This window comes from Capra hircus (genome assembly GCF_001704415.2).
Source record: "Capra hircus breed San Clemente chromosome X unlocalized genomic scaffold, ASM170441v1, whole genome shotgun sequence".
Classification (NCBI taxonomy): Eukaryota; Metazoa; Chordata; class Mammalia; order Artiodactyla; family Bovidae; genus Capra; species Capra hircus.
Genome location: NW_017189516.1, coordinates 46,236,336 through 46,308,424, shown reverse-complemented (window position 1 = coordinate 46,308,424; position 72,089 = coordinate 46,236,336). Strand labels below are relative to the sequence as shown.

General features: G+C 41.2%; 2 protein-coding genes and 1 non-coding gene across 4 annotated transcripts in view; 2 read left to right on the top strand and 1 right to left on the bottom strand.

The window, feature by feature from the left end:
• The window catches only part of PRDX4 (peroxiredoxin 4), an 11,399-nt gene extending 10,931 nt beyond the window's left edge, over positions 1-468 (top strand). Inside the window, exons 7-8 of one of the 2 annotated variants that reach the window (XM_013976641.2) lie at positions 96-146; positions 358-468. In XM_013976641.2, the coding sequence (XP_013832095.2) occupies positions 96-146 (51 nt within the window). In that variant the 3' untranslated portion in view covers positions 358-468. The remainder of the gene's footprint in view (positions 1-95; positions 147-357) is intronic. The other variant, XM_005701024.3, reaches the window with a different exon arrangement.
• A 12,443-nt stretch (positions 469-12,911) lies between these two features.
• Positions 12,912-43,252, bottom strand: ACOT9 (acyl-CoA thioesterase 9). Its single transcript, XM_018043922.1, has 15 exons — positions 43,052-43,252; positions 38,501-38,592; positions 36,480-36,525; positions 34,509-34,679; positions 34,248-34,285; positions 29,458-29,541; positions 28,957-29,060; positions 23,037-23,110; positions 15,940-16,007; positions 15,371-15,482; positions 15,128-15,218; positions 14,865-14,950; positions 13,948-14,035; positions 13,650-13,800; positions 12,912-13,215 (listed from the first exon to the last, which is right to left on the bottom strand). Exons 1-15 carry the CDS (start codon positions 43,069-43,071, stop codon positions 13,127-13,129), a joined length of 1,314 nt encoding a protein of 437 aa, XP_017899411.1. The 5' UTR covers positions 43,072-43,252; the 3' UTR covers positions 12,912-13,126.
• A 14,188-nt stretch (positions 43,253-57,440) lies between these two features.
• TRNAE-UUC lies at positions 57,441-57,513 on the top strand. The gene has a single exon. It is a non-coding gene; the product is annotated as a tRNA-Glu (tRNA).
• The last annotated feature ends 14,576 nt before the right edge of the window (positions 57,514-72,089 follow it).

The window sequence follows — 72,089 nt, the reverse complement described above, 5'->3', positions numbered from 1 at the left end:
TCAGGTTGTAGCATACCATCACTTCATCAGCAGATTATTTTACTAATGCATTAACATCTGTAGCCATGCTCCCTTAATGTGTTTGATTTAATTAGATCAAACCTGAAGATGCCGTGAAAGCTTGGTGGCCAAGAGAAGAGTTATAAGTAAGTTTGGGAGTGCTTGAGTACAGATGTTAATTCAGTAGCAGATCACCTGCCTTCTAAAATAGCTGAGATTAAAATTAGCAGGTAGGACAAATCCAGTTTTTCCTAAATATATATAATTTGGTACAGGAAAATAATCTTTACCTTCTTTAGTCAAGAGATGGACAACTATTATCAGACTACTGATGATGTATGTTGTCTTCTTCAACAGATAATCCCAGATCCAGCCGGAAAACTGAAGTATTTCGATAAACTGAACTGAAAATACTTCCTCAGGTCACAGTGCTTGAAACTTCTCAATAAAACTCACTGTGTGTTACCACATTGTGTTACAGTAGTAGTTTCTCAAATAATAGAAAAATCCATGTCAGGAGCCAAAGATACTTAGTGTCATTAGACACTGATGCCAAATTCTCTATCTTTCCAAAACATGAAATGTCAGATTGACTCAAACTAGTAACAGGAATACTGACATTTATGGAGTACATGCCATGTGCCAGGCATTGTTAGGAGTATAGGTGCATTTTTTTTTCACTCAACTCTCATAGTAACTCTTTGAGTTCTTTATTTCATAGATGAGGAAGCAGCTTGCAGAATCAGTCTTTGAACCCAGATAGGCTAATTCTAGTTTCGGGGCTCTTTACGTTCCTCTGTGGCTCACCTCTGGGGGCAGCAGGAAAGAATAGGTTGTGAACACAGTCACCTTCCACTGCATCTGGTAGAAACAGTGGACTCCAGACTCTACTCTGTACCCGGCATAAAGCCCTTTGGTTCTCTCTTTTATTTAAATTTACGTTTTCAGCTTGTACCAAAATTATAAGTAAGAAATATTTGTATTTAGTTTACAATGGGAGTTCCCTGGTGGCCTGGTGGTTAGAATTCCAGCCTTTCCCTGCCATGGCCCGAGTTCTATCTCTGGTTGGGAAACTGACATCCTGCAAGCTGCGCAGCATGGCCAAAAACAAAAAAAGACACATAGTTTAACAAAAGTTGAATCTCTAAATATAATGTAACCAGCTATTCACAAATGACCACATATAAAGCTGAACTCCGCCAGTGCTACTTCATCACCTGAATATAGCAATGACTTTTTTTGTAGCTTTTTTGGGGGGGTTCCTCCAGGCTCTCAAGCAAGGAGCAGAGTTTAAAATTGTATTTCTTCACTTGTTTACTTTTTTATAGTAAGTTTAAGTTTTAGGGGCCATTGTCATTTAAAGAATATTGTATCTGGGTCTTCAAATCAAAATTAAACAAGAATGAAGCTGTTTCTATACCTAAAGGATATATGTGTACACTGACTCTGTATTTGTTTTTTTTTTTTAATAGAAACTGGAAATTATTTTCTATATTTAGCCTATCATAAGGAATTGATCTACATGTTAAGTATGTAATTTGAACTATGGTTGATTTACAAGTGTCACAACTTTTTAGAAAACATAACCCCTAATACATGTTAAACACCATTCACAAAGCCCAGATGTGTCACTGGGCCTGCGGTTTGTGTAGAGATGGAAAAGGCAGGGCAATCCATCAGTTCTCTTGGATGGACAATTTACTATTACAATAAGGGAAGCACAGGAGACCTGTTCCCAAACATGCAACTTCATAATCTACAGCCAGTGGTTCTCAACTGGGCACAATCTCCCCAGAGCACAGATTGATGTCTGGAGATGTATTTAGTTGTCAGCTATGAGACTGCTACTGGCATCTAGTGGGTAGAGTCAAGGATGCTGCTACACATCCCACAATGCCCCCGACATTATCTGGTCCAAGATGTCAATAGTAGCCGAGAAACCATTCTCTAGGGACAGTTGCCAACAGATTAAGGAAAGGAGACCAGTAAGTTTAGCTACCTATGCAGCAGGAGAATAGACCACGCCACGACAGTAGAAGATTATCCAAAATAATAGGTCAAGAGGTAGCCCAAAGTTTCTATGAAACACTAGGCAAAGTCTTTTCTGTGTATGTGTGTGTATAGACACACACACATACATACACCATATGGGCTTTCCAGGTTGCGCTAGTGGTAAAGAACCCACCTGCCAATGCAGGAGATGCAGGTTCAGTCCCTGAGTCCGAAAGATCCCCTGGGAAAGGGCATGGCAACCCACTCCAGTATTCTTGCCTGTAGAATCCCACAGACCGAGGAAACTGGTGGTTCACAGTCCATGGAGTCACAAAGCCAGACACGACTGAAGCAACTTAGCACACATGCAAGCACATACGTCATCTAGGGCTTCCCAGGTGGCGCAGTGGTCAAGAATCCACCTGTAATGCGGGAGACCCAGGTTTGATCCCTGGGTTGGAAAGATCCCCTGAAGAAGGAAATGGCTACCCACTCCAGTATTCTTGCCTGGAGGATTCCATGGACCCAGGAACCTGGCAGGCTACAGTCCGTGGAGGTCTCAAAAGAGTCAGACACAACTGAGCAATTAACACTTTCACTTTTTTCATACACCACATATATGAACAACATATATATATATATATATATTTATGAATAACATTTGTAATTCCCTGCTTCTCCCTCAAATCTCTGATCTTCTGTTGGCTATTCCCCAGTTGAGCCTAGCCAGTGTTCTGACCTCTGAAGTGCTCATGGTGGCCTGCCCTTTCAGCAATTTCTTAGTCCCCAGAAGCTCATGCAAGGAATCATTCCTCATTCCCATCATTTCTTCCATATCCAAGGATACATCTAATCCAACATAGTAAAACTTGGCATCTGTCAGTAGACTTCCAGGTTCTATATTTTGTTCTTAAATATATTAACCACTTTTATTAATGATATTTTTGTACCTTACCCTCCCCATGTGATGTTATGGAATGCATTCTTGTACTTTGTTACCTATGAATTATGTCACTAAAATATCTCTGAATACAGGTATCAACGTGAATGTAAAAACATACTGCACACAAATAGCTCCGTAAAGGTCTCCATGCCAGTCGTGGTGGGGGTGTATAAATACTAATATGTTTGTATGTATACATACATATACATACACATACATACATATGCATACACATATGCATATATATACATACACACTTCTATAAAATCATTAAATTTTTTACTTAGCCTTTAAAAGGAAATAAAAATTTTTTCATAGTAGTATAGTAAAATACCATGTATTTAGTCCAAGATAGCAAAGCAACCTTTTTTTTTAACATATCTCTGGAAAATTTAATTTGGACCATATTTTCTTTTGCTGAAAACATCAAATATTTCCATACATTTTGGGTTCTACAACTTACAAAGGGGCAGTGGGTTTCCTGCAGTTACATACTGTACCCAACTTTCTATAGAAAGATCAGATATTTTCTAACTTGCTTTTGAATATTGTCTTTAAAAGTGCTGCAAAGCAACTTTAAAGAGTTCCACTATTAACATAATTTTTGCATAATATTGTACACTTAGGTAAATTCCTTAAAAAACTCTTTTAAAGATTCACCATACTGAGGCTTAAGCCTATAATTTTTTAAATTAACAAGTTAAAAAGCCAAGTCAAATATCCAAATTCACCTAAATCATGCATCCATTCACATGGAAATTATTTATGACCTGCATAGGCACAAGGTACTTTGCTACGTAATATGAATAAAAAGATATGGCACAATTCGTTCCCTCAAGAAGCCGTTTCCCAAATAAGCATGTAAAAAATCAATCAGTGAATAAATCAGTGAAAAAGCAGAATAAATGCTAAAAATGCTGACACTTGTGTTGGCTCCAAGGCCAACATGAACAACAACAAGGGAAGATAGGGATGAGAGAAGGCATCACAGGGGAGGGGAAGTGTAAGCCCGTTTCCTCTTCCTCCACTGAAAGCGGAATCCACTGCCAGTATACTGTCCTTATTTTAAAAGGCAGTACATGTGACCCAACCTCGGGAGACTAAGCAGTGGCTGGTCTCATGATCATCCTCTCTCATGACTGGCTAGAATTACGGGTCGAGTGTGTGGACAAGGATAAACGAAGGTAAGAACTGAATCTTCAGACTTGGGTTTAACTTCAAGCTCTGGCCACTTGTACAGCTCAGCCAGGACATCAGAAAAACAATTCGCAAGTTCTCTATCAAAGGGAGTTACGTTGCACTGTAACCCAAAGGCCACGAGATGGCGCCCAGCACACCAAAAGCCCCCCTGTCCCGAGGTTTCCGCCCAACCTCCCCACCCCACCCCCTTTCGGGATAAACTATTCAGAGCAACAACTAACCCAAACGATTTTCGGTTTTCGGAAGGCTTTTGTCTTCTACTTGGCCGGCAGCACAGCATGTGGGATCGTTTCCTAACAGGGATCAAAGCATCCCCTACACTGAAAGTGTGAAGTCTGAACCACTGGACCACCAGGGAAGTCCTCGATTTTTGTTTTTTAACCAGTCTAAGGAAAAAAAGAGTATCCCTGTGGCTCAGACAGTAAAGAATCCGCCTCCAATGCAGGAGACAGAGGTTTGATCCCTGGGTCAGGAAGATCCCCTGGAGAACGGAATGGCACCCTACTCCAGTACTCTTGCCTGGAAAATCCCATGGATGGAGGAGCCTGGTGGGCTGCAGTCCATGGGGTCACTAAGAGTCAGACATGACTGAGCGACTTCACTTTCACTTTTCTCTTTCATGCATTGGAGAAGGAAATGGCAACCCACTCCAGTGTTCTTGCCTGGAGAATCCCCGGGACGGGGGAGCCTGGTGGGCTGCCATCTATGGGGTCTCACACAGTCAGACACGACTGAAGCAACTTAGCACCAGCAGCAGCAGCCAGTATTCTTGCCTGGAGAATTCCATGGACAGAGGAGCCTAGCAGGCTACAGTCCATGGGATCGCAAACAGTTGGACATGACTAAGTGACTAGCACACACAAGGAAAAAAAAAAAAACCTTAAAATTCAGACCAATTCAAAACTAAGTACAACTCAAGGAAGCATCTTAATCTTTACTGAGTATCCCTCCCATCAATGACCATGACCCAGTTAGAAGTACATTTTACACCATGACCTAGCACAACCATGTGTGTGTGTGCACCATGCACATATATAGCAAGTTTCATATGAACTGTTACTATGTGTGACGCAGCCTTTTACTTTTGTAATGTTGGCTACAACCCACTAAATTACATGACCTATTAATGGGTCACTTTTTTAACAAATGCATATATATATATAATATAGATCAAACCAGTCAATCCTAAAGGAAATCAGTCCTGGATATTCACTGGAAGGGCTGATGCTGAAGCTGAAACTCCACTACTTTGGCCACCTGATGCAAAGAATTGACTCATTGGAAAAGACCCTGATGCTGGGAAAGACTGAAAGCAGGAGAAGGGGACGACAGAAGATAAGATGGTTGGATGGCATCACCGACTTGATGGATGTGAGTTTGAGCAAGTTCCAGAAGTTGGTGATGGACAGGGAAGCCTGGTGTGCTGCAGTCCATGGGGTCGCAAAGAGTTGGACACAACTGAGTGACTGAACTGAACTGAAATATGTGTGTATATACAAATAAAATCAGGATACAATAAAGGCCTGGCATAGCAATACTTTGTCTTATGTAATTTTCCTTCCATTATGGTTTTGTTCATTTGTTTTAGTCATGCTATTCCCTCTATTAAAGGTACATAATTTCCATGACACAGAAATAAAAATATCCTATCCTTTCTTTCATTTACTATAATCCTTTCTCTGAGGTATTACTTTATCAATGCCTCTGGCTTACTGAATGGTTTTGAGAAGGTCTTGGTTTATTCTGAAGCTCCATTTTTTTTAGCTTACACATCTTAAATGGAACTCGATTTTTTACATTATGTGCAGTACAGGCATTAACCAAGTGGAGAAAAATAGGCCTAAATCAGGAAACTGTGGATGAGAAAACTGCCTCTCCTTTTATGGAGAAGGAAACAGAACCCAAAAAGATGAACCACCCCCAACCCTATCCTCTGAACAGACTGGTTGCAGACACAGGCAAGAATGCATAGGTATGGACACTTGAGCCAGAACCCCTCCTCCCACATCACACTGCCTGCCTGAAACCCCCCACTGGACCAAAGGACGCCAAATCCACCTCAGATTGATCCCCTTAGACCAAAATAATCTCATGATACAACAGTTTTATCTAGAAGCAGTGACTCTTCAAGGGTCCTTAAATCCATTTTTGAACTTGCCAAATCCCTATTTTTAATCTCTCTTTACTATTCCCTGGAGAAGGAAATGGCAACCCACTCCAGTATTCTTGCCTGGAGAATCCCATGGATTGAGGAGCCTGCTAGGCTACAGTCCATGGGGTCGCAAAGAGTTGGACACGACTAAGCAACTTCACTTCATTTTAAAATAGTTCATTATTTGTTGCCAAGGGAGGGAGAGAAAACATTCACAAGTCACTTTGGAGAGTCAATCACAACTGTACCAAAAGTTTGTCTCTAAGAGCAAGTTAAATGCCCGGGGGCTCGGTTATAAAGAATCCACCTGCCAATGCAGAGGACATGGGTCTGATCGCTGATCCAAGATCTCTCATGCCACGAAGCAACTAATTCCGTGCACCACAACTACTCAGCCTGTACTCTAGAGAACAGGAACCACAACTACTGAAGCCCACACATCCTAGAGCCCATTCTCCTCAACAAGAGAAGCCTGTGTACTCCAACTAGAGAGTAGCCTCGGCTCGCTGCAACTAGAGAAAAGCCTGCTCAGCAATGAAGACCCAGCACAGCCAAAACTAAATACTTCTTGTAAATGTCCCAAATAAGTCAACCATCCTCATCTCTTATGGTTGTTGCTGCTGCTGCTGCTAAGTCGCTTCAGTCGTGTCCGACCCTGTGTGACCCCATAGACAGGCAGCCCACCAGGCTACCCCGTCCCTGGGAACAGTGGAGTGGGTTGCCATTTCCTTCTCCAATGCATGAAAGTGAAAAGTGAAAGGGAAGTCGCTCAGTCGTGTCCGACTCTTCGCGATCCCATGGACTGCAACCTACCAGGCTCCTCTGCCCTTGGGATTTTCCAGGCAACAGTACTTATGGTTGAGGCCCAATTATATTCCAATGCATATTTGCATATATATAAATCACAAGTTAACTCTTATCACACTAGCTGAGAAATGTTATGTGGTAAAGCTTCTAGACATAGTGTGGGTCTACAGCACCTACTCCTACCTCTATACAGTTACAAGATAAGCTGTGGCAAGTTAGTTTCCTCTCTATGTCTCGCTTTCCTCATCTGAAAAAGTGGGTAATAATGGTGTTGACCTCAAAAGCTGATTGTAAGAATTAAGTGAGAAAATACATTTTGATGTCATTAGCACAGTGCCACGGAGAATGCAATGGCAACCCACTCCAGTACTCTTGCCTGGAAAATCCCACGGACGGAGGAGCCTGGTAGGCTGCAGTCCATGGGGTTACAAAGAGTCGGACACGACTAAAGTGACTTAGCAGCAGTAGCAGCAGCAGCACAGTGCTAAGAATCCAATATGTGTTAGCCGTATATAAAAATTTGATGATGATTACATCTTGTGACTGATATTTTGCCACACTGCACATTAGTATTAATATGTTAATACAAGTTGCCATGGGATTCTATATAACCAAATAAAGAATCCATGCATGCATGCTTAGTTGTGTCTGACTCTTTGTGACCCCACGGACAGTAGCCCACCAGGCTCCTCTGTCCATGGGATTTCCCAGGCAAGAATACTGGAGTGGGTTGTTAGTTCCTCCTCCAGGGCATGTTCCTGCCCCAGGGATCAAACCCATGTCTCCAGCTTAGCAGGCAGCTTCTTCACCACTCAGCCACTGCTGCTGCTGCTGCTGCTAAGTCACTTCAGTCGTGTCCGACTCTGTGTGACCCCATAAGACGGCAGCCCACCAGGCTCCCCCATCCCTGGGATTCTCCAGGCAAGAACACTGGAGTGGGTTGCCATTTCCTTCTCCAATGCATGAAAGTGAAAAGTGAAAGTGAAGTTGCTTAAGTCATGTCCAACTCTTCGAGACCCCATGGACTGCAGCCTACCAGGCTCCTCTGTCCATGCGATTTTCCACGCAAGAGTACTGGAGTGGGGTGCCATTGCCTTCTCCACTCAGCCACTGCAGAGGCCCGTAAACAACTGGCAACTATTTCCAAATGTTTTCACATTAAAGCATACATCATTGAATTTGAGCCTGAGGCTCTTGTACAGAAATTGAATAACAAACTTGTATTCTTTGTATCAGAATGGACGCAAATATCTTATAAACTAACTTTCACCAGCTTCCTAATGTATTTCCCTCTGCCTTCCTCTTCACATCTATAAATGGGGCATAATGCTAGAAGATTGTGTGTATGCATGCTTAGTCTCTCAGTAATGTCTGACTCTTTGTGACCCCATGGACAGTAGTCCGCCAGGCTCCTCTGTCCAGGGGGATTCTTCAGGCAAGAATACTGGAGTGGGTGGTCATGCCCTCCTCCACGGGATCTTCCCAACCCAGGGATCGAACCCAGGTTTCCCACATTGCAGATGGATTCTTCACTGTCTGAGCCACCAGGGAAGTCCAAGAATACTGGAGTGGGTAGCCTATCCCTTCTCCAAAAGATCTTCCCAACCCAGGAATCGAACCAGGGTTCTTTACCAGCTGAGCTACTCAGAATTTTAAGTTAAATGCACTGTTACATGTTAATGTTTTATAAAATATCAGCAGTGACAGCAAGAAATTACACTCCTGCTCAGCTGGTAAAGAATCTGCCTGCAATGAGGGAGACCTAGGTTCAACCCCTGGGTTGGGAAGATCCCCTGGAGAAGGGGAAGCCTACCCACTCCAGTATTCTGGCCTAGAGAATTCCATGGACTGTATAGTCCATGGGGTCACAAAGAGTCAGACATGACTGACTTTCACTTTCAAGATAAAAAACTTATAACCAAGACTGGGAATTCCCTGTGGGTCCAGTGGTTAGGACTCCCTGTTTTCATTGCCAAGGGCATGGATTCGATCCCTGGTTAGGGAACTAAGATCCTGCTAGTCATGTGGCGAGGCCAAAAATCAAAATAGACTAAATAAGTAAACATAAAAAAAAAGCAAGACTGCCAACACTGGAAAGTGATAAAGTCAGTCAGATCTAAAATGCTGCTCTAAATTTGTTTTTAAGATGCATGTGTATGTATGGCTGAGTCCCTTTGCTGTTCACCTGAAAGTACCAAAACACTGTTAATTGGCTATATCCCAATACAAAATGTTTTTGGTGTTAAAAAAAAAAACACAAAAATTATAAAAATAAATAAATTTGTTAAGAAACATAATACTAATACTTGATTCTCCATAGCAAAATAGGGCATATTTTCCCCCTTGGACAATATACATACGCCTTTTCAGGTTACAAAATACAGAGTATAATCATGGCTTTGTAAAAGCTATTAAAATACCCAATATGTTCCATTTAGTCATAGGTATTAACAATGACAACAAAGTCTTCAATCAAATAAGTTTCACAAAAGCTGATTTAAAAAGTTAAAGAGCTGTTCTAATGGCCCTATTTTTCAAAGTCTTATTTAAGTTAATATGCATTATAAACTACCAGAGGAGGGGTATCTGATGCAGTGCCTCCCAATGTTTCTTGTAAATAAAATATTTATAGCAAATTTTATAAAATCTCATAAATTGTACTAAACTATCTATAATATAAACACATAAAATGTTTATCAAAGAGCATCTCACCAGAGTTCAAGGACTTCACCCAGAAAAGAGAGTTGGATGCTTGGAATTACTCAGCCTCATTCCACCCAGCCCTAGACACCACTGCTTTTTGAAACCATTTTTTTTCTTACCAGCGACCTCTCCATCATTCAACTGGTAGCTTCTTTCCAGTGCTCACTTTCCGAACTTCCATAACACCATGATCACTCTTCACAGAAATGACTTTGAGAGGCAGGATGATGACACAGTTAGGAGCTAGCAATCTGGTTGGTTGCTCATGGAGCCCATAAGACACCATATAAGAAATTCAACTAGTCTGTTCAGAGAGGCCTGACTGGCCCCCACCCATTCCAACAGCCCCAGCTGATGGGCCAGCTGTTCTAGCCCCAGATGAGCTCCTGATTGAACACAGCTGCCTGAGTGATGCCAGCCAACACCACAAAGAGCAAAAGAACCTCCCAGATGAGCCCAGCCATGCCACAAAATCAAATGTGTCTTTTGAAAGATGACAAGTCTTTTTCTCTGCCCAAACTCAGAAACGAAAAATAAAATGGTGAATTTCCTGGGTGGAGGGCAACCTTCAGTTCTTCAGGAATCAAGTTACTGACTCTATTCCCAGAGAGGAGGAAGAGCAGAAGATACAGAGAATGCAGGTAGCAAAGGGAACACATAGCCACATAGAACAGTCTGGTTACCACGAGAAATGGAGCCACAGCTTCATGTGGACACACACAACCCAGCGCAGAGCACACTAATGTGAAGTGAACTCTTAAGAAAACTAAAAGACATCATCCTTGACGACTTCCCAGTGAAGAACTACCTGAGCAAAAAGTAAGAACATGGTAATAATGCCTGATGTAAAATGGGGCAGATGGACTAGTCGATATAAAACTATGCCCCACCCATTTTAGGAAGTTCTGCGCTAGACCAGCAGCAGGGCTGGTCCTGGCTGAAAGTCCGCTATTCCTTACAGAAGAGGGACAAAACACTGAACACCAAGAACCTACAGTGTATCCTTCAGAGTTTGCTTCACCTCATCTTCTTAAAGTCCTGTATTAAAAATAAAAATCTCTAGCTCTTATAATATTAAAACTGTTATTGGTAGACAACATAATTTGACTTAAAATCTGATATCCAAAATTACTCAAGTTATTTAACTGAAAAAAAAAAGACGATACTTAAAAGTTCAATCTCAGTAGAATTCAAAGAAAGCAATTAACAAATGTCATTTTTCACCTATAGAAATGGCAAAGATGTTTTTAAAACTAAAGGATAGGGACTTCCCTGGTGGTCTAGTGGTTGAAACTTCGCCTTCCAAAACAGGGATGCATGTTTGATCCCTAGTTGGGGAGGTAAGATTCCCACATGCCGAGTAGCCAAAAAAACAAAACATAAAAAACAACAGAAGCAATACTGTAACAAATTGGATAAAGACTTTAAAAACGGTCCCCATCAAAAAAAAATCTTTAAAAAAAAATAAAAGTAAAGGTTAAAATTCAGCCAAATTCAGGAAAATTGCTAATAAGTTAAATGAATGTGTACAACTGCTCGAGAATTACTTGAAATACATATTAAAAGTCTTGTGCATGCTATTTTGACATACAGATCACTTATCAACAATTTTCCAAAGAAAACAACTTACGAATTAAATGTTTTAGCTTTAGGATATTAACTGCAACATTTCTCACAACAGGAAGAAAACTTCTTGCAAAAGCTTCCATGTACAGCAATAAGTGGTTAAATGCATAATGTACAATCTATATATCAGCATGCAGTGGGTCTCTCAACTGAACTCTGCTTATTAACACATTCAGACAACTTCGCAGGGCTGTCCCTTCTTCCCACCAAGCAGCTCAGGGACCCCACCAGGTTATAAGCAGATCTGCAAAATGCAGGACTGAAGGGCCAGGTGAAACTCAGGATGGTAGGATTGATAATACAGCTCAGGGGGGCGGGGGCAGGGGAAGGAAGGCAGATGCAAGCAAGCTTACAACGTGGCACACACTGGGTGCCATGAGTCCAACTGCCCACCTCCAGAGCAGTTGTTTGTTCCCATGACTATTTATGCTAGAAGTACTCATTCATGTAACTGTGGTTTCAATAAACATTAATAGAATTAAAAAAAAAAAAACAGTACTACAGCCGATTCAGAGGCAGAGAGCCAAGTTTGTGACAGCCATTCTGGAACCCACACTTTTTATTTGCTGGGAACATCTTTTCAGAGGTGACTTTTTCCCCCTCTGTGTAGCATGGTTTTTCTCTCTTCTGTACTTGATCAACTTCACATCAAAGAAGAAACTGGGTCTTGGCCGCAGACTCATGGGAATACGTCCCTTTGGGTTCCGAGGTGGCTCTGTGATACTGGGCATAACCTCCCTTGCTACATTCCCTGAAAGCAGTACCCTGCCCGACACTACCTGGTTATGAATCCCAGCAGCACCATCGACCAGCTGAAGGAGCCTGAGTAGGTTATTAACCTCTCTGTGCTTCAGATTCCTGAGTGCCCCAACCCAATGAGCGGGTTACACAGCCTACCTCAGTGTCAGTGAAAGCAGCAAATGGGCTGATACACATCACGCACTTCACAGAATGCCTATCTAGCACAGAGCAAGCTCCAGAAGCACAAGCAGCTGCTATTACCATTACTGTTCATATTTCGTCATCAGATAGAAGATTCCTAGCCCCTAGCAGAGTGTACTGAAGAGCTGTCAGGTGAGTGGAAGAAGGAACATTTGGTCCTGCATCTCCTGACCTAGACCATCTGTGAACTCCTCCTCTTGGTATGGTTTCCGATCTAAAGTGTCCCACAGATTCTTACAAATGCTGTGTCTTTTGTTGAATCCCTTCACTTCAACTTTTCATCTGTCCTCTGCTAACAACAAAAGCTGGGAAATAGAAAGAGGTAAAATTACAAAGGAATCACATAGGGTACATAGGATTTAAACAACATAGGGGAACTGCACTTCAGGTCAGGTTTAACAAATGCCCTCCAAATGCCTGGGCAGGAAACCATGTAGACTGATAGTTGCAATATGTGTAAAAAAAAAAAGAGTGTGTCCAGCCACATAAAAAGGCATTCTGCCCTCATTTCCTGAACAGACAGGAGGCAACATGGTAGCTTCACAATTTAAATTCTTAAAAGTATTTATTATTCAATAATTCTTTCTCCCTCTGCCCCACCCAGCCATTTCTCGTTCCTCTTTTCTGACCATCCTAAAAGCCGAATATATCCTTCATTTCCGTGGAAGATGAGAATAAACACTAAAACCGATACACTCGCTTAGGCCTTCATCCGGCACTGTGTCACTGCGGGGTGCTGGTCTTCAACAAGTGCAGTCTTCCTAGGGCTCAACCACGTAGTGCCTTTTCAGGGTCACTGGTGCACTCATAGATTTGAAATGCCGCTGCCCATCTAAATACAACATGGACTCTGGAACACAAGAGAGAGAGAGCCCTGGAGAAACCTGAGAAAATTATTGTACAAACACAAGACCAGCTGGGACCCTGGGATAGCAATGGGAATGCAAACTTGACACCAGGCATGCAATGCTGGGCCAGAGAATGGGCCGCATGCCCCAGGGAGTGGGCCTCAACTCGAGCCCCGGCAGGACCAGTCCTAACCACCAGTGGCTGCTTGCACTGGCACCGGCCCTTCAGACAATGGCCAGGCAGGCAGAACAGCAATGGCCACCCGAGGGCCATGAGGCACCCTGACATTCAGGGCTGCAGACTCTCAAAAGCACAATCCCTTAAAGACATGCACTCGGGCGGATGGGCGTCAGAGTACTTCTTACAACAACCTAAAAGGAGAAAACTATCTTTGAAAGTTCCCCTTGTTAGGGACAAGCAGTCATCGTCACTTACCTCCATATGTTTTAGGGAAAACCAAGGGCACTTCCTTTTCCGACATGAACGTGAAATGAAAGACATTGGTGGTCATATGCTCTTTATCCTGAAGAGAGGCCACCTCACTGTGAACTCTGACTTGAATGTAATTCCCCTGAGTAAAGCAGACCTAAGTGATTAGGGACATGATAGTTAGTTGCATCAGGAAGAGGGAAGAAAGCAGTCATAAGACAAATGGTGGCTTTAGAATACAAAAGCCTCTCTTTTATGCCCAAATAATAAAAGATTATATTTCCCTGTCTCATCACACACCTACCTGTGAGGAAAGAAACAGCAATGATCCCACCTCAACAGGTTTCTGAAACATGATATCATCCACGGCAACTATAAACGGTCGGGAACCACTATCGGGGAAAGATAATACATGGGGTCAACTGCAAAATTCAGCTGATCTCTAGTTTTTCCCTAATAATCCTCTAAAGCAAACTTTAAAAGATCAAAGAATAAACCTAGAGGAGGAGGAAATAATCACACCAATAAGGAATTGTAAGAGATGACACTGTGATCAGATCAGTGCCAAAATCATCTTTTCCCTGCTGCATGTCATCACCCCTTTTTCTCAGCGGGTCTTTAATGTACTAACTGACAGCATCAGAGCAAGAACCTTCTAAAATGAAGATCGGGGGAAGGAGAGTTTGGGACAAACTGGAAGAGTAGCACTGACATATATATACTGCTGCTGCTAAGTCACTTCAGTCATGTCCGACTCTGTGCGACCCCATGGACTGCAGCCACCAGGCTCCCCAGTCCCTGGGATTCTCCAGGCAAGAACACTGGAGTGGGTTGCCATTTCCTTCTCCAATATATATACTACTACATGTAAAATAATAGCTAGTAAGAAACTGCTTATAACACAAGGAGCTCAGCTTTCTGCTCTGTGATGACCTAGAGGGGGAGAAGGGGAGTGGAGTGGGAGGCTTAAGAGGGAGGGAATATATGTATACTTATAGCTAATTGATGTCATTGTACAGCAGAAACCAATGCAACATTGTAAAGCAATTACATTCCAATAAAAAATTTTAAATAAAAAACAAACCCATCTGAAACCAGTGTAGCATTTATTTAAAAACACCATATATTACCAAACTCATTTAGACTGGTCCAAAATGCTTCCCTGAGTGTGGTAGTATAAACAGCTTCTCAGGAGTTAAGACTACCTTAAATCTAACTCACCCAAAGTTACAAGCAGTAGCCCATCCAAGTTCATATGCTTTCCTCATAAGGAAACCACCAAAGATTCGATTGAAAATGTTCCGCTCCTATAGGACATAAGATAAATATTAATAAATACAAGCTTGTGACTATCCAAATCTACAGAATAAGGAATTAACAATACCACAGAACAGAGGACAGTCTTGAAAAGCAGGCCAAATCTGAGATGAGTGTCATGAGTCCTAGTTATCCTGTTCAGAAGATTCTTCACTAAGTTCCAATACCTGAGGGTGGCAAATATCCAAGCTCTTGAGTTTTGAATTCTCCATCCACACTGCATTAGCAGGCAAAACCCGACTTCGAAAACTTATAGTCCTGTGCAAATGGAGGTGGAGGAAACCCTGTCAATGCCATGGCTCTGCTGCGGAAAAGTAAAATATTTCCAAACACCACCCAATATGTTCGAGCAAGTGTAGCTCTGGAGAAGGCCTACTTTCCCAACCGAAAATCTCACCATCCTAACTTACTTTGGATCCAGCGTGTTAAGAAACATCTCATGTATGGTTGTCCTCTCCTCGGCAGTGGGGGCCATTTTCAGTAATGACGTGGAGCTGAAGGCGACCCTTCTCCCCTTGTTCACTGCAACAGGGGACAATAAGAGCTATGATCAGAAGGGTCACACTATAGCACAAGGTTCCTGTCCAGGGCTGCCTAGGACCCTAAAAACACAGTATTTCCAGATTTTGAAAAGCCCACTGGAAATTGTATATTTATCCCAGAGAAGGCTCCTGAGGCTACATAAAACTTCCAGTGATTTTTTTGCTTTAAGATGGAAATCATATCAACTCAGTGTGAGATCACTTATAATCACCTTGACCTACAGCCCCAACCAGCAGTTATTTCATTGAGACAACTCGCATTTCATCAAAAGTGAAAAAACAAATTACTTAATATTGTATGATCAATAAAATTGTCCAAAGAATGGACTCTTTGGACACTTGACTGGTATGAGGAGTCCATACATACTCTTAATTTCCTCTACAACAGAGTTAATATGTTTTTTAAATTCTATCTTATTATGAACAAATTAACATACATTCTCCCTGTTGAAAGAGCTCTTCTTCCTCTGGGCTTTCAAGAATGAGTGGATTTACAAAGGCCGGACTAAAGAGGAAAAAGAAAAGAATTTTAAGACATGCCATTACCCCCCAAAAAAAACAAAACTGAAGATTTTCATTTTAGGTAATGCTACTGACAGCTTCACATAAGAGCTCTGGAACAATCAGGGGAGCCTTCTGGACAGACTGATCTGCACACTAGAAAGTTCACATTGTAAAAAAGGATATGGCCACTTGTCAAAATGTTTCACCTGACTCTAATTATGAGGAAATAGCCAAAAACAGGTTGTAAAAATTCTGTAAGACAACTGGCCTGGACTCTCCAAAAATGTTAATGTCTTTTCAAGGCAATCAACATATTCAATTCAATCCCTATCAAATTACCATGGCATTTTTCACAGGATCAGAACAAAATATTTTAAACTTGTATGCAAACACAAAATACTCTGACTAACCATAGCAATTCTGAGAAAGAAAAACAGAGCTGGAGGAATCAGGCTTCTCAACTTCAGACCATACTACAAAGCTACAGTAATCAAAACCATATGGTACAGGCACAAAGACAGACATATAGATCAATGGATCAGTATACAAAGCCCAGAAATAAACCCATGCACTTATGGTTAATTAATCTACCACAAAGGAGGCAAGAACATATCATCCATGGAGAAAAGACAGTCTCTTCAATAAGTGGTGCTGGGAAAACTGGACAGCTACATGTAAAAAAATGAAATTAAAACATTCTCTAATACCATACATAAAAATAAACTCACAATGGATTAAAGACCTAAATGTAAGGTGAAGTACTACAGAATTCCTAGAGGAAAATATAGGCAAGATACTCTTTGACATTAATAGAAGCAATATCTTTTTGGATCTGTCTCCTAGAGTAATGGAAATAAAAACAACAACAAAAAAAGACACAAATGGGACCTAAGCACCCTTAAGGCAGAAAGTGAAGAGGGACTGAAGAGCCTCTTGATGAAAGTGAAAAAGGAGAGTGAAAAAGTTGGCTTAAAGCTCAACATTCAGAAAACTAAGATCATGGCATCTGGTCCCATCACTTCATGGCAAATAGATGGGGAAACAGTGGAAACAGTGGCAGACTTTATTTTTTTGGGCTCCAAAATCACTGTAGATGGTGACTGCAGCCACGAAATTAAAAAATGCTTACTCCTTGGGAAAGTTATGACCAACCTAGACAGCATATTAAAAAGCAGGGACATTACTTTGTCAACAAAGGTCCATCTAGTCAAGGCTATGGTTTTTCCAGTAGTCATGTATGGATGTGAGAGCTGGACTATAAGGAAAGCTGAGTGCCGAAGAATGGATGCTTTTGAACTGTGGTGTTGGAGAAGACTCCTGAGAGTCCCTTGGACTGCAAGGAGCTCCAACCAGTCCATCCTAAAGATCAGTCCTGGGTGTTCATTGGAAGGACTAATGCTGAAGCTGAAACGTCAATATTTTGGCCACCTGATGTGAAGAGCTGACTCATTTGAAAAGACCCTGACGTTGGAAAAAATTGAAGGCAGGAGGAGAAGGGGACGACAGAGGATGAGATGGTTAGATGGCATCACCAACTCAATGGACGTGCATTTGGGTAAACCCCAGGAGTTGGTGATGGACAGGGAGGCCTGGCGTGCTGCAGTTCATGGGGTTGCAAGGAGTCAGACACAACTGAGCAACTGAACTGAACTGAACTGAATCAAATTTAAAAGCTTTCGCACAGCAAAGGAAACCATAAACAAAATGAAAAGACAACCTACATTCTGGGAGAAGATATTTGCAAATGATACAACTGACAAAGGATTAATCTCCAAATATACAAACAGTTCATAAAGCTCAATATCAAAACAAACAATACAACAAAACATGGACAGAAGATATAAATAAACATTTCTCCAAAGAAGACACACAGATGGCCAAAAGGCACATGAAAAGATGCTCAACATTGCTAATTATTAGAGAAATGCAAATCAAAACTACAATGAGGTCATCACCTCACACAGGTCAGAATGGACATCATCAAAAAGTCTATAAATAGTAAATACTGGAAAGGGTATGGAGAAAAAGGAACCCTCCTACACTGCTGGGAGGAAGGTAAACTGGTGCAACCACTATGGAAAACAGTATGGAAGTTCCTTAAAACACTAAAAACAGAGCTACCATATGATCCAATGATCCCACTCCTGGGCATATACCTAAAGAAAGTCATAATCCAAAATGATACATTCACTGCAATGTTCACTGCAGCACTATTTACAATAACCAAGACATGGAAGCAACCTAAGTATCCATCAACAGAGGAATAGATAAAGACGATGTGCAAAGAAACAGAGGAAAACAATAGAATGAAATATTATTTAGCCATAAAAAAGAATGAAATAATGCCATCTGAAGCAACATGGAGAGACCCAGAGATTATCATACTAAGTGAAATAAGCCAAAGACAAGTATCATATGATATCCCTTATATGTGGAATCTAAAAAAAGATACAAATAAACTTATTTACAAAACAGAAACAGACTCACAAACAGAACACAAACTTATGGTTACCAAAGGGGAAAGGGGGGAGATAAATTGGGAGTTTGGGATTTACATATACATATCACTATACATAAAATAGATAAACAGCAATCACCTACTGTATAATACAAGGAATTATAGTCAATATTTTATAATAATTATATAGGGAAAGAATCTGAAAAAGTCTATCTATATATATATAGAGAGAGAGAGAGAGATACATAACTGAATCACTTTGCTGTATACCTGAAACTAACACAGTATTGTACACCAACTATACTTCAGTAAAAAGTTTAAAAAGTCAATGTCTTAAAAGACAGAAAGTGCCAGGGGGATTGTTTTAAGGGGAATTATTTAAAGAAACAAGATAATAACATATAATGTGTGCTTAGTCGCTCAGTTGTGTCTGACTCTGTGACCCCATGGACTGTAGCCCATCAGGCCTCTCTGTCCATGGGGATTCTCCAGGCACAAATACTGGCTTGGGTTGCCATACCCTCCTCCAGGGGATCTTTACAACCCAGGGATCAAACCCAGGTCTCCCTCATTGCAGACAGATTCTTTACTATCTGAACCGTCAGGGAAGCCCCAAGAGCGTACAATACATGCTCCTTAATCATACCCTGACTCAAGAGAAAAGGTTATAAAGAATATTTTAGGGACAACTGGCGTCGTTTGAATATGGATCAGATATTAGAAACAATAACTGTATAACTTAAATTTCTTGGGTATAATAAAGTTGGTAATGTTATATAGGAGAATCGCCTTATTCTTAGGAGATACATGTTGAATTATTTATGGGTAAAGTAGTCTCAACCTTACTCTGAAACAATTACATGAGGAAAAGTGTATATATTTGTATTTACTGAAAAAGGGCAAGAGTAAGGTAAAAGTGGTAAAATGTTAATTTGAGAACTTAGGTGAAGGGTATATGGGTGATCATTGCATTATTCTTTCTACATTCCTGTAGGTGTCAAATTTTTCAAACTAAAACACGGAGAAAAGGGATAATCCTTCACTATGGTAGAATCCAAAGGTTGGATGAAACAAAAATGGAAACAAAAGTACTGAAATAGCAGCTTGGAAAATTAGAATGCATCAGCTGGGTGAGAAACTTTAAGTAATGCCTTCAGTGCTAGAAAAGGAGCCCCAGGTCGGCCACTAGGAGCAGCAGGTCAGCTGGAAGTGGCTGGAGGAGATAGATAAGACAGGTGGATACTTCACTCAGATAAGAGTCACCAAGGGATTTTTTGCTCTTAACTTGGGTCTCCAAGTCAGTTTTCCATGCAGCAAAAGAGATTTATCATTGAAGACTCCTAACTCAAATTTTTGAAACAAATCAGACTTCTCATAGGCCTCCAGACTCCATGCTGTACAACAGCAATCCTGTAACATTCCCTGCTACCCCAACTCCCACACACATAATTAAACAGTTTTTCCCAGTTTGAATGTCTTGGGTATAACCAGCATTAGGAACTAAGAATTCAATGTAAGAAAGAAAAGATAAGCACCTGACCTGCCTCTTGAGAAATCTGTATGCAGGTCAGGAAGCAATAGTTAGAACTGGACATGGAACAACAGACTGGTTCCAAATAGGAAAAGGAGTGCATCAAGGCTGTATATTGTCACCCTGCTTATTTAACTTCTATGCAGAGTACATCATGAGAAACGCTGAACTGGGAGAAACACAAGCTGGAATCAAGATTGCTGGGAGAAATATCAATAACCTCAGATATGCAGATGACACCACCCTTATGGCAGAAAGTGAAGAGGAACTAAAAAGCCTCTTGATGAAAGTGAAAGTGGAGAGTGAAAAAGTTGGCTTAAAGCTCAACATTCAGAAAACGAAGATCATGGCATCCGGTCCCATCACTTCATGGCAAATAGATAGGGAAACAGTAGAAACAGTGTCAGACTTTATTTTTGGGGGGCTCCAAAATCACTGCAGATGGTGACTGCAGCCATGAAATTAAAAGACGCTTACTCCTTGGAAGAAAAGTTATGATCAACCTAGATAGTATATTCAAAAGCAGAGACATTACTTTGCCGACTAAGGTCCGTCTAGTCAAGGCTATGGTTTTTCCTGTGGTCATGTATGGATGTGAGAGTTGGACTGTGAAGAAGGCTGAGTGCTGAAGAATTGATGCTTTTGAACTGTGGTGTTGGAGAAGACTCTTGAGAGTCCCTTGGACTGCAAGGAGATCCAATCAGTCCATTCTGAAGGAGATCAGCCCTGGGATTTCTTTGAAAGGAATGATGCTAAAGCTGAAACTCCAGTACTTTGGCCACCTGATGCGAAGACTTGACTCATTGGAAAAGACTGATGCTGGGAGGGATTGGGGGCAGTAGGAGAAGGGGACAACCGAGGATGAGATGGCTGGATGGCATCACTGACTCGATGGACGTGCGTCTGAGTGAACTCCGGGAGTTGGTGATGGACAGGGAGGCCTGGCGTGCTGCAATTCATGGGGTCACAAAGAATAGGACGTGACTGAGCGACTGAACTGAACTGAACTGAAAGCTTTAAAGTATGTATAGCTAAACTTGACTTGGAAATGATAGTATAAATTTATGAGGTTTTTTGTTTTCTTTTTAACATACATTCAAGCTCTGTTCACTGAAAAAGCCTAGAAACAATGACAAACTAATAAAAACATATAGTTCTAGTGCCCAGATTTCAGTGTCTAACTACCAGTTTCCCATTAAAAGGAACCTGAGGACTCCTTGGAGAAATAGCTGATACCAGGCCTGGGACAGGAAATGTATAGGATAAGTTCAAGGTATCTCATTGTACCAGAGAGCAGAAAGTTATCAAAGACTAGGAAATGTAAAAATAGCTCATCACAGGAGGCAGCTTAAAGGAGTTCCCACTGACCAAAGATGTTCATTCCAAGGAACAGGAAGAACAATGGCTGCAATTTACTGAAATATATTTCCTATATTAAAATCCATGAACTCACAGTGATACTTTCTTAAAAGGCAGAAAAACTGTCATGTCATCACTAGCTAGTAAATGTGTAAATAAAGCAAAGAATGAAACATTGATCCTGATCTTCCTTGACAAACCAAACTGCCCTAGCTGGTAAAGAAAAAGTCTTCTTTACAGATCTCTGGCTAACAAATACAGAAAGAATGTCAGAATTTGAGAATCATTTTATATCCTCTAATGAAAATGATTAAACTGCTAATCAGCAAAGGAGATTAAAAGCACTGAAGGAAGACTGATGGGAAACTAGCTATTTGTAAGATGTACATGGGATACATCTTGTACTGTACTACACCTGCGGATTATTGTTGATCATAAGAGGATAAACTGAAGTGCATAATGGAAAGATCAGTCTGTTGCTACTTGAACCCACACACTAATCTTACCTTTACTATGAGTGGGAAAATCTGACATGATACAGTAGAGACAGCATCACCTAGGAAGTGCTCTCACCAAATACACTGAATTCAAATCTAACTAAGCTTTTAGATCTAACTTCAATTTACAGAAAATACGAGGGATAGTGAAACAAGTTAAAAAAAAAATACCATGAAGAAGCAATGAGACAAATCCAGAAAGTGAGACGCTATATAGAACAATGAATCTGGGCTTTTGCCCCCTTCATGAGAAGGGGTAAAGGACAGGTGGGTGCACACAACCATTACAGATTAACACAGACTGAAGAGACTGCACAATTTTATGAATATGCTAAAAGCCATTAAACTGAACACTTTCAATCAGTGAATTGCATGATATGAATTATATCTCAATAAAGTTGCAAACAAAAAAAGCAGACTTAAGAGACATAAAAATCAAATGCTGTAAGTGGACCTTGTTCGAATTCTGATTTAAATAAATCATTAAAAAGGTAATTGGGGAAAAGTGAATATGAACTATTAGAATACATTAAGTACTTACTATTATTTGTTAGGTGTGCTAGTGGTAATGTAGTTATTTAAGAAAATATCCTCATTTTTAAAGCAATGTCTACACTAAGGTATTTAGAGGTGAAATGTCATTATATCTGGAATTGCTTTAAAATATGACACAGAAAATAATATACCTTTAAAAAAGAAGCAAATATGGCAAAAGGTCAAAACTCTTAAGTTTAGGTGATGGTATCTAGAAATTTATCAAAGTCTTCTCTCCAGTTTTCACATATCTCCAGATATTTGAAAAATATATTTAAGGACTTCCCTGTAGCTCAGATGGTAAAGACTCTTCCTGCAATGCAGGAGCCCCTCAATCCCTGGGTTCAGAAGATCCTCTGGAGAAGGGAATGGCAATCCACTCCAGTATTCTTGCCTGGAGAATCCCATGGACAGAGTAGCCTAGTAGGCTACAGTCCATGGGGTTGCAAAGAGTCGGACAAAACTGAGTGAAATTTATTAGATCTAGAATAAATCTAGAAATTTAATTAAATCTAATAAATCTAGAGACTTATTAAAGTTTTCTCTCCAGTTTTCAGATATCTCCAGATATTTGAAAAATATATATTTTATATTTTTCAAAGAACAGGAAAAAAGAAGAAATAGGGAAAAAAACAACAAAACAGCAATTACCCTTTATTTTCAGAATCACGAGCCACCATTACAAATGTCGCATCCAAAACAGGAGAAAAGTCATTGCCATGTAACTAGAGAACAAAGAAAAGAAAATGCAGCTGTAAGAAATGCATTTAGTGGGAAGACCGAGTACAATCTTAACAGATAACAGAGCCTTCAGGAAAGGCTGAAATTAGCAAAAGAGGACAAGTGCATTCATTAATTGCCATTTGCTAAGATGCCAGAAACATGACTAGGCTCTGGCAGCTGGCGGGGAGTGGCAGCAAGATCAAGCAATCTGTGGTCTAGCAGACAATGGAGACACCTCCAAAACCCAAACAGTGCACAGAGTGAGAAGGGCTGGGATGGGCACAAACTATGCCTTGGAGCTGCATGACTGGGACCCAGGGCAAGGGTCACAGAGGGACCTTATGCATCACCATCACTTAAGTGTAACCATCTTGCAGAAGGCTGGCTTTCTTCAGGCCTAGCTGTCCTCCCAAAGGCACACACAACCAGGCAGACCTCCCATCGCTCACCCAGACATTCAAATTTTCTGGAAACTTGAGTGTGCCAACTACTAGGATGTGCCTGTTTCCTTAGCCCAACACAGGGGCTTCCAAAAATGGATAAGATGGGTGACAACTCTACGGATTAAGTTAAATACGTACAATGCAGAGTCCATCAAGATTTTAAGGTATTTTTTTACCCCCTAGGAGTCTGTACTTCCAGGAAAGTTATATCCTCAAGTCCTATCGTAACCTGGGGTTACAGTTGATTCCATCCTCAACAAATCTTATCATTAGTCCTCATGACCAATATCCGTTCAACCCCTTATGAGTCCTCCCCTTCAACTTTGGGAAGAGTCTCCCCCACCTTATTATGTCCCTGTCCCGTTCAAACCTTTCAAGAGTTCCTCCTTTCTCCCAGCATCTGTTCTAAGCCTGCTGGAAAGCCTCTGCCACGGAGCCCAGATTTCTCTCCAGTTGTTCACCGAACATTCCCCTCGTGCCTGCACCTTTTTCTCTAGCCACACCTAACAACTTGGAGGTCCTGGAATGTCCCATTTTGTCACCTGAGCACCTCCTCTCCACATCTTTGCCTGATGCCTTCCTCAGGGTGGCATTCCTCAAGATACTCCTCCCCATCCCCAGCCCCAGCCCCACTCCCCAGGCAGAGTTGATCATTCCCTCTCTTTTTTTGCCACGTAAGTGGAAACAAAGGCCTCTTCTGACAGTGGTTCTCAACATAAGCTAGGAAGATATCACCCCCTAGGGGCATCTGGAAACATGCAGGGCAGGTGATGGTTGCCATGAGCTGAGGGACATTACTAGTGCAGCGCAGGTAACACTTCACAACACAGGGGAAGGTCCTGCAGAACAAAGAATTCTCCCACGTACAATGCTAATAGTGTCCCTGTTGAGAAGTAGTGCACAGTACTTAATTTGTGCTTAGTCGCTCAGTCCAATCTTTGTGACCCTTTGGACTACAGCTTACCAGGCTCCTCTATCTGTACGATTTTTCAGGCAAGAACACTGGAGTGGATTTGCTGTTTCCTCCTCCAGGGGATCTTCCTGACCCAGGGATCAAACCCACGTCTCCCATGTCTCCTGCATTGCAGGTGGATTCTTTACCACTGAGCCATCAGGGAAGCCCACTTAATTGACTATACCATAATGATTTACTTATGTGTCTGTCTTCCTACTGCACCCAGAGCTCCTTGAGGACAAAGACCATTTTTATTCACATGTTTATCCCAGCAACTGGCACAAAGACTGGCAGACAGCAGATACCCAATCAATGATTGTCAATGAATGAACTGACTGTTGAGCACTACTAGAGTGTGAACTCCAAGAGAATGGAACTTTCTCTGTTTTGCTCACTGCTGTATACCGAGCACAGATGGAACACCCCATAAATCACTGCAAAGTCAGTGTTAAATGTTGGCCATCAGGAAGTGGAATAGATGACTCACTCCCACATCTCCCTGGGGATGCGCACATAGTCAAACAGAAAAAACATGTGCGTATAGAGCTTGTAGAGAAGAGGATAGCAGGAACCAGAAGAGAGGGACGTGGGGAAGGAACAGGTACTATGAGCTGAAAGGATCAGGGACAGATTGGAGTATGATGTGACCCGGAAGCACAGGTGGAATGAGGATATGGGGAGCCACTGCCCACGAAATCCCGGCAAAAGGAAGATGTACAACAGCATACTCATCCACTCACCTACTGTGTAATGTTCCAGTTTATTATAATTAACATGTACTAGTGCTAAGCATCGTGGATGCAAAACAAACAACTCTACTCTTAGGATGCTCAAGGTCTCCAGTGGTGTGCTCTAAGAAGGTGTGTGAACCAGCCACTAGGTAGATTGGTGCTATTTATGGAGCATCTTAGATCCTAACTGGTGTCTCATATGGTAAAGAATCAGTCTACAGGAGACCCGGGTTCGATCCCTGGGTCAGGAAGATCACCTGGAAAAGGAAATGGCAGCCCACTTCAGTATTCTTGCCTGCAGAATTCCATGGACAGAGGAGCCTGGTGGGCTGCAGTCTGTGGGGGTCGCAAAGAGTCGGACACAACTGAGCAAATAACACTTTAGATCCTAACTAGTCAAAGGAATTTAGACTTTGAACCACAGATAACGGCCGTTGAAGGGTTCTGAGAAGGGAAATGATATGACTGAAGATCGGTTGTGGAAGATCTATCTGGTAGATATGTGTAAAATTAACACAGAAGAGACTAAAAGCAGGCAGAATAATTAAAAGACAACTAAGATGCTCACACAAGAGGCAGTGAGGGCTTGAATGAAACTCAGAGGCCAGGGGGAAAGGGAAGCGAGGACTCTGGTGAGCAAGAGTGGGTGATGAATCTGCAAGACTTGGCAAAGGGCTGCACAGGACAGGGAAAAATTAAAGCTTTCACAAAGGTTTGGAGCTGGGAGAACCAGGAGGGTGGGAAAGGGGAAAGTGAAGGAGAATCAAGATTGGAAAGGAAGCTGACACAGTCTGGAACACACTGGACTTGGGAGACAGCAAGAGTACACATGGGAGAGAGATCTATGGTAACCCCAAAAGACAGGTCTGAAGGTCAAGCCTAGAAGAGATCTAGAACCATCTCCACAGCAATGATGATAAATTAACATAATTGGCAACATTTGATTAGTGGCTACTGTGGCTAACAAAACAGCATCTCAGAGAGGGCAAGAAATCTGCCCACAGTCACACGGCTAACAAACAGCAGAGTTAGGATTTTTTTTTTTTTTTTTTTTGCTCACACCATGTGGCATGTGGGATCCTAGTCCTCTGACCAGGGATCGAACCCGTGCCCCTTGCAGTGGAAGTGTGAAGTCTTAGCCACTTAACTGCAAGGGAAGTCCAAGAGCTGGAATCTGAACCTACATTTTAGCCAAACCAGAGGCAGGGTATCTATTGCCAAGCTCCCTCTCTGGAATAAAAGATCACTTAAGCCATGAGTTATTCATCAAAATGGCCAATGAGAAATGCAAATTTAAAACAAAAGTGTATTTCTGACACTGATTTTTCACTGGCTCTCTTCCAAATAATTCCTTTATCTCTTTTTCAATCTATTTGTAAAAGATTCTTAGAAAGCAGGTCTTATGCCAGGGATCCACTGTGAATCAACCATTAGGACTAACAAAGGAAGTGAACAAATCATAGCACCATCCCCAACAACTTCATGTTTGGTTTTAAAAGCAGTATGATTATTATTATTTAAAAGCAGCAACAAGGGAGTTTAAAAAATTCAATGTTTACATACAGTATCAAATTTTAAAAGTACCTATTTTGTTTATTTAACTTAAATGCAGAGTACATCATGTGAAATGCTGGGCTGGATGAAGCACAAGCTGAAATCAAGATTGCCAGGAGAAATATCAATAACCTCAGATACCCACATGACACCACCCTTATGGTAGAAAGTGAAGAAGAACAAAAGAGCCTCTTGAGGAAAGTGAAAGAGGAGAGTGAAAAAGTCGGCTTAAAACTCAACATTCAGAAAACTAGGATCATGGCATCCAGTCCCATCACTTCACAGCAAATAGATGGGGAGACAATGGAAACAGTGACAGACTTTATTTTCTTGGGCTTCAAAATCACTGCAGATGGTGATTGCAGCCATGAAATTAAAAGATGCTTTCTCCTTGGAAGAAAAGCTATGACCAACCTAGACAGCATATTAAAAAGCAGAGACATTACTTTACCAATAAAGGTCCATCTAGTCAAAGCTATGTTTTTCCAGTAGTCATATACGGATGTGAGAGTTGGACTATAAAGAAAGCTGAGCACCAAAGAATTGATGCTTTTGAACTGTGGTATTGGAGAAGACTCTTGAGTCTCTTGGATTGCAAGGAGATCCAACCAGTCAATTCTAAAGGAAATCAGTCCTGAATATTCATTGGAAGGACTGATGCTGAAGCTGAAACTCCAATACTTTGGCCACCTGATGCAAAGAACTGAGATTGCAAAAAACCCTGATGCTGGGAAAGATTGAAGGTGGGAGGAGAAGGAGACGAAAGAGGATGAGATGGCTGGATGGCATCACCGACTCAATGGACATGAGTTTGAGTAAGCTTTGGGAGTTGGTGATGGACAGGGAGGCCTGCAGGACTGCAATCCACGGGGTTGCAAAGAGTCAGACACAACTGAGCAACTGAACTGAATTGATTTTGACAAAATAATTTTAATTACTGCAGAGCAACCTTCAGACTTTTTCCAAAAGGTGAAATGCTTCATGATTTCATAACGGAAAAGAAAAATGTATCTGAATGATAGATCCATCTAATACCCTGATATAACTAAGTTGTTCTTAGATAAGTTTTCACAATGAAATCTTGAACATACTCTGAATTATTTGATTTCTGTACTATTATCTTCAGGTACTTTTTCTTGACAAATTTCTTTATCTCTTTTTAAAAATATATTTTTTAATTTATTTGGCTGTGCCGAGTCTTAGCAGCATTCAAACTCTTAGTTGCAGCATGTAGGATCTAGGTCCCCGAGAAGGGACTAAACCCGGGCCCCCTGCATGAGGAGCACAGAGTCTTAGCCACTAGGCCACCAGGGAAGTCCTTCTTCATTATCTTAAAATAGCTGTTCTGACTTGTGTTCATCAGAGAGGCTGTTCCTAGATGCTACAGTAATCTAAGTGACTGTTATGGGTTCAACTGTGTCCCCCAACAAGACATGTTGATGTCCTAACCCTCAGTACAGGTGAAGGTGACTGTATTTAGACATAGGGTTGTTGCAGATATAATCAAGTAGGATGAGGTCACACTGGAGTAGGTAGGCCCTTAATCCAGTATTATTGATGCCCTTGTAAGAATAGAAGAGACATAGAAACACAAGAGGAAAGTGCTATGTAATAAAGAAGGAAGACAATGAGTGTTACAACTACAAGCCAAGGAATGCCAAAAAGCCAGCGAACCACTAGAAGCTATGAAGAAGCAAAGAAGGCTTCTCCTATACAGGTTTTAGAGGGAGCATGGTCCTGCTGAGACCTTATAGCCTTCCAATTGTAAAACAATTAATTTCTGTTGCTTTAAGCCATCTGGTTTGTGGTACTTTGCTACAGCAGACCTAAGAAACTAACAGTGACCAATTCCATTTATGTTTAACAGAACTCAGACTGTTGTGAAATTCTCTAGGGTAAAACCAGAAATAAGTACCTTAACATGGAGCTATATATGATTTGAAAATAATAAACACTACGCATAAACACTAAATAATCTGTCAGTCTTTGTCCAGGAGGATACTAATACACCATCTGTATGACGTGAACTTGAATTGCTGTTCTGTAAGTGGAAAACTTATAAAACTATACACCTGTCTATGGATAGATGGGTAAGTAAGCTTTTCTTTCACTCAGGCTAGTTGGCTGTATCAGAAAAAGGGGGCAGATTTTGGGCACAGACACACCTGGAACATATGCATCTTCACTTCCATGGATGTCTTCCCAACCCAACTAACATGGCCACTGAACTTGATGTCCTGTTCTGGGCTCAAATTCTTCTTACACATATCTACAAAACAGAAAATCAACCTGAGCACAAATCATACTCCAACTTTTCTGCGCTGTAAATCGACATATTTCATTGGAAATTTTCACAAATTCCACTATATTTCTTTTTTGTCTTGAAAACTAAAAATATGATTCCTTTTTGACATACTGAAGACATACGTATGTCTTTCTGAAAAGTAAGGCAATGCAAAGAATATAAAAAGTGAAACCAGAATCATGCAAAACCCTTCCACTCGAAGATAATTATAAAAAACATGTTGATACATAGTTGACATTTTCATATGCATATACATATATATACATAAAAATTCCTCCATAAAAGGAAACTATTTCCTCTAATATCAATATTTTATAATTACTAAAAATTCTAAGTATGCCAAGAAAATAATATCACTTACCAATCTTGTCCACCAGGGCTGTAACTATCGATAAAGGAGACATCTTAGCTGAATGAATTTTGTTGTGCATGTAGCAAATAAGAACTGTAGGAAAACAGAAGAGAACCAAATAAAGGAAAAAGCAAAATTATTTTTTAATGTTCACAATTTACTCCCTGAAATTCATAAACAGTCTTATCTGGTTTTGAAGACCCAATTCCCCATATCCCACTAGTGGTCATATCCTAGAACCAAAGATTTTGATACATTAATGAGATCTAGAAATCCTCTAATCTGACTGTTGAATTTTAGCTCTGATGAGGAAACTGAAGCCCAAAGCCCAGGTCTACCAGGTGGCTTATTATCACTCAACCAAGGTATGGTGCCTAAGGCAGCAAAAGACCCAAACACATGAGTCTGAAAACATCAAACTTCTTCAAAAAGAGAAATAAAAGACAAGGACTCACCTACCTTTTTTCTCTTGACTCTTCCTGAATCATGAAGCTATTATTTGGCTTAGAGCTCTCCCTCCTTCCCCATAATACCCTCGGCTCCTACACTACCCCATGGTGATCTGTGTACTTCCCATATTTTAACAAGTATGTACAGGTGCTAAGCATGACTCTATGTACCTTACAAACATCAACTCATTTAAAATTGTACTGTACTTCTTCAATAGCATTCCTGCCTACCCGATGATTCATTCAAATTTGTATCATCAACCCTCAGGACTGGGTCTGTGCTCAGTATCTGTTGAGTAACAATAAACTCTTCCATCCATGCACCTGCTAAAGGATGTACTAGGAGGGGGATGAAGAGCAAAAGGCAAGAAACTCCATTTACAAACCTTTATGGTACCCAGAAAGGAAACTGTAAGTGTCTGACCTACGGCACATTAGTGGAAATGAAGACAAGAGAAAAGATCCAAGAGCTAAGAAGAAAGCAGGTTTGACAAGACTTAAATTAACTCAGGTATCTAACTTGCATGAGTGAAGACGATGTACCATTCACTAAGAAAAAGGATATACACAGGAAGAGCAGAGTGGACTATTTTCAACACACTGAATTCAGGAAGTCCATGGCAGATCCAAATGAAGATGGCCAAAAGGCAGGACAAACTGGTCTGCAACTCACAAGAGCAGGCCAGGAAATGTATCTTATATAGCTCCCATACTAGAATTGATGCTTTTGAACCATGGTTTTGGAGAAGACTCTTGAGAGTCCCTTGAACAGCAAGTAGATCAAACCAGTCAATTCTAAAGGAAATCAACCCTGAATATTCATTGGGAGGACTGATACTGAAGCTCCAGTACTTGGCCACCTGATACAAAGAGACCCCGAGGCTGGGAAAGATTGAAGGCCGAAGGAGAAGAGGACGACAGAGATTCTCTTGTGGAGCACAGGCTCCAGGCGAGTGGGCCTCAGTCACTGTGGCACGTGGGCTCAGCAGTTGTGGTACAAGGGCTTAGCTGCTCTGTGGGATGTGGGATCATCCTGGACTCGGGATTAAACCTGTGTCCCCTGCATTAGCAAGTGGATTCCTTATCACTGAGCCACCAGGGAAGCCCCCATTTTGGGTTAGCTTCTTTATCTTTTTCTTATTCATTTGTAGTAACCCTTTTATATAGTTTATTATTTTCTTCATTCTTCTTTTTGGTTACTCTTTCTTGCAGACCTGTGCTAGGGTTTTTGTTGTTGTTGTTAACAGTATCTTTGGTCATATGGGAGTTTTTCAATTTAAAGCAGTCAAATTCAGCAATTCATTTTGAACTAAGACTATTACTACATGCAAGCAGGTTTGGACTTTTTATATTTTCATGGTGAATTTTTCCTGTTCTCATATTTGTGCCTCTTTATACTGGTTTTTATTTAAGTACATTTTAATGAAATAAATACAGCTAATATAGGAGGAGAAGGGGACGACAGAGGATGAGATGGTTGGATGGCATCACCGACTCAATGGACATGAGTTTGAGCAAATTCCGTGAGATGGCGAAGGACAGGGAAGCCTGGTATCCACGGGGTAGAACACGACTGAACAACTCAGCAATACTGAGAACAGTTGAAGCACTGGGATTCGAGATTTATAGAGAAAGTGCATCTATCAACAACAAAAAGGGGCAGAAGACAACACCCTGGGGATCAGCAACATTTAAAGGATCAACAGAGAAAGAGGAAGTTACAAAGGAGACTGGGAAGCAGCAGCCTGAGAGGTGGGAGGAAATATCGCCAACGCCCACAGGTGAGTTCGACATTGTCAGGAGCTGCAAAGGGGTCAGGTATGCCAAGAAGCACCTGTGAGATCACACAGTAAGGCAGCAACAGACTGCTTGGCATGATCAGCTCAATGACACAGAGGAGCAGAAGCCAGAACACAAAGTTAGCTCTCAAGTGAGAGGGAAAGAAAACTGGAGAGCGCTATAAGGGAAGGGGATTTTACCTATTTTTCATTAACAGCCTTGAATATGTTTAGAAACTGAGGGAAAAGTGAAGTTGACCAAAGGCTTGAGATACGAGGGACAAAGTGTATGTGATAAAAGGCGAGTTTCTTAAAGAAAGGGATGGAACAGTATCAAATGAACAAGGAAAAGGGACTAGCCATCTACATGAGGTGATGAAGAAAAACAGCATAGTGGCAGGGGTGTTTGCGTATTTAAGCTAAGTGTTAGTCACTCAGTCATGCCCAACTCTTTGTGACCCCCTGGACTGCAGCCTGCCAGATTCCTCTGTCCATGGAATTCTCCAACCCAGCTATCAAACCAGTGTCTCCTTCACTGGCAGACACTGCAGGCAGATTCTTCATCATCTGAGCCACCAGGGAAGCCCATTTATTCGGCTCAGAGGTTAAAGCGTCTGCTTGCAAAGCGAAAGACCTGGGTTCGATTCCTGGGTTGGGAAGATCCCCCAGAGAAGGAAATGGCAACCCACTCCAGTATTCTTGCCTGGAGAATTCCATGGACAGAGGAGCCTGGCGGGCTACTGTCCACAGTGTCACATACAGTCAGACACAACTGAGTGACTAACATTAACTAACTTATGAATTTTTAAGCAAGTTTATTAATTTCAAGAAAAACGTTAACTAGGTGTAAGCCCAACAACGGATTTACGTCTCTATTTTAAAGATTAACAGAGCTTTTCTTTAAATGCTTTCCCAACAGTTCAGTCCAAAGGCCATTCAGTAGGAGCAAGCAGCACAGCCCCAAATCGAGTGCTGAAGCCCACGTGGGGTCAGGAGGACACACCGTGAGGCAATGAGAGCCATGGCCCAGCAAGCTGCAGCCCAAGCACAATGAGGACGGTGACCTGCAGAGGGTGACCTGGTACAGAGCAGCACCCCAGCGAGGTGAGGGGAGCATCCAGGAGGATTTTGAGGTGGCAGTCACGTGAAACTGGCTATATACAGGGGAACTGATCAAATAAGTAATTATATTCTGGATAATGGAGCCAGCTGGAGAAGAGAATTACAAATGTGAAAAAGGAGGAATAAAGAATGGACCTGTGGCTGGATTAGAATTGGGACTATCAGTATGAACCCAGGGTTCCAACAGACAGAGATATAGACAGATGGGAAGAAGAGAAGAGATAGATTGGCAGGCAGGTATAAATGGAAATGAACATGTATGTGCATATATTCCCCAGCTCACATACTAAAAGGGCATTGGAATAGTGATACCCCAGCAACGATGACCACTCCAGCACCCAGATCTTGGTTTCTCCATTAAAAAGATCCAGGGCTCCTCAGAGATTTGGCTGATTCCAGGACTGGAACACAAAAAGTAGAAATGAGCCTAGAAGATCTTGTGCCAAGAAGTGAGGAAGTGCTCAGAGAATGACGGGGACACATCCAAGAAAGAAAGAAAGAAAAAAAAAAAAACAGAAAAAACCGCAGAAGTCAGCATGAAGGGACTGAAACAGTCCTGGGACAATTTGAACATCAAAACAGACGACAGAAATACATTCTAATCCATTCACTAACACAGGAATCCCTGAGTCCCTACTGAGTTCAAAATAATTGATAAAAGTCTGATGAGGAATGTGATTTTCACAAGTCCCAACAAGGTACTTATTAATTAAAAAGGGGAAAAGACTAACTTTACAGCAAAGAAACCTGGCAGACACCACCTTCACCAAGGAATCAAAGATAACATCACAGGAATAGGACAAATTAGAATTATGCACTACCTGCTAAGATGCAACAGAAACACAGCACCCCTTCTATGTCACTCCAGTCGAACACGCATGTCCCATACCTAATCTTGGGGAAGCATCAAACAAAACCAAATAAAAAGAAATTCCACAAAAGAACTGGCGCATAACCTTCAGGAGTATCAAGGTCATGAAAGTCAGGGAAAGACTGACGAACTATCTATGACACAACAACTAAACACAATACATGATTCAGAAGTGGATCCTCCTGCTGTAAAGGACGTCTGGCCAAAGTTGAATGGGCTCTGAGGATTAGACTGTCTAAACGTCACTGTTAATTTCTTGATTTTGAGGGTTATCTTGTAGTTAATGAAGAAGAATGTCCTTGTTTGTAGGAACCACATGTGAAAATATTTGGGGCTGATGTGCATCGTGTCATCAACATACTCTCACATGATTCAGGGAAGAACAACTCCTTGTACTCTGCCACTTTTCGGTAAATTTAATTAATTATGACAATTCAGAATTAGTACAGATGCCATTCTTTTTCTGCTCTTTTAGAATATCTTCATCTGTGCAAGTTAAAGAAAAAAAAGACCTTTTCCAGCCAGAGGCATCAATGCATTGATGTAAGTCCCTATTCAAAAATAGTAAAATATCAGTACCTCCTAGGCTGTCAAGATCCTCAAGAATCCTGCCAAACCTGTAAAATAAAGAAAACTGTGATGAAATGAAAATCATGATGATCACCCTTTAAAAAAAAATAACACATCATGGGCTGATAAATATCTAGTAAAATTGTACAATTCTCTGAATATATTAAAAATCAGAGAATCACACATTTAAGTGAATGGATCTCAAAGTTATAACAAAGAAAGGAAATAAAATAAAAACAAATGGCACAAGCAAAAATACTGCTGTGTTACCTTACAGTGTTTTGAACAGTCAAATATTTCTCTCGTAATTCAGGCTGACTGCCCAAAGGCAAGAAAACTTCAATGTAACTGTCTTTCATGGTCCTAGGAGGCAGTCCTTTTTGTGACTTAGCCAGGAAACTATGAAGTAGTTTTCTTTCCTCCATTGCTTTCACATGGTCTCTGAGAAGAAAGGATACAAGCTTCATAAAACACAGGAACCTGCTCTCCCACAATTTCAGTGCTATACAGGCCCATCAGACACCATGAAAGAAGGAAAGAGCAGGTCTGGACCTACCTCATCTCCTTTTCCTTCCCTTCCTTCCCTCCCTTCCCACCTGCCACTTGGTGAAATTAAAAATTTCTTTTAAAATTTCTCAGCCTAGTAGATAAGAAAAATATAAGTGATACAGATATATCCAAATGAATGATACATTCACCCTCATCAAAAAGTGTATTGAAAGAATAGAATCTTAAAAATCAAACTAAAAACACAGAAATGGACATAATTATATATATATATATTAAAATATATGTAAATGCACTAAAGAACAACATGGCCACTGAACTCCACATTCCCATTTCTCACCTGGACAAGTCTCGTTTTTTCTGTGCCCCAGCTCTCTCTCTCTCTCTCTGCCTTCAATTTCAGGAAAGAGAGACAGAGGAGGAAAAATGGAGTATATCCAAAAGAAGTTTGGAAGGCAGACCAAAAGGTAAAGAGGAAAATAATATGAAAAGGAGACAGGGAAGAAAAAGAAGAGACAATTAAGGTGGAAGAGAAGAGAGACACAAGGGGATAGGGAACTAAAATGTTCACAGTATCATTCATTAAGTTGTCTTTCTAAGCTTACTTATGAAGTATAACTGCCAGAAAGGTGAAGCCTACAAATGGAACCAGATAAATCCAGAATATGGAACATTCAATAAGACAAATGGCTTGGCCTCTTTAAACTCATAGGGATTAAAAAGGAGGCAGGGGTAATTATTATTCTACATTAGGGGAGACTAGAGAGTCATAAGCATGCAATTGTTTACTGGATCTTGATTTTTACTAAAAGTTATTAAAAAAATGTGGGGAACAATGGAGGAATGCTGAATACGGATGAATAATATACTATTAGGGAATTACTGTCAATTTCACCACAGGAGAGAGCATCTTACTTATTGGAGATTTACAACTGCTTATTTTGTTACATAAGAAAATATATTTATTTATTAGAGATGTACTGGAACATAACTGGAGCTGAAGTGTCATGAACCTATATAGCCAGTATATGTAAACTGGCAAATTTGGAAAAATGTTCCTAAGCACCCAATTCAGATGGTGGGAACAAAAGGTATTCATTTTTTCCACTTTTCAGTAATTTGAAATTTTTCATAAAATGAGATAAAAAGAAGTTATTAGGTAATTTTTATACCAATAATAGATTATTATTTTGCTTTCTGTTTATCTCATTTTAGCCTCAAAATTCTGTATACCAAGAAGGATTCTACCCTATTTTACAATAAGGAAATACTGAGAGACAAAGATTGTATGGGAGACCTGGTTAATTATGAACTCATAAGAAGCAATAAAGGAGTCATGCTTCATGAAACAGATAAACCAGGAAACTTGGGTTCAAGTTCCAAACCCCAGCACTCGATCGTTCAATGTCTGAGTTTCAGTCTCATCATATACAAAAAAGGAACAGAAACATATGTCATAAGCGTGTCCTAAGTTTCACTGACAATCAGTGAGGTAATATACCTGAATGCACTTTGAAAAATGTAGAGTACATGTAAATTACATGATTTTACGACAACAAAGCATCAACTGATGAGTATGTTGGAATGTTGATCTTCTCCCCCAAGTGAAAAAACCTCTCAATCCATTTCTTAACAATGGGTTTCCCCCATTCCTATAATGGGAGCATCGACTGAGCCTAAATAAGCCTGGCATACCACTCCAGGGATAGAAGAACGAATGAACAGAGTGCATACCTCCAGTTTGTGGATGCTCCTACTATCTCCCGCAACTTATCTCGAACTGAAACAAAAATAGAGGTCATTCCATGAAACTAAGAAGGTGAGCACTGGATTACGGCAATGAGCTCCAGAACTCCAAAAAGTGAGTCATGCATTCAAAATATTCAAAGAGCTATGAATTTCCATTTAATGCCATAAACAAACAGCTCAGGGAAGGGATCAGGCCTCTGGGTCCCCAAAACTTAAAACAATTACTGTTTCCTTAGTGCTGCTGCCGCTGCTAAGTCGCTTCAGTCGCGTCTGACTCTGTGCGACCCTATGGACAGCAGCCCACCAGGCTCCTCCGTCCACGGGATTCTCTAGGCAAGAACACTGGAGTGGGTTGCCATTTCCTTCTCCTTCCTTAGTGCAGAAAAGAATATCCTGTGTCAATCACTGGGATTTATTGGGCTGGCCAAAAAGTTCGGGTTTTCCATAAGATGATACGGAAAAACCCAAAGTTTTTTCCTTATAAATAAGCAGAAAAGGGTAACTCCAATTATTCATCAGATGAGGCTGTGTATCAGCATCAGTAGGAGTCCCTTTATGATGAAGACATTATGAACAGAATCCCAGCCTATCCTCTTATAGGCAGTGGGACTAATATCAAAATTTGAGTCTCACTCTAATTGATTTCTCATACATTTATATTAGCCTAAATGTTAGAAAAGTTGAGGCAAGGAAAATGAAGCAAAAAAGGAAAGGCAAAGAAAGCAATTTAAGTTTAGTTAATGCCCATTGCCCCATATTGCAAGAATAAATTATTGCAAAAAAAATTTAAGCACTTAAAAAAAGAGTTGATACCAATTACCACACACACACCATGATTCACATGTATAGGTGAACATGCTATATGGATAAAGGGGAAATAAATTAAGATTAAACAGTAGTTAGTCAACATTAGAAAATAAATCTATAGGATTTTAAATAATGTTTTGAGTTCATGCATTGTCATCTAGCATTTTAAAATATACATTCCGGTTACAGAAAATTACCTACAGCAATCCTTGTTCCTTCAAAAACTAAGTGATCAAAACCAAATATGGTTAGATGAACATGCATTTTACTTTTCATTAAAAAGTGGTTGATTTTTCTATCAAACAACTGTTATAGCAAATTCCTTGGTGGTCCAGTGGTTAGAACTTTGTACTTTCATTGCTGGGGCCTGAGTTCAATCTCTGGTCAGGGGACTAAGATCCCGCAAGCCACACAGTGTGGCAAAAAAACCCAACTGTTATATACCATAAATTAGGTCCAAACACTAATTACAATTAAACCATAGAGTACTGTGCCAAAAATATCCATTAGTAAATTAGTCTTATTTCTGACTTTTTTTCCCTCCCAAGTCCTTTAAATAAAAGAATGGATAGAAAGTATCCCAAATAGTACACAGATTACTGACACTCAGTGATAAAAAATGATTATTATTAGTTTATAATGAGTTTAAGAAGAGAGGCAGGTGCTGAGGGCCAAGAAAACAAAGCAAATTTTAAATTTTGTGTATATATATATACACATATATATATATTTGGATCCTTTAAAGAAGCCATAATTTTCATTATAATGAATATTCCTACACTGACACAGACATCCATAGTTTGCATATCGTGTTAGTAACTGAAACTAACTTTGATTAACCATAGATTAATAGGATACCTCTAACAAAACTACAGACTAGGAGTCTTTAGTTGGTACAACTGAAGGGCCTGTCTCTTGCTCATGAATTATATGTTTTTTCCATGCCTTCACAGTACCTACACAGAGGATGTAAAAATCACTTAACTAAAAGCTTGGTCCCTAAGGAACCAAAGGTCAAATTCTGAATGTGATTTCTATCCAAAGCTATCCTGGTCATTTTCTAAATGAGAATCTTATGAAAAAGCAACCTTTACTATGCGTCATTTGCCCTAACTGTCTACCTACATGCCTCTCAAATAAAACAGGGTTTGTTTTTTTTTTCCCCTATATGGGCCTAAAAGGTAAGTACTCATGCTTGCCTTCACGGATGTGGAAGACATTTTCCGGGTTCTGAGGTTCTTGAGTCAGTCCTCTGCTGGGAGCAAGCAGGCCCTTGCTCAGGGTACAAAGCCTATAAAACAAGAAGAAACACACTTAGAGAAGGTTCCACGGCTTCTTTCTTCGCAATTCCAAAGACCTGTGCCTCCTCTGGAGCACTTTGCCATTGCACACTCTTAGTAAATACTGTCTTTACAGTGTCTGCAGTTGTTTCTCAAGTGTATGTATATTTGCTTATGAGGCTACACCATAAACCATCTCTCCAATGAGAGTAAATTAGGTTAACAATCTACAAAATAAATAAATAAAAGATATCAACCAGGTTTCATGGTTCTAACTTATTACCTTCAGAAGCCCAAAATCTATTTGGTAAACAGCTGAGTAAACAAAAAATATTTTGTTATTGTCATACCATACTTCCTCAATAAATAAACTAAACCCAATTAAAAGTCAATCAGCTTTGAAAACAGAATTAACCCTTTCCAGGGTTACTCAAAGAGAATATTTATTGTACTTAGGCAGAAATTTCCTACTCCCCAATGGAATAAAAGCCAAGGTATTCACCCAAATATTCTTAACCTGTTCCCCCAAAACAAACTGTTTAACTTGATTTTGGCTAGTACGTAAGTTTTGACTCCTAACCACACACTCTGCTATCAGGGATAACACACATATAGTATCAGGGACTGACAGAGTGATCTGTTGAGGGCCCAGTGGACTAAGGCAAGGCATTGAAAACGTCAAGAACCCCAGATATTGTTATTCATTCCAACTCAAGTGACTAGTAAATTCTTACTCCCTAACGGCAACCCACTCCAGTACGCTTGCCTGGAAAATCCCATGGACAGAGGAGCCTGGTAGGCTGCCATCCATGGGGTCTCTAAGAGTTGGACACGACTGAGCGACTTCCCTTTCACTTTTCACTTTGATGCATTGGAGAAGGAAATGGCAACCCACTCCAGTGTTCTTGCCTGGAGAATCCCAGGGACGGGGGATCGCACAGTCGGACACGACTGAAGCAACTTAGCAGCAGCAATGCCAGGTTCAGTAATAACTAACTTATTTTCTTTAGAGTCCAAATTTACTATAGATTTCTCTTCTGAATTACAGCATCCACAAAGGGTCTCTGACTAAAAATATCTGGTAAAATCTCCATGTAGTTTTCAGTCATGTGCTAGTAGAACAAATCCTGGTCCTTTCACCAAGTCAACTACTCTAACTGCAAAGAATACAGAAAGGAGCACATGCTCAATGGCTAAATTAACTCCTTAGCCAGCCAGACATCACACTGTTTCTGATATGCTCCCTGCTCATCCACTAAGACCAGAACGCTTCCTAAAGGGTTCAGGTTTTGGTTTTGTGTTTATTCTCCAGTCACACAGCTAACAAGACTCTACCTTACACAGTTTTGGTTTATCTTTTCCCAATAAATGTTTCATTTCTGTATTTTTATATGTGGATTAATATTTCAATCTTCTTATTCCTGACCTTCTAATTTGCATTTTCTCAGAACATGAGCTGAACTTTTTCACTATTTCACTTTCTGTATACTCTGTAGGTTCAAATCCCTCACTGAAGGAAATAGAGCATGTGGTCCTTCGTTCTCCCATCTCAGAAACTACTATTCTGCAACTGAATATATTGGGTTTTAAAAAGCACACTGGAAAAAGCTAAAACTCTCCCATTGCCACTATTAAAAAATCATGCCCTCAATACATTAACTGGGATGATCGCAATATAAGAAATGAGATCTGACTGTGAGTGGGTAAAAACTTTAAATACTAATCACGGACTAACAGGAGCTATACAACTCATCCTACATATTTGGGTAAATACACATTTATACAAGCATTCTGTCTTGTTCCTTAAGAAGCAGCATTTTCTGCAGACTGAGGAAAACTATCTCATTCTGCCTGAGTGAAGAGCGGTGTAGCATACAGAGGTTAAGAGCCTGACCATGCTGCTTGTTAGCTGAGCAAGTTACCTAACCTCTCTGAGCTTCAGTCTCCTCATATGTAAAATAGAGAAGTTAACACACATTAACCTGTGAGGGGCATGCCTAGTACATTGACAAGTCCTCAAAAAAACATGAGCTATTCCAGAAAGGCATGCTTCTTCAGAGCCTCCCCTAAAAGTCAAAAGTGACCAGAAGTTTGGGAATAATCCAGGCACTGTAATGGACCATCTCTGAATAGAGTATCAAATGGAGACAGTAAAAAAAGTTAATAAATACAGAGAAACACTTGGGTCAAATTATTTGGAAAACTGTGGTCCTGGTCCTGCAACCCTGCTCTTTGCACACTGCCATAAAAAATGTGGAAATACATCCCTGTAGCACAATGAAGACCTAATGTGAATGCTCTTTTTAAAAATCATTAATTATACTGATCATGTATCAGTATAACAAATTTCTATTATCCTGTGAATATTCAGTGTATTGTAACTTTTCACTACAATTTCATGTTGTCCCTACTGATAATCTGATGAAACCTGTGGCCCCTCATGCCTAGTAGCTGGGGTGGGGGGATATATTTTATTGATACACACAATGATATATATTATTTCAGATGGTTCACAGACCACTCCCTTTTGATACCCCCACGGGCCCCTAGACTTAAAATATTGTGATTCAGATCAACCTCCTGGAAAAACTAAGGCCCAAAGAAATTAGATGACTTTTCCCCTGCCAGTCAACTAGCACACTGTATACAGCCAAGTTCTTCTGATCCCTCCTCACCCCCTACATACACCAGACATTTGGGAAGCTGCTCTTTTCATAACTCCAGACTATTTCTCTTTATCTACGAGACACTGAGATTCGGGGGGAGGAGGGGCACGGTGGAATGCTTCAACCACTGCCTAACACCTCAGTACCTGAGTTATTGGTTTATTCCCCAATAAGCCCTCTGGAGTCTTAATTACAGCAAAACCTCTAGGCCTTTAGAAGAAACTGTCAAGAGGCCTCTAGGAGAGTCAGGCCCTAGGACTCCATTATTGAACCTTCCCAATGAAAGGAAACGAAGGAACCCAACCTGTCCATGGCTACTGAAGGGAGTCACCAAAGTCACATGCAGGTGTGAACAGAAGTCTTAGCTGTTCTGGGTTCCAAGCTTAGGATGGGCGTCTGGGAAGAGTTTTCAGTACAAAACCAGGCAATGACACTCACAGGCCCTCCACTTAGGAAAAATGCCTCAGTTTAGAGACTAAACAAATATAAGTGACTCTTCCACTAGTAAGGGGAAAAAAAGAAAGTACAAAAACAACCTACCAGTCAAATAACCTAAATATGCCAGACAGTCTGTATTCATTTATGTACTCTCACTAGACACTACCAGAGTACCTGCTTGAGGGTCTACAAGAATCAGAACAAAGGAATGGCAGGTATACAAGGAGCTCACGGCAAAAAAAAAAAAGGACTTCTGAATGGGGGAGAGGCGAGATCAAGGAAGGCTTCCTGGGAAAAGGCACATGGACAGAACCCTGGAGATTGTACAAGACCTGCCACATCATGTCAATACAAGCTAAAGGCAACTGTGGTTCTTCTCCTAATGACCTTCAACCTGTCTTCAAGCAGTAAAACAAAGTTAATGAGAAAATGAGAGACAGACAGACGCAGAGAACCTTTTTCAACTGCCAGCAGGGTCCACAGAAACAATGAGAGAGATTCAGGGCCCCCAAGTGAACGGCTGGGGATCACCGTCACTCAGAACCACTGCGGGCCATACCAGGGGGGCTGGTACACCTGTGGCAGGATGAATTCAGAGGCTGCAACAAGCGTCGCCCCCCTGGCACGCAACCAAGCAGAAAGATCTTGGAACAGCTGGAGGGCTCCGGTGCAGCGGGTTGGGGGAGAGCCAGACATGCTCTGGAGTCTAAAGCTTTAAACCGTCACTGGACACGCTGGGATGATGACTTACACAAAAAGGCATCCTCCTTGTCCAAGTGGCCCAATCAAAGCCACTCCCCTACCTGGCCTTATGGGTCTTGCTGCTCAGTAAAAGTAAAGTTCAATCAGCACCAGGGGACCTAGTCACACAGTTCTGAGGTCCTGAGAGGCCAGAAGGTACCCTGCAATCTCTACCCACATTACAACACACTCAAGTCAGAGTCCAAGTCTGTCAAGCACTTAACCTTAAACATGCTCTGCAAAGAAGCTTAGAGGGCGATGAAAGTAATATGCAATCCTAAACTCCAGCCTTCCGACAAAAGGCTAACTCCACACTACACCCCAGATGAGCAAAGAAAAAGGAACGTCAGGGAACGCCCAACTTCCTCCCTTCAAGTGTCGCTTCACTTTTATCATCAAACTCCGGCCAGAAGACGCGCCGGTCGGGGGTGCGGTGCCCCACCTGAAGCCGGCGGGGTCACGGTACCTTAGTGCCCTTCCCTACCCGACCCTGTTTTCTGCCCATAAGCCCCCGGCATTAGTTCCGCCTGCTGCGGCCGGCTCCTTCCGCCCAGGCCCACTAGGAGCGCCGAGGGAGGGAGTGGGCGCCCCCGGTCCGCGCCCCGCCAGGCGCCCGGCTACCTACCGCAGCGCCGCTCGCCTCATCGCGCTTGGCAGCCGCTGCACACCTGACCACAGAGCCGGGCCCCACGCACCGGTCGGTGGAGAGAAGTCGAAGCAATGTAAAGCGCGAAGACGGAGAGCGCTCGGGCGCCAGACCCGACCTCACCCGGACCGCACCCTTGCTCCACGGCCGCGGAAGGGGGCTGGGGGCGGGGCTACGCAGTCCGGGAGCGGAGTCTCGCTGTCCAAGGGCGGGGCCTCGTTGCCTGGGGGCGGGACCACGCTGCGCCTGCAGGCCCCCTCATTGGCGAGAAGCTGGAATCCGTCTCCCCTCAGGTTCCCGCTCAATCAGCAGCGGCGGAAGTGTTGCTAACTACGACACTGGCCTATCACAAATACTGTGGATAAAATGCACCGGGCGGCACCGGAGTGTGACGCAGAGGATAGGTTCAGCCGCGTCCTTGGAGCTTGTCTCCGTTATCCCACTCAGGGCCCCACCCTCTGGAGATGCTGATTTAGTCAGAGGTAGAGTTGGACACGACTTGGCGACTGAACATCATCATCCTGCATCATACTGCATCCTGGTGCAGTATGTCTAAAGGCAGCCCAGGTGATGCTAACGTTAGCAAAGGTTGAGAACTCTGCCCTCCGGGGGAAAAAATTGTTCCTTTTCTAATCTCGATCTGCCCCCTAGCGTATGGCAGTGGAAGATCTTGGCCCGCCCAAGAGATTCAAGGCCAGAAAATTAAGACGATGTTACCCTAGGCTGTGATTCTCCAGTTCATTCAACGAATTCTTATACAGCTGTTTGCAGTGTGCAGGACTCTGTAGATTCTGAAGATGCAGCAAAACAGACAAAACTCCCTGCCCTTAGGAGGCTTACCTTATAATCATCAAGCAAGTTAGCAAATTGCATCGTTTCAAACGTGATAAAGCGGTCAAAGGAGGAAAGAAAAGAAGGAAATGAGAGGGATCTTTCCAAAATATACGCACGTCTTGCTTTGTCCTTGAAGATGGTAATTTCCTATAAGGCAGGGTCGATATTGTATGCTTTTTCTGATACCCCATGCTTACTAAAAAATTGTCAGTTTTAATTAAGGTGGCTTTTAAAAAAATCAATTTATGAATTACAGATGGACCATGGTCTTTGGCTTCCTCTTTCCTCTCCACCTAACTTTCCCTGCTTTTATCAGTCCCACATCCAGATGATGGTTAACTCCTGAAATACCACTCTCCTTTTGGCCTGCATGGATCTCACCTTTCTTTTTGTTCATATTGTCCATACCTTTCCAGTGTTGGGGTTTTGTTGTTGTTGTTGTTGTTGTTGTTGTTTTGCTTTATGACAGTTCAACTGAAACAGAGCAGGACCCTATAGGGCCTTCCCAGGAACCCATTACCCCCACCCCCACCATGTCCCCTGCCTCTCATTTGTAGAAAAGCTTTAGCCTCATAGCTCGGCCCCAAGTTCCATGGAGCAAATTTAACTGGAGAAGTGAGAAAATACAGAAGCAAAGGAAAACAGTCAAGCAAGACAAAATAATATTAATTTAGCCACAAAGCAAAGTCAAGGACTTTTAGTTACTCCTCAAGAGCTACTGGGGCTTCCCTGGTGGCACTAGTGATAAAGAACCCACCCACCAATGCAGGAGACATAAGAGATGCAGGCTCGATCCCTTGGTTGGGAAGATCCCCTGGAGGAGGGCATGGCAACCCACTCCAGTATTCTTACCTAGAGAATCCCATGGACAGAGGAGCCTGCCGGGCTACCGTCCATGCGGTCACAGAGAGTCAGACACAACTGAAAACAACTTAGCACATAGCACAAGAGTGATAGATAAAATCCTGAGCCATATCCTTGATTTTTTTTTTTTGCAGATACTAAAACCCCCACCTGAATGTTGATTACAAGCACTTAGACCCCAGATCAGTTGGAACCAGAAGGCTAATGATGGTTAACTCCCAAAATACCACTGTTACCTCACTGCCAACCAATCAGAAGAATGTCCACACACTGATCAGGCACCTACAATGTCACCTATAATATGGCCTTTAAAGACCACTTTGGGCACCTTGCAATAAACACTATACTTTCCTTCACCACAACCCGATATCAGTAGATTGGCTTTACCAGCAGTCAGGTGAGCAGACTCAGGTTTGGTTTGGTAACAATATTTTTTGGACTCTACCATACCTAACATGGTGCAATAAATATTTTATCAAATTACACTTTCTTGTTGGTTTTTACTTGAACTTTTGGTTGAGGCAACAGTAGGTTCAGGGAGAAAAATTAAGTGCAAGAGAATCTTTTAGGTTACATAGATGGTATAATGATAGGTAGGCATAGCTTATAATTTTGTGCAATCAAGTCACTTTCCAGCCAGACACATTCTCATCAGCCTGTAATCAGTGTATTGTTGTTTAGTCGTTCAGTGGTGTCTGAGTCTTTGCAACCCCATGGACTGCAGCCCACCAGACTTCTCTGTTCATGAGATTTCCCAGGCAAGAATACTGGAGTGGGTTGCCATTTCCTTCTCCACGGGATCTTCCTGACCCAGGGATCAAACCCAAGTCTCCTTCATTAGCAAATGGATTTTTTACCACTGAGCCATCGGTGATTCAGTGTATAAATAGTGTCATTTTGGGCTGGAACAGCTAGACTCACTGACTTGATGCCATGAAGATGCTTTTTCTCCATCACTTATCTTTGCTTTACTTTGTGCACAGGCTTCTTTCTTTTTTCCCTATATAATGGCATCCTCCACATGGTCAAAGCAGCTCCTGAATTTTACATTTTACCATGACAGCCACATCCACATGCTTGGAGACTGATCCCAAAAATCTGTAGCCCAAATACAAAAAGTCCTGAAAGAGGTAGATCCAGGTGGGATCAGGTACACACCCCTGAGCTGGTCAACTGTGGCAGCAGGGCAAGGTCACATGACTAGCCCATTTGACTTAACAGGAACCTCCTCACCCAGGCCCGTGGACACGTCACAATCTACTCATATGGCTATCTTCATAAGTAGCCATTCAAATGCGGATATGGAGCTCTCCTTGGAAAAGGAGTACAGAGCAATCAACCCCATAGATGTCTCACTGCAGATATTATTTAAAGAACAAAAAAATCATCTCATCATCGCTTAGCCCGCTTACCTTAGTTCTAACCTCAGGGAACCCCTGTTAAAACCCAGCCAGTCCAGCATTCATCCACATGTCTATAATTCTCTCAATTGGCAGCCTGTGTAAAATTCTTAAAACAGCTCAGCAACCCTGATATCTGTGTATGTGTGTGGCAGGGTGGGGGGGGTGGTGTGTACATTTGGTATATGCCATACCAGATTTGGGGTAGCAGGGATAGAAGGCAAAGTGGTCACAAAACCAGGCCAGGAAACAGGCAACAGTTGTGTAGTGGTGAGAATCACCTAAGTAACAGATGTTCTACCCCACATTTTTGTTTCCTGTTATTCTCCGCCTGGGCTTCCCAAGTAGCACAGTAGTAAAAAACCCATCTGCCAAGCAGGAGATGTGGGTTCAATCCCTGGGTTGGGAAGATCCCTTGAAGGAGGAAATGACCACCCACTCCAGTATTCTTGCCTGGGAAATCCCATGGACAGAGGAGTCTGGCGGCTACAGTCCAGGGGGTCACGAAGAGTCGCACACAACTGAGCACCTGAACAGCAGCAGCAGCAGCTCCAGCAGAAGTAAAACCCAGGCGAAGCAGTTTCAAAGCGGTGGTAGTTTTTATCACTTTTCTTACCTTTCCCGAGCTCCACTTTTACTACTGTTCATCAAATCCAAGTGTTGAAAGGTTTATGTCTTCAACAATGCTCTTTCCCTCTAACAGTATCCTCTTGCTTAAAAATGGCAAACATGTAAAACATGGCATACTATTAGTGACATGGGGTCAGAGGGTCTCATTAGGCTAGGACATCTTCATTTCAGAGTGTCATCTTCAATAAAGATGTCTTTCAATAAAATAGAACTTAAAAGGTAAAATTACAATGGGCATCTCTCCTACCCATACCTAATCTTCTATCATTTTCACCTTGTCATGCCCACCCTGCCACCCACTTCACCCACTTTCTCCAACAAAGTCAGTTCTCTTCCATTCATTTCTCCCTCTGCATCCTATTTATCTCCATTCTCTTGTGTACCAACTTTCCATCATTTTTTCACATCACCTCAACTGCTACCATTCCAGCTGGGAAATAGAGCCTCCCTTCAGACCCCAAGGCAGTCCATTCAACTGGGCCAGTGGAGGCACCAACACTTCCATTCCTCAGCCCAAGGAAAATCAACAAGTACCTCCAATACAATTACAGCTGCACCAGATGCATAACACAGAGGGAACAAAGCTGTAAACATACTGCAGTATCACTGCAAAAGTTCATGCTTCAGAGTCCCGGCAAGCTTTCAAAACTGCCTTCACAATGAGGATTTGTATATTTTAGAGATACTAAAAATCATGCTGTTTGAATTTACACATTTTTTCCACTATAAATGTGTATCTTGTGCTATTTGGAGATGGGGCCACACAAACACAGGATGGTGCCATTAGTATTAGCTGACTTTATCTTCAGAAACAGTGACGTTATTCTAGCAGTTTATCTTTATGTGTGATCTTTATGGGATTGTTAGCCTGCTTTGGTCTGTTTATATAAGTAACTCATTAGCACATTGCACAGGTCACCACATATGGCTTGCATTTGGCTTCATCTGTGGCGATGCAAAAACCATGCCTGGAGAGAGGAAATATCCCTATTTTACTCCTAAAAAGGCTCTTCAATGGGGCCATTTCTTCCTTGACTCCAGTTCCTACCATAAACCACAATTACTCACTCCTTGTATATTGTTCAGGCTCCTCCATCTCCCTCACCCTGTCCCTAGCAGTTCCCTTAAAAATTCCCTAAGGACATAGCTATAGATCAAGACATAGATACAGATACTGTTAAATATAGTACATGTAGGGACTTCCCTCGGAGAAGGCGATGGCACCCCACTCCAGTACTCTTGCCTGGAAAATCCCATGGACAGAGGAGCCTGGTAGGCTGCAGTCCATGGGGTCGCAAGGAGTCGGACACGACTGAGCAACTTCCCTTTCACTTTTCACTTTCATGCATTGGAGAAGGAAATGGCAACCCACTCCAGTGTTCTTGCCTAGAGAATCCCAGGGACGGGGGAGCCTGGTGGGCTGCTGTCTATGGGGTCGCACAGAGTCAGACACGACTGAAGTGACTTAGCAGCAGCAGCAGCTGAGTATACTATAATACAAGCAGTGCTTGTTATTCTTAGCACTTGTCAGGAGGTAAAACTGGATTATGTGTAGCAGCTCCCCGCTTTTAGGTCCTTATCTCAGCAAGCGCAGAGTGTGACCAACTAGTTTAGCACTGCTCTTAGTGACCACTGTTGATGCAGCGAGGCTGAAGCATCACACATTCATTGTCTGCAGTAGTTGAGTCATCAGGACAGAGAGTCACGTAGTTGCTGTTACCGACAGCTGCATCATCACAGACCAGGGAAGTCATATCACTGAGTTCTTCAAGTTGTCTAATACTGATGGATATCATTTGGTATATGCTGCTGTTGCTGCTGCTAAGTCACTTCAGTTGTGTCCAACTCTGTGCGACCCCACAGATGGCAACCCACCAGGCTCCCAAGTCCCTGGGATTCTCCAGGCAAGAACACTGGAGTGGGTTGCCGTTTCCTTCTCCAATGCATGAAAGTGAAAAATGAAAGTGAAGTTGCTCAGTCATATCCTACTCTTAGCAACCCTATGGACTGCAGCCTACCAGGCTCCTCCACCCACGGGATTTTCCAGGCAAGAGTACTGGAGTGGGGTGCCACTGCCTTCTCCTATTTGGTATAGGCTGCCAAAGGCATTTAAAACCCATAACAGCCAAGAATTTTTCAAATTCTCCAGGGCAGAGATTCCCAGAAGCTAAGATTTAACCAACTAAATTCAAATGGGTTGTAACCAACTTCAACCTTTAGCTTTCTGAGTCAATCTATCTATCTAAAATTTTTTTACATAGGCACAGCATGATGTATCAGCAATCATATATCCTCATGATTACTTAGGACAGGATGAACATGAGGGTACTTTGTATTTTAGCTCAGGAGGTGGTGCTGTAGGTACACTTCCACCTAAATTAGGCCTCTATATGATATGAGCAATAAGGTAGTTTAATAAGAGGCATTTCTATGGAAATAAAAGAAAAAGAAGGGTTACTAGTTTAAGCAAATTATAAATTCAGTTTGTTTGGGGAGCAGTCAGTTCAGAACATTTCTAGATTTGAATCTGAAGCATCATTAGGGGGTGAAATAAGGATGGTACTTTCAATTTGGTCGGTTTTCCTGGTTTGCAGACTGTGCTTGATATCATCAGGTATTCCATTGAACTTTCTTGAGTGGTCCATACAGCATGAAGCACGAAGGCTGTCCATATGTGATCTATAGTAATGATTTCCCCGAAGCTTACAAGTAAATAACAAAACCTCAAAGACAATTAACAGGACTAGAATCTGATCATGAACACAGCATACTTTTCTATACTTACCTGATAGGAGAGATACCATGATAACCATAGTTTTCTACTGAAATAATTTTTTCCATAGTCATTCCATTTTTATCAAAGATATTTATAGTGAAACTAATTTATTTATAAAATAAGTCATCTTGGGACTTCTCTGGCTGTCCAGTGATTCAGACTCAGTACTTCTGTGCTTCCAGGGGGCACAGGTTTGATACCTGGTTGGGGAACTAAGATCCCACATGCTGCATGGGCAGGAAAAAACTTTAAATAAAGTCATCTCATTAAACTTGGATTGATTATTTACATAAATGTAGTAAGAATAGTAATTCTATGCAGAGTCTCAAATATGACATTTTAGTCAAAGCCTTGGTAATATCCAAGAGGCTTTACTAGCTCCAAACTCAACTTTGTTGTTGTTCAGTTGCTAAGCTGTGTCCTACTCTTTTGTAACCCCATGGACTTCAGCCCGCCAGGCTCCTCTGTCCCTGGAATTTCCCAGGCAAAAACACTAGAGTGAGTTGCCGTTTCCTTCTCCAGGGGACCTTCCTGACCCAGGGACTGAACCTGCATCTCCTGTGTGGCAGGCAGATTCTTTACTACTGAGCCACCTTTGCTTCTTTAAAATTGTCTGATAATAAGGAATTTCAGATTAGGCCTTTAAAGTCTCTTTAGGCTAAGAAGCCAAGATAAGGACTTGTCTAATTGCATCCTGCAACAAGAACAAGTTCTTTTTTTTTTTTCATATTTTTTTTTTTTTACTTTACAATATTGTGTTGGTTTTGAGGGGGGTTCAGGATTGGGAACACATGTACACCTGTGGCAGATTCATGTTGATGTATGGCAAGAACAAGTTCTTATTGGCTTTATATAAAGACATATACTGTCAGAAAAATCAGAGGTGTTTTTTTTTTAATTGATTTATTTGGCTGTGTCGAGTCTTAGTTGCAGCATGTGGGATCTTCATCGGGGCAGACTTGCTCTCTTGTTGCGGTACACTGCTCCAGAGTGCCCGGGCTCATAGCTTTGCAGCATGTGGATCTTAGTTCCCTGACCAGGGGTCAAACCCACATTCCTTGCATTGCAAGGCAGATTCTTTAACCACTAGACCACCAGGGAAGTCCCCAAACTATGAGTATTTTAATAAGAGTTTCTGAATTGTTGAGCGATTAGGTAAAAAGAAAAAGACAAAAATGTTTCAATTTTTGTTTACAAAAGTACTGTTTATCAAATTGCTGTCATGTTATGAATAGCTTAAAAGAGAGGAGCAAAAGAGGTCTTTTAAATCTGGAAAACAAAACATTAAACAACCAGCAATATTTCAAATGAAGTCATAAAAATTATAATCATCTTAATCAGTTCATTCAGTCTCCTATTTTTAATTTTTATTTTGCTTCATCTTAGGTTAATAGCTTTATGAATCAATCAGTTTTCCAGGAGAGTCTTAGAAATTCCTATCCAGTGCAGTGATATTACCTTAAAGTTATCAGAAACCTGTATTCTAAGTACTTGTTAATGTCTTTTCCAAGAATCTCTTTGAAGATGAAGCATTTCTGCGGGTTCCAGCTCCAGTTCAGTCGCTCAGTCGTGTCTGACTCTTTGCGACCCCATGAATCGCAGCACGCCAGGCCTCCCTGTCCATCACCAACTCCTGGAGTTTACTCAAACTCATTTCCATCGAGTCGGTGATGCCATCCAGCCATCTCATCCTCTGTCGTCCCCTTCTCCTCCCACCCTCAATCCCTCCCAGCATCAGGGTCTTTTCCAATGAGTCAAGTCTCTGCATGAGGTGGCCAAAGTACTGGAGTTTCAGCTTTAGCGTCAGTCCTTCCAATGAACACCCAGGACTGGTCTCCTTTAGGATGGACTGGTTGGATCTCCTTGCAGTCCAAGGGACTTTCAGGAGTCTTCTCCAACACCACAGTTCAAAAGCATCAATTCTTCGGCGCTCAGCTTTCTTCACAGTCCAACTCTCACATTCATACATGACCACAGGAAAAACCATAACCTTGACTAGATGGATCTTTGTTAGCAAAGTAATGTCTCTGCTTTTTAATATGCTATCTAGGTTGGTCATAACTTCCCTTCCAAGGAGTAAACGTCTTTTAATTTCCTGGCTCTAATCACCATCTGCAGTGATTTTGGAGCCCAAAAAAATAAAGTCTGACACTATTTCCACTGCTTCCCCATCTATTTTCCATGAAGTGATAGGACCAGATGCCATGATCTTAGTTTTCTGAATGTTGAGCTTTAAGCCAACTTTTTCACTCTCCTCTTTCACTTTCATTAAGAGGCTCTTTAGCTCCTCTTCACTTTCTGCCATAAGGGTGGTGTCATCTGCATATCTGAGGTTATTGATATTTCTCCTGGCAATCTTGATTCCAGCTTGTGCTTCATCCAGCCCAGCGTTTCTCATGATGTACTCTGCATAGAAGTTAAATAAGCAGGGTGACAATATACAGCCTTGACGTATTCCTTTTCCTATTTGGAACCAGTCTGTTGTTCCATGTCCAGTTCTAACTGTTGCTTCCTGAACTGCATACACATTTCTCAAGAGGCAGGTCAGGTGGTCTGGTATTCCCATCTCTTTCAGAATTTTCCACAGTTTATTGTGATCCACACAGTCAAAGGCTTTGACATAGTCAACAAAGCAGAAATAGATGTTTTTCTGGAACTCTTGCTTTTTCCATGATGCAGCAGATGTTGGCAATTTGATCTCTGGTTCCTCTGCCTTTTCTAAAACCAGCTTGAACATCTGGAAGTTCATGGTTCACATATTGCTGAAGCCTGGCTTGGAGAATTTTGAGCATTCCTTTACTAGTGTGTGAGATGAATGCAATTGTGTGGTAGTTTGAGCATTCTTTGGCATTGCCTTTCTTTGGGATTGGAATGAAAACGGACCTTTTCCAGCCCTGTGGCCACTGCTGAGTTTTCCAAATTTGCTGGCATATTGAGTGCAACACCTTCACAGCATCATCTTTCAGGATTTGAAACAGCTCAACTGGAATGCCATCACCTCCACTAGCTTTGTTCGTAGTGATGCTTTCTAAGGCCCACTTGACTTTGCATTCCAGGATGTCTGGCTCTAGGTGAGTGATCACACCATCACGATTATCTGGGTTGTGAAGATCTTTTTTGTACAGTTCTTCTGTGTGTTCTTGCCACCTCTTCTTAATATCTTCTGCTTCTGTTAGGTCTATACCATTTCTGTCCTTTATTGAGCCCATCTTTGCATGAAATGTTCCCTTGATATCTCTAATTTTCTTGAAGAGATCTCTAGTCTTTCCCATTCTGTTGTTTTCTTCTATTTCTTTCCATTGATCACTGAGGAAGGTTTTCTTATCTCTCCTTTCTATTCTTTGGATCTCTGCATTCAGATGCTTATATCTTTCCTTTTCTCCTTTGCTTTTCGCCTCTCTTCTTTTCACAGCTATTTGTAAGGCCTCCCCAGACAGCCATTTTGCTTTTTTTGCATTTCTTTTTCTTGGGGATGGTCTTGCTCCCTGTCTCCTGTACAATGTTGTGAACCTCCGTCCATAGTTCATCAGGCACTCTGTCTATCAGATCTAGTCCTTTAAATCTATTTCTCACTTCCACTGTATAATCATAAGGGATTTGATTTAGGTCATACCTGAATGGTCTAGTGGTTTTCCCTACTTTCTTCAATTTAAGTCTGAATTTGGCAATAAGGAGTTCATGATCTGAGCCACAGTCAGCTCCCAGTCTTGCTTTTGCTGACTGTATAGAGCTTCTCCATCTTTGGCTGCAAAGAATATAATCAGTCTGATTTTGGTGTTGACCATCTGGTGATGTCCATGTGTAGAGTCTTCTCTTGTGTTGTTGGAAGAGGGTGTTTGCTATGACCAGTGTGTTCTCTTGGCAAAAGTCTAATAGCCTTTGCCCTGCTTCATTCTTTACTCCAAGGCCAAATTTGCCTGTTACTCCAGGTGTTTCTTGACTTCCTACTTTTGCATTCCAGTCCCCTATAATGAAAAGGACATCTTTTGGGGGTGTTAGTTCTAAAAGGTGTTGTAGGTCCTCATATAACTGTTCAGCTTCTTCAGCGTTACTGGTTGGGGCATAGGCTTGGATTACCATGATACTGAATGGTTTGCCTTGGAAACAAACAGAGATCATTCTGTCGTTTTTGAGACTGCATCCAAGTACTGCATTTCGGACTCTTTTGTTGACCATGATGGCTACTCCATTTCTTCTGAGGGATTCCTGCCCACAGTAGTAGATATAATGGTCATCTGAGTTAAATTCACCCATTCCCGTCCACTTTAGTTCGCTGATTCCTAGAATGTCGATGTTCACTCTTGCTATCTCCTGTTTGGCCACTTCCAATTTGCCTTGATTCATGGACCTAACATTCCAGGTTCCTATGCAATATTGCTCTTTACAGCATCGGACCTTGCTTCTATCGCCAGTCACATCCACAACTGGGTATTGTTTTTGGTTTGGCTCCATCCCTTCATTCTTTCTGGAGTTATTTCTCCACTATTCTCCAGTAGCATATTGGGCACTTATCGACCTGGGGAGTTCCTCTTTCGGTATCCTATCATTTTGCCTGTTCATACTGTTCATGGGGTTCTCAAAGCAAGAATACTGAAGTGGTTTGCCATTTCCTTCTCCAGTGGACCACATTCCATCAGACCTCTATCACCACGACCCGCCTGTCTTGGGTGGCCCCACATGCATGGCTTAGTTTCATTGAGTTAGACAAGGCTGTGATCCGTGTAATCAGATTGGCTAGTTTTCTGTGATTATTGTTTGTGTGTCTGCCCTCTGATGCCTCTCACAACACCTACCATCTTACTTGGGTTTCTCTTACCTTGGACTTGGGGTATCTCTTCACACTGCACCAGCAAAGCGCAGCCACTGCTCTTTACCTTGGACGAGGTTGCGTCTCCTGTCCTTGAACGTGGAGTAGCTCCTCTTGGCCCTCCTGTGCCTGTGCAGCCGCCACTCCTTGGAAGTGGGGTTGCTGGTAGCTAATTATAAATGTTTTCAGAGAGGAATCAAGAGAAAAACAATAACTATGAGTGACAGAAGACTTAAAAACCAGCATGGTTAACGATCTAGTGAGAGGCTACCAAAAAGTGATGCAATTGAGAAGCAAACTATTATTTTATGCATACATTGTTATAAAATAATGACTAGAATTTTGACTGATCATATTATACCAGGACATATCAGATTTTTTGGAATTTTATATAATTTCTAGAACACCTATTAATAATATATACTATGTAAATATAATCTAAGAAGAACATTACTTTTTATTTGACAATGTTTCCTACAGAAGTTAATATCAAGTAAGCCTAAATAAACTGAGATTTCTCTTTCATAAGGAGAAAGAGCAAATCTTTTGTGATCTTCTAAGGGCCCTCCAGAAAATCCCAAAGTTAGTTTGTGGTCAAAAAGACTTCATTCAGAATTTGATTTGGGGAAGTTTGTTAAAAATGTCAAAAGATTAGAAATAGTTCATCAAATAGGAGCATAAGTCACTATGAAATAATACTTAGTTATCCATTCACCAAAGTGACAACTGAAAGATTTCAAAGGCAAATATACAAAGTTAAGTAGCTGTAAAAAACAAAACCAAAATAAACAACAACAACAAAAAAACCTTAGCTTTTAAAACTGAAAAGACTCTGTTTTCCTAATTAATCAAAGATATGACAAAGACAATTTGGAATAAGGGAAATATTTCCCATGACAAAGAATCCCTGTTTCCTAGGCAGGTTACATTAAAGGTAAAGAAAAACCTTTATAATATTTTATTAAAAACAGACCAATAATCTAAGAAATTTTGTGATTTTAACAGAGAGAAAATTAAACTCTAATTTTTTATTTTAAAAATCCCTGTATAAATCTATTCAATTTAGCCAGCTATAACCTCACAACATAAAATTTCTTTTCCACAAACCTTTTGCATCTTTTTATATCCATTTAGGTTTTGTCTTCTTTTTCCTTTTTTATTCTGAAAAAAAGTTTATTTTAGACATTATTCTTTCTCCTTAACAAAACTACATCCTATATTCCTCACATACTTCTCAAATAAAAATACATCCCACTATAGATCAACTATACTTCAGTTTTTAAAAATTCCAAGTTCATGCCTCATAATAAAGATTACTTTGATGTTTCCTACTCCTAGAATCAACAAAATCTTCACTATCATATTGATTTCTTCCAATCAATGTGAGAGAGAGCAATGTCAGTTTTCCTTTGAATCAAAGTGAAAAAATGCACGGGCAGAATAGTTTAACAAATAATGTTCATGTGCTGTTGGCTGTCAAAGAGTTAGAGGGAAAGATAAAACCAGCCACCAGCTCTTCTTCCTTGCAACACACTAATCCACCAGCTCAGGTAGTTTTGTGTCCTATCCACTTGTGCAGTAACTACTGCTTGTATCCATGCCATGCAAACATAGTTTATTATTTTCAGGATGTAACACACACCTCTACATCCTTAGCAAGGAAATGGAAGAGCCAGTCTCATAATGAATGAGCAATTTGACACTTGGAAGGAATTTATATACTCGAGTTTAGACAATGAGTTTAATTTCCTCATGCCAGATATTCAGGGGCTTTATGGACAATGGATAGAATGTGTGTTGACAGAATTAAAGGCTATGTGACTGTGACAAAATTAAGAATATCTCAATTCTACTGTGTTTTGGAATTTGAAGGGAGAAGAAAAGTATGTAGAAAAAATACGCAAACACTTACTGAAAACTGTTTGCTCTTTTTTTTTATTCAAATATTTTATGGAGTTGTTTTCTATGAGGAAATGGAATAAACCTGTACTGATTTTTAAAATCTGATTTTCTTCCCTTACTTTGTATACAAAGTTGTTTTCTTTCATTCTTCATTGTTTGTAGTAGCTCTAATTTTACACATTGTTTATAAATTTTAACTATAAGTCTGAGTGAACTCTGGGAGTTGGTGATGGACAGGGAGGCCTGGCGTGCTTCGGTTCATAGGGTTGCAAAGAGTAGGACACGACTGATCGACTGAACTGAACTGAACTGAACTGAATCTTTAACTTCCCGGGGAAAATTAGGAAGCAGGCAGTAGTGAGCTATTTATCACATATTTAGCATCTCATAGTAAAATAGCAAATTTATAAAAACATAATTATGTAAATTTCTATTTTTAGAACTATGCTTTTCATAGTACAATTTTAATGCGGTTTTAATGTGACAAAAGACATATTTATTAATAGACTCAAATATCATTTATCTCTGTAAAAATTAAGAAAAGTAAATAAATTTAAATTTATGTTCAGTGATCAATGTCTCAGTATACTATCTTATTTGGAAATGAACTAGATATAAATATTAATTATTTAACCTAGTATAAACTTTTATCTTATTTACATTTATTTAAATTACTTGTTTTTAACAATTATGCTTAGATTAGACATCAAACAGCTAGCCATCATCTAAAGTTATTTTGTAACATAAAGATAGCATGAGCTTATTTGATAAGTAAACAAAGGTAGAAAAAATTATATGCTTGCATTACATTTAATAATGACAATTCCAAAAAATGTTTGTTTTTATTAAACCAACAAACTTAAACTAGCTTTTTTTCATCAAGGATTTTTCTGATCATGTGGACTTGAAAACAATTGGGTTACAGAGAGATGTTGTGGGGAGGGAGGTGGGAGGGGGGTTCATGTTTGGGAACGCATGTAAGAATTAATTTTAAAATTTAAAAAAAATAAAAAATTAAAATAAAAAAAAGAAAACAATTGGGTTAGAGTTACTATTTCAGAAAAGTTTTAGGAATACTTAATTTATATAAGCACTTATTTCTCTTTAAGCCAACTAAATAGAATTCTTTTAAAAATATCATATATACATGGGAATTCCCTGGTGGTTCAGTGATTAGAACTTGGCACTTTCACTGCTGAGGGCCCAGGTTCAATCCCTGGTCAGGGAACTAAGATCCCATTAGTCACATGGTACAGCCAAAAAAAATCATAAATACATAATACACGTGCATATATGGATATACCTAAACAAGTAGGTACAGAGATATACAGATACAGATACAGGTACAGATACAGGTACAGATACAGAGATATTATAGTTTTCATTTTTAAATTTTAACTATGTCTCAAGTATAATAATACAAAATGCAAAAGAATCTGAATCCAAACTGTTTCTGGCCAACAGACTAAGTTAAGGTTAAGATTACCTGTTCAGATGGCCAAAAATTTTTTTTAACTATAAACTGTGTGTGTGTGTGTGCGCGCGTGCACATGTGCATTATAAAAATTCTTTAAGAAAAGCTATTTTTGGAGTCAGTTGGTCTCTTAGAAACTTTTACCGATCAAAGAGTATTTTCCATTGTCTCTGAGAAGTTTGTAATCCTCTTTTCAAGGGCACCTCTTAAAGTAGACTATGTTATCTAAGTTAAATTTCCCCAAAGCGGCCATGATAATTCCAAATTATTCTTTGTAAAGTTCACTCATTTTGCCAGAAGCGCACAAGATTTTGGCCCATAGTGGTTATACATACAAGAAGCGGGAGTCTTTAATCGGGGAGGAGAATGAGATTTAGACCAAGTGGAATCTATCTCTGCCTTTAGATTCCCTGAAACAATCCATGAGGAGCTCAGTAATCCTACTGCTGCCTAAATTCCAGGGAATCACAGGTTCTCCCCTTACAGACAGAAGGGTGACTTACCAAGAAGCTAGAATACAGAATACAGGTATGCATGATAAAGCTGTAGAGTTCAACACGCAAAGAGAGCAGCACTCAGGCTGACTGCAAGGTCGGTGAGAAAGCACTGAGCTCCTTGGGTCCTGTGGGTACCAGCACGCAGTTGCTCGCTGGCTTCAGAGTTGTTGAAGGTCTTATTTGGATCCCACTTCTGATGCCAGAAAACTGTCAAAAATCCAGAAATAACACAATTAAGATTCTCTGGTGGCTCAGTGGTAAAGAATCCACCTGCCAATGCAGGAGGTATGGGTTTGATCCCTGGGTCAGGAAGATCCCCTGGAGGAGAAAATGGCTACCCACTCCAGTATTCTTGCCTGGAAAATGCTATGGAGAGAGGAGCCTGGAGGGCTACAGTCCATGGGATCACAAAGAGTCAGACATGACTGAGCATACATGTACACGCATAACATAATTAAAACCACCAAATCAACAAAGAGTATTTAATAAGAGTTTGTTGTGCACATAAAAACAGTTTGGGGGCTTCCCTGGTGGCTCAGTTGTAAAAGAAAAAAAAAATCCGCCTGCCAATATAGGGGACACAGGTTCAACCCCGATCCAGACAGATTCCACATGCTGTGGAGCAACTAAGCCGATGCTCGACAGCTATTGAGCCTGCACTCTAGAGCCCACGTGCTGCAAATACTGAAGCTTGTGTGCCCTAGGGCCCATGCTCTGCAACAATAGAGAATGAGAACCCCACGCATCACAACTAGAGAGTAGCCCCTGCTTCCCGCAACTAGACAAAAGCCTGCACAGCAACAAAGACCCAGCACAGCCAAAAATAAATAATTTTTTTAAATAAAATAAAAACAGTTTGGGACTGGAGACTTCTAAATTCAAAGATGGATATGAAGCTCGGGGGCATTAAATTACAGCAGGGCTTATAAAGTGAAAATGAGAAAGTTATTAATGCTTACAATGACTGGTTATTACAAGGTGGGGAGGTCAAGGTGGCAGGGGATTGGTTAAAGACAATAACTCAAGTTTCTTTTATGATTGTCACAGGCATTTATAAGAAATGACCTAGGTTAAGTTTCACTTACTTTCATAAAATAAGCTAGATTTAATGGCAACCCACTCCAGTACTCTTGCCTGGAAAATTCCATGGGCGGAGGAGCCTGGTAGGCTGCAGTCCATGGGGTCACTAGGAGTCGGACACGACTGAGCGACTTCACTTTCACTTTTCACATTCATGCACTGGAGAAGGAAACGGCAACCCACTCCAGTGTTCTTGCCTGGAGAATCCCCGGGACGGGGGAGCCTGGTGGGCTGCCAAATCTGGAGTTGCACAGAGTCGGACACGACTGAAGCGACTTAGCAGCAGCAGCAGCAAGTTGAGCTTACTGGTTAAATGGTTTTGTCTGCTCAGGGAATTCTCAAATCCCGCCTCCATCTTGTATATAATTTTAACCACATGCACGTTCACATGCACACACACACGTACTAAGAGCAATCTGCGTTAATGGACTGAAATAAATGTCTTGGACCAAGTCTGCCAGAATATGGGTTTGCTCATAAAGGGCACATTCAGGGCCCCTGAAGGTACTGCAATCTAGTGTTGGGAAACTAGAGAAACAGTGTCACTCACTGGAAGCCCAAATTGAATACTTCAGTGACTGGAGCTGCTCCAATTCTAACTGAAGTCTGTGGCTTCCAGTCTGGGACTACAAGGGTTGAGAAACACTCTGAGTGAGGGAGTGGGTGACAGGGAATCAGAGAGGAGTTCACTGTTGATGAGACATGCTCATCAATCATTCCTGGACCAAGAAACCCACAGAAACCAAGCTGCTTTTGGCGCTGCCTCCTCCTGCCTGCAGTGAACCTGCAGATACTCTGCATTCCAGCACCGCCAGCCCACACCACAGAGAACTAACGTCAGCCAGATCCAGTCTTCACCAGTTCCTGAGCTTCCCCTCCCTCGTGCTGACGCCACCATGATCACGTCTCCTCTCCACGTGCCTCCCCTCTTCCTCCTTCGTCACCAGAGACACACATAGAAAGTCAGTGACATTTAAGGGACTAAGAATACAGAGATGAAAAAAGCACAGTCCTGCACAAGGAAATGCAAACAGGCTAAAAGAGAGAGAACAGGAAACAAATCAATATAATATGACATTAACTCTAATGGAGGAACATGCAAAATACTCCTGGTACAGCAAGAGTGAATTGTTCCTGGGCAATGTGATATAGACAGTATTTTCCTCACCTACTATATTTGTTCCCTGTTGCTGCTGTAACAAATTACCACAAACTATGTGAGTTAAAATAACACAAATTGATTATCTTACAGTTCTGGATGTCAGATATCTGACACAGGACTCAGTGGACAAGGTTTTGGCAGGGTTGTTTTCCTTCCTGGAGGTTCTAGGAGAGAATTCATTTCAGAATCCCCTACAATCCAATTCTGTGGATGGTTTCTAGTTGGCCAAGAGGCTCTTATAGTCTCAGTCAGAGAAAGTAAAGATAATGAACAGGAGGAATGTTTCTGATGAATTCTATCTTGCTGCTGCTGCTAATAAGTCACTTCAATCATGTCCAACTCTTTGCAACCCCATGGACTGTAGCCCACCAGGCTCCTCCGTCCATAGGATTTTCCAGGCAAGAATACTAGAATGGGTCTCCATGCCCTCCTCCAGGGGATCTTCCTGACCCAGGAATCGAACCCGCATTTCCTGCATTGCAGGTGGGTTCTTTACTGCTGAACCACCAAGGAAGCAAATTCTATCTTATGTTCCTTAAAAGTAATCAATAGAGCCAATATATTAATTTAATCCATTTATTAAGCACCTACTATATGCCAGGTGCTTTGCTGGGTGCTGAGGCTACAACAATCAAACAGAGAGAGTTCCTGACCTCCAGGAATCCACCACCCAAAGAGAAAAAGTAGAAACATTATCAAATGCACTGTGACAACTGCTCCAATGAATACTGTGCCATAAGATCTCAGAGGAAGCAATATAAATAATGCATTCTGCTGGGAGGGAGAGTTGGAGGAGTCTTGGTGAGGACATAGACTAGTGGCCCGTAGAATCACAGGAAGAGGTGACATTTGAGAGTTCTTCCCTTAGGCAAAAAGAGACTAAACTATCCAAATTGAATTTTCCAGTTTCATAAGTAAACTTTATAAAGAGGTTAAGAATGTTTTCCAAGGAGTTAAATGGGAATATTTGTTGTTTTTCTGTCTCACATTATCGCACATACCTGGCTAATCAAAATATGTCATTTTAATTAAAGGTACCCATGGAGGGTGGCCAGGTATCAATGTTATCAATATACCCACAGCCCAGCTGCTCATTTCCCAACAAGCAAGTTCCCTGAGCGACCTAGTAGTGTCACTATCACGACCGACCTAGTTGAAACTTATGTTGGAGGCAACGAGGGCTCTGTGTCCCCAGTGGAAGCGAGTTGCACAAGCAAGATAACCCTTTTGCTACATTCTCAGAGGACTTAGTCCCACACCCAGGGAGGAGTAATGTGCCTGTCTCAGTCAGGATGGTTCTCAGCTGAGCCCCAGATTGCTGAGGGAGATTCATGGCTTGCTAACATAAACTTTGTCCCTGGGTGGACAAATTTACAAGCCATCTCCTCCATATGTCACGTTTGCTCAAGTCAAGATGCATCTATCAAGTGCCTACTCTATGAGAGAAATCCTGCTTGATGATAGAGCCACAGGACTGAAGACAACAGTCTGTGCTGCAGAGGGGCTCATATCTGGCTTCCTGACTCATCTCACAGATGAGGAAACTGAAACTGAACTTTCTGGTTTCTTTCTCTGCTCTGCTCATGCTGTATTCCCTTTTCTGAGTACCTTCCTCCTTCCCTGTATTCACAGAGCCCAACTGGAGTTCTACTTCTTCTAAGAGGATTTCCTGACTCTGTAATCATCTACTTTCTCTACATTTCTATTTCACTAAGTCTGTGTCTGACAACTTATTATACTTTTCTCTGTATTATTTCTTTAATTATGTAAAGTGTCCATCGTGGTACTCCAATGATACTGCAAGCTTCTAGAAGGCAGGAGTCATCTTTTAAATTTCAAACCTGGGCAGATAGTTAACTCTCAACATCTAGTCAAGATTTAACTGATTGGATGATGGAAACCAGCTCTTGAGCAGTAATAGGAGGAGAGGAATGGTAAGGAATGCTTCCACCTTTTAAAGGCTGGTCTGGTCCTAATACTGCCTTCAAAAACCAGCTGCACTGGGCTTAAAGAACCTTCCACAAGAGCATAACATAAAAATGAAAGGGTCCACAATATAGACCATATTCACAATTTATCCAATTAAAGATTTGGTCCAGTGCAGTAGAAAAAAAAAAAGATGATTTATTATAGCCATGCACACACATGCTAAGTCACTTTAGTCGTGTACAACTCTGTGCAACCCCATGGACTGTAGCCCACCAGGCTCCTCTGTACATGGGATTCTCCAGGCAAGGATACTGGAATGGGTTGCCATGTTATACTCTAGGGGATCTTCCCAACCCAGGGATCAAACCCATGTCTCTTCTGTCTCCTGTACTGGCAGATGGGTTCCTTCCCACCAGGGCCACCTGGGAAAGTGAAAGTGAAAGTGACTCAGTCCAGTATTGTAAAGTAAAATAAAGTAAAACTAAAAATTAAAAAAAAATCACATTACAACTTAAAAAAAGAGAAAGAAAGTGACTCAGTCATATCCGACTCTTTGCAACCCCATAGACTAAACAGTCCATGGAATTCTCTAGGCCAGAACACTAGAGTGGGTAGCCTTTCCCTTCTCCGGGGGATCTTCCCAACCCAGGGATCAAACCCAGGTCTCCCGCATTGCAGGTGTATTCTTTACCAGCTGAGCCACAAGGGAAGTCCAAGAATGCTGGAGTGGGTAGCCTATCCCTTCTCCAGATGATCTTGCCGACACAGGAATCAAACCAGGGTCTCCTGCATTGCAGGCAGATTCTTTACCAACTGAGCTATCAGGGAAGCCAACAATGTAAATGTCAGCCTCAAAAGTTAGCCTCCCCAGCATCCTAAATTTAATTTAACCAACTTATTATCCATGCATTAACCTAAACCGTTTGAGACTTTTTTTTTTTGAGGCCAACAGCCTTCTAGGATTTTAGTTCCCCAATCAGGGACTGAATTGGGCCCTTTTCAATGAGAGCGAGGATCCTAGCCATTGGACCACCAGGGAATTCCCCACTTTGAGACACTTTTAAGTTAAAAATAACTTTTTTATTATTGCCATAAAGGACTGTTTTTTCCTCCCTCTCCCAACCTATTCCTAGGGTCTGGTACCACCTAGGAAAGCCTGATTAACAGAAGTAGGCATTTAGTAGGGAAAGAGACAGCAACTCTTTGTAGCATTACAATGCCTGAAAGGACATGAAGGTTGGCAGTGGGAAAGGTCTGACTTTTCATAACCATGGTTAATGGACTCTGTTTTTTCTCTCCTTTTCTACCTTCTTGTAGGATTCAAGCCCAAGGAAATTTAATCCTTTTCTGACCCCTGGCCTATCTCATCCAGGAACTAGATGAGGAACATCTTGCTGAAGGCTATGGAATGGAAGACGAATGAAGGGCTGGGTTTTGCCCACAGGCTGGAAAAAAGGCAAGTCCAGCACTTCCTTCTGGTCTCTTGTGCAGAGGCTGGAGTGGACATTGGGTCTGGGTTGCTTCATGTCTATATTCTTTTCTCTTGTTACACTAGTGTTTTCCCCCTGGTACTTCGCAGAACATTTCCCCTAGTAAACTAGGTTCTGGGAAAGGGAAAGGAGATGAAAAGGAAAGGAAAGGAGGAGCAAAAGTCCTGTCATGAGCCTATGTGGGGCAAAAGTCTGCACAACCTTCATACCCTTCTTTTGTCCTATAGTCAGCCAGAACCTGGCACATTGTAGGAAGGCATCTGACAGTGATCTCTTTTACTGAAGAGAAGATATCATTGAAGAATTCCAAAGAACTCACAAAAGAGAAATGGATTCCCATTAGTAGAACCAGAAAAGCTTATCTAGAGTCTTGAAGGTTAAGTCTTATTTGTCGGGCTTCCCTGGTGGCTCAGAGGTTAAAGCACCTGCCTGCAATGTGGGAGACCTGGGTTCGATCCCTGGGTTGGGAAGACACCCTGGAGAAGGAAATGGCAGCCCACTCCAGTATTCTTGCCTGGAAAATCCCATGGACAGAGGAGCCTGGTGAGCTATACTCCACGGGGTAGCAAAGAGTCAGGCACGACTGAGTCTTATTTACTGGCTCCTAAATTTGGCACAGTGCCTGATACCCTGTAATTATATAATAAAATAGATTGATGAAATTACAAAACAGCAGTGATAGCTACCATGTGTTGAGTACTTATCTCAGTGCCTAACATGTTGAAAATGTATAAAAAATATTTGTTGAATGAAGAGGGACTATCAAGAAGGATAGTGTTATTTATTGAGAACGAATTGGTCAATTATCTTATTTAATCCTCACAAAAACCATGTTGTTGCTGTTTAGTTGCTAAGTTGTGTCCAACTCTTTGTGACCCCCATGGACTGTAGCCCTCCAGGCTCTTCTGTCCATGGGATTTCCCAGGCAAGAATACTGGAGTGGGTTGCCATTTCCTTCTCCAGGGGATCCTCCTGACCCAGGGATCATACCCATGTCTCTTCTGTCTCCTGCATTGGCAGGCAGATTCTTTACCAATGAGCTACCAGAGAAGCCCTCACAACAACCACAGGAGATCGGTATTCCCATTATTCCCATTTTACAGATAAGGAAAATCAGGGTTTAGATGCACAGTGCGTAGTGTCCTTCTCCACCAGAGGGCACAGTTTTATACCCCAGACTTGCCCTGAAAAACTGATGGTATGAGTAGATCTGGGTAAGTAGACTCATGACCTCAGTCACATATAATAGCAATCGCTGCTAGAATTGGGGGATCCTTCACAGAGGAACCAAACCAGGAAATGAGAAGGCATCTAGAAAACTAGATGACCATAAGGCCTCAAATCATATTCCTCAAGTTTCCCCTCTCATGTTCATATTCAGCATGTTCTAAGCCTTCAGCCAATTATCTCTCTCTTTCTGGTTTGTTTCCCCATGTGGACAAATGTATTCTACATTTAATTTTTACTTTCATAAATTATTAAGTAAGGACACATGGTTCTAACTTGATGTGTTATCATCAAATGGCTCCCCAACATACTGCAAACAAAACGTTTTGAAATTTGTCTTTTCAGAATTCTATATCTGAATGTTAACTTTCCTAATCTAGAACTCTTTTTCTATCTCAGGCCAGTAAATAAGGGAACTTTATTTCCACTTCTTTGCACTATGTTTTGGCAAAAATAGATTCAGAACTTATTACTATTTAATTTGATCCTTTCAGGTGGATCTGAGTCTGTCTCATTTATTGGCTAGATCCTTACATACATATCAACCTCATCTATCACTTGGTCCTATCCACCATGGAAGCAGCAAGTGATAAGGGGACAAAAACAAGCATGAAATTCAAAACCAGATGCAAGCTGGGCCTTTGTTGCTGCCATTTAGTAGCTAAGTCATGTCCAACTCTTTTTCAACCCCATGGACTTCAGCCCTCCAGGTTCCTCTGTCCATGGGATTCTCCAGGCAAGAATACTGGAGTGGGCTGTCATTTCCTTCTCCAGGGGATCTTCCTGACCCAGGGATCAAACCTGCATCTCCTGCATTACAGGCGGATTCTTTACCACTGAGCCACCAGGGAAGCCCAGTTCTAAGGGTGCAAGGTCCTTATTTTCTATAACTGACATGGACCATTCCTACTGGCCTGTTCTTGGTATGATACAATAAGGTCAAAAGTCAAGATTGGAGGCTTCCTTGGTGGCTCAGTGGTAAAGTGCCTGCCTGCCAATGCAGGAGATACAAGTTCAATCCTTGGTCTGGGAAGATCCCACACGCCACAGAGCAACTAAGTCCATGAGTCACAACTATTGAGCCTGTGCTCTGAAGCCTGGGAGCACAACTGCTGAAGCCCACATGCCTAGAGCCTATGCTCTGCAACAAGAGAAGCCACCACCGCAAGGGGCCCACACGCTGCAGCTGGAGAGCAGCTCCTGCTCTCCACAGTTGGAGAGGGCTCAAGCAGCAGGGAAGACCCAGCGCAGCCAAAGATAAAGAGATAAATAAATGTCTACAAACAGTCAAGATTGGGAGAAAGAACATATCAGGTAAATACATATGAAAACAAAGCTGTATTGCTGTTGTTCAGTCGCTCAGTCATGTTCAACTCTTTGCGACCCCATGGACTGCAGCACACCAGGTTTCCCTGTCCTTCACCATCTCCCAGAGTTTGCTCAAACTCATGCCTATTGAGTCAGTGATGCCATCCAACCATCTCATCTTCTGTCATCCCCTTCTCCTCCTGTATTAGCTGTATTTATTTCATTAAAATGTACTGAAATAAAAAACCAGTATGAAAATAAAAAGGCACAAACATGTGAACAGGAAAAAGTCACCATGAAAATACAAAAATTCCAAACTTGCTTGCACCTAATAATAGTGTTAGTTCAAAATGGATTGCTAAATTTGACTGCTTTAAATTGAAAAACTCCCATATGACTAAAGACACTATTAGCAACAACAAAAACCCTAGCACATGTCTGCAAGAAAAAGTAACCAAAAAGAAGAGTGAAGAGAATAATAAATTCTATAAAAGGGTTACTACAAATGAATAAGAAAAAAAAGAAGCCAACCAAAAATGGGGGCTTCCCTGGTGGCTCAGTGGTAAAGAATCCGCCTGCTAATGCAGGGGACACAGGTTCAACCCCTGGTCTGGGAAGATCCCTCATCCCACAGAGCAACTAAGCCTATGCACCACAACTGAGCCCACGTGCCACAATGACTGAAGCACACTCACCTAGAGCCTGCGCTTCACAACAAGAGAAGCCGCTGCAATAAGAAGCCTATTTATGCACTGCAGCAAAGAGTGTCCCCCACACAATGCAACTAGAGAAAGCCCACGCACAGCAATGAAGACCCAGCACAGCCAAAAATAAATAAAATTTTTAAATGGATAAAGGTCAGGGATTGGCGATTCAATAGAAGAAAAAAATATGACCAATAAACACATGAAAAGATCAATATCATATTAATCTAATTCAAACCACAATAAGATACTATTTCATACCCATTATATAAGGAAAAACCATGAAGTGAAATTACCAACTGTTGGCAAGGACAGAGACTGATAAGAATTCTCACTCACTGCTAGGAGAAGCTATAAATTGGCCAAATCACTTTGGAGAACAATTTGGCTCTATTTCATAAAGTTGAACCCAAATATTTTACCCTTTGACTCAGCATTCCAGTCCTAGGCAAATACCCTATAAATCACTGCTCCTATACTCCAGGACATATACAAGAATGCTCATAAGAGCATTGCTGGAAAGGGCAGTGGAAGCGGGGAGGACACAGTCTAAATATTCATCAGTAGGAAATTTTTTTAACTTCGAATCCTCTGAGGATGAATTTGAATCCAATTAGTTCATAATTTATGGCATGAATCACAGTTTCAAGGTGAGGACTTCTTTTTTTGATAGATTTCAATGTTTATAATTTAATATTTTCTTCCTGTATCCCTTTCATACATATGAATAAGTCTAAACATTAAAATGGGGAAAACATGCACTGCTGGGGTATTAACTGGCTGTCTCCCACAATGGCTCACAAGAAGGTTGAAATGCCTTCTTTAATTTACCATAGTTTAGGTCCTGGCCCTCAGATGTGCAAGTCAGAAACCTGACTTGTCACTTCACTAAAGGTAAATCCATGTCCTTATGTGGACTCATATTAACCAAGAAATAACCATGAAATAACAATATTAACTTTGTAATTTATAATGAGATGTAAGACTGCCTGAGACACATGAGAAACCCAGTTATAAACAGAAAATTTACTGATGAGTATGGAATCAGTTGCACTAAGCTAAAACAGTCACTAGACTGTAAGCACCATGAAGGCAAACATTTTTGTCTGATCTTTCCAATGCTAAAATTCCAGAGACAATAACAACACCTGATTCAATAAAAATGTGTTAAATAAATGAATGAATAAGGAGAATCTTAAGTATCCATCTCCACAATATGCAAAAACCAATCTCAAGATTCAGCTACTGGAGTTCTCACATTAAGAGTGCCAGAGCAGGAGATTTCGATTCTGGCGTCTGAGATTCTTTACCTGTGCTTCTAGGACTGATCCCAGTAAACACCTTTAGTTACCTACATTACAGCCATTTCATTCTAATTTCTTGCTAGGAACATTCCAATTCTGTTCTCAGCAGCAATGTGCCCATCCTCAAAGAACAGATCACCATTCATCTTGCCCAAACATATCATCTGTTTCCTTTGCCAAATACTCACTGTCCCAGCCTGCTTTGTAGCCATGGTTAGCCATTACTCAGTATTGTCATTAGGGAAATTAAATGAAGGCAATGGCACCCCACTCCACTACTCTTGCCTGGAAAATTGCATGGATGGAGGAGCCTGGTAGGCTGCAGTCCATGGGGTCGCTAAGAGTCGGACACGACTGAGCGACTTCACTTTCACTTTTCACTTTCATGCATTGGAGAAGGAAATGGCACCCCACTCCAGTACTCTTGCCTGGAAAATCCCATGGACGGAGGACCCTGGTGGGCTGCCGTCTATGGGGTCACACAGAGTTGGACATGACTGAAGTGACTTAGCAGCAGCAGCAGTCTTGTTCAGGCTTCAGAAGCAGGGGAGCCAGCCTCTGACCAGCTTCTGACCTTGTATGGACTATATGCCCGCCTGTAAGCACACCAATTGTTACCAGCAAGTAAGATAAGATAGGAGTGGGTCTTGGAATCTCTTAAACCCCTGAGAGCTTGGCCAGCCCCCAAGGGTCTAATGAAATCCTGTAACTCACAAGGTGAAACAAACAACATTGTATAAGTTAAAGCAAAATCAGAGCTGCATGTCTGCATATCAGTTTGTGGCCTGGGATTATAAATGAGAGCCTCCGAAACTGCAATTTTAAGTCTCACTCATGGGGTGGATGTACCACCCAGAACCCTTTCCCAACGGGGACTCCAGATTGCTGTTAATAAGGAATTTCTCAGCACTGTTCAAGTTTGGATGTAGGTTGTTGGCCCAGTTTCTTGATATATATGCTGTTATTTCTCTCTATTGTTTCTTTTCTTTTAATAATTGAATATTGAGATTAAGTCAAATAATCCTTTATAAAAAAAACTGAAATTTTTCTGTGTAATGAGTGGTTTCTTTTGTTAACAAATTTAAAACTTTGGGCAAAACAACTGTCCAATAAGATATTAAAGGAAGACTTCTAGAGTATTCTAGGAAAGATGCTGCTTTCTAGATAAAACAGAGCCTCAGTTGGAGAAAGATTTTTGCTCCTGACCTATCCTCCCTGCTTAGGATGCTGATGTGAGGACATGATGCTTGGAGCTATTGCAGCCCTTTTATGTTCATGAGATAAATTGAGGATAATTGGCAGACTGGAAGGGTTTTAAAAGCCTAGGTTCTCTATAACACGGTTAATTGTTGAACTAGCCCTGGAACTAGCTACCTCAAGTCTTCTGAATTGTTTTTTAAGTTTTTATGACTTACTTAAGTTACTCTAATTAACTGTTAGCTGTAGTCAAAAGCATTCCTAACTGATAAAGTGATCAAGTTTGTTAAAAGATATACTTTTTCACTTTAGGTATGTTAATTCATTCAGTCAGTTTATAGTCAAATATTAACAGGCCTGGGATACAGTTTAAATATCTCTGCTTGATTTTTAATTTCACTTTTAGAAGCTATGCTAATTTCACTGATTTCTAATACCACTACACAAATCATGCAACCCCCAACTGTGACAGCGCTAAGCACCTCATGTCTCCTTTCCCACACTCTTCTGCCTGATATGCTCTTTCCTTCAAATCCTTCCAAGTTGTGCCAGGTCACTGGCACTTCTGAACCAAAATAATCTCTTTCATAATGATAAACAGAACTGATTTCAATACTGAATGAATCAGAATGTAGTTGATGTTATCCTCAAGAAAAGCTTCTGAATTCCATTTGTGGGAGTCTGGATATGGAGGTAAATAAAAGATGCTTTGGGTATTTGCTTTGGTGATTTGTTACCTGATAGGTATAAGATATCAGAAACAAGAGTAGTTCTACACTTCTGTTTGTCCCATCTGTTCTTTATTCCTTTTTTTCCTCTTTTTCTGTCTTCCCTTGTATTATTTTGTATGAATCTATTTTGTCCCCTCTATTGACTTACTCAATTTCCAGACTGTTCCAAATTTGTTGAAAACTACAAACAAACATATCCAAGAATCCCAGTGAATACCAAGCAGCATAAACACAAAGAAACCCACATCATGGCACTGCAGAATCAAATTTCTCAAAACTAGTGATACAGAGAAAATCTTAAAGTTAAGACTAATCTCTAGTTTTTCATCAAAAACCGTGCAAACCAAAAGACAGTGGAACAACATCCTTAAACCACTGGAAGAAACACACCATCAACCCAGAATTTTATATCCAGTGTAAATTGTGTTTCATTGTTTTAGATTGCTGAAGATAAATGAAGAATACTTAACCGCCATTCACAGCTCTTTAACAGCTTTTTGTTTTTAACCATGGATTCACAGACTAGGTACTGAAAAAAAGAATGGGACAATGTTCTATCTGCTGTCCTGCCCATATTCTTAGCACTATAACTGCATAATTTCCTTCTATTTGGTATAACATTAAAATGTCTGTAAAAAGGAGAAGGAAAAAAAGTTGTGTGAATTAACATGTTCTGCATAATGCCTTTTCAACCTTTTCTCCTATTTCCACTAAGTTTGTCTCTTTTAAAAAATCTCTGCATGTGGTTTACAGTTGGAATATTAATTAGGTCAGAGAGAGGTCCACTTCTAGAGACAGGATTGTAGATAATTTATCCCGGATGCTGTGCTCCGGATTGGACCTTGTCCACATGATGTCTGGCTAGGCAGATTAAAAAAAACTCCAGGCAGAATATAATAGGCATTACAATACTGATTACCCAGCCTCTGTGATGATTCCATTGGGGGAGACCTCACTGGTTGGCAAACATTAACAGAATCATTGCACATTTATTATTCATGAGGAAGGTGAAGCTTCATGACAAAGGTCAATGAATAAGAGAATAATCCCTGTGTAAGGCAGGATAAAAATTGTCTTGGGACAAATCTTTCTCTCTCCCCATTGGACCATTCACAATCATTCTTCCTCATCCAAAAATTGTTACAGTCTTTATTTTACTATATAGACAGAAAGGAATAAACATTTAGAGGTCAGTTCTTCCGATCCCTCCCTACCCTACGCACACCACACATGCAAGGAAGCTGCTCTTTTCACAGTATTCTAAGTACTTCATAAAGGGCTTTACAGCAGCATTTAATATTCACAACCTTAGGAGGAGGAAACTATTATTATTAACTCCATTTGACATACAAGCACACTGAGATATAAGAATCTTGTCCAAAATCACACAGCTGGTAACTGGCAGTGCTGGGATTTGCATCCATATCTGCTGGGCCTCAAAGATCCTGGCTTTTTCTGCCACATAAGTGCACTCAGCTCCACCTTCCAATAAGTACTTACTGAGTCAACTACCTTTTGGCTTCACACCAACAGGTTGGCATTCTCAAAGTCACTTGCTTGGATGAGAAAAACCACTCTTCCTGTCAGGTGATTGAGCATGTATTCTACCTATGAAAGGAGAACATAAATGAAGAGCTGTGGGCCATTTTCAAAAGTACTGGGACAGCACTCATCTCAGAAAGAAGAATGCTATCGTGGTGC

What these genes read in the sequence shown, in the direction of transcription:
- ACOT9 (XM_018043922.1), bottom strand. Translation starts at nt 43,071, where the DNA reads ATGAGGCGAGCGGCGCTGCG. An exon ending in CGTGATTCTGAAAATAAAGG is followed by an intron (nt 16,008 to 23,036) that starts GTAATTGCTGTT and finishes TTTCCTCTTTAG; the next exon opens with TCCGGCCTTTGTAAATCCAC. An exon ending in GCTACTGCTTGTAACTTTGG is followed by an intron (nt 14,036 to 14,864) that starts GTGAGTTAGATT and finishes TTTCCCCGATAG; the next exon opens with TGGTTCCCGACCGTTTATAG.